This window comes from Oncorhynchus mykiss, chromosome 20, assembly GCF_013265735.2.
Source record: "Oncorhynchus mykiss isolate Arlee chromosome 20, USDA_OmykA_1.1, whole genome shotgun sequence".
In the NCBI taxonomy this organism is placed as follows: domain Eukaryota; kingdom Metazoa; phylum Chordata; class Actinopteri; order Salmoniformes; family Salmonidae; genus Oncorhynchus; species Oncorhynchus mykiss.
The window spans coordinates 21,111,670-21,172,617 of record NC_048584.1 but is presented as its reverse complement, the minus strand read 5'-3'; the positions used below and the strand labels follow the sequence as shown (position 1 = coordinate 21,172,617).

Below are 60,948 nucleotides of genomic sequence, written 5' to 3'. Positions count from 1 at the left end.
GGAGTTATTTATATGTTACAGTGTTCTTTTAATAAGATTTATATTGGGAAAAGCATCTCACACCTTGAAAGTTATATTTGAAGTCAGAAGTTTACATACACCTTAGCCAAATACAGTTAAACTCAGTTTTTCACAATTCCTGACATTTAATCCTAGTAAAAATACCCTGTTTTTAGGTCTGTTAGGATCACCACTTAATTTTGAGAATGTGAAATGTCAAAATAATAGTAAGGAGAAGGATTGATTTCAGATTGAATTCTTTCATCACATTCCAGTGGGTCACAAATTTACATACACTCAATTAGTATTTGGTAGCATTGCCTTTAAATTGTTTAATTTGGGTCAAATGTTTTGGGTAGCCTTCCACAGTCTTTGGCCCATTCCCCCTGACAGAGCTGAGTCAGGTTTGTAGGCCTTCTTGCTCGCACATGCTTTTTCAGTTCCGCCCACACATTTTCTACAGGAATGAGGTCAGGGCTTTGTGATAGCCACTCCAATACATTGACTTTGTTGTCCTTAAGCCATTTGCCACAACTTTGGAAGTATGCTTGAGGTCATTGTCCATTTGGAAGACCCATTTGTGACCAAGCTTTAACTTCCTGACTGATGTCTTGAGATGCTGCTTCAATATATCCACATCATTTTCCTACCTCATGAAGCCATCTATTTTGTGAAGTGCACCAGTCCCTCCTGCAGCAAAGCACCCCCACAACATGATGCTGCCACCCCCGTGCTTCATGGTTGGGATGGTGTTCTTCGACTTGCAAGCCTCCCCCTTTCTCCTACAAACAAAATGATGGTCATTATGGCCAAACAGTTCTATTTTTGTTTCATCAGACCAGAGGGCATTTCTCCAAAATGTATGATCTTTGTCTCAATGTGTAGTTGCAAACTGTAGTCTGGCTTTTTTATGGCGGTTTTGGAGCAGTGGCTTCTTCCTTGCTGAGCGGCCTTTCATGTCGATATAGGACTCGTTTTACTGTTGATATAGATACCTTTGTACCTGTTTCCTCCAGCATCTTCACAAGGTCCTTTGCTGTTGTTCTGGAATTGATTTGCACTTTTCACACCAGAGTACGTTCATCTCTAGGAGACAGAACGCATCTCCTTCCTGAGCGGTATGATGGCTGCTTGGTCCCATGGTGTTTATACTTGCGTACTATTGTTTGTACAAATGACAGTGGTATCTTCAGAAGTTTGGACATTGCTCCCAGGGATGAACCAGACTTGTGGAGGTCAACAATTTTTTTCTGAGGTCTTGGCTTTGCTTTTCCCATGTCAAGCAGAGGCACTGAATTTGAAGGTAGGCCTTGAAATACATCCACAGGTACACCTCCAATTGACTCAAATTATGTAAATTAGTCTATCAGAAGCTTCTAAAGCCATTTTCTGTAATTTTACAAGCTGTTTAAAGGCACAGTCAACTTAGTGTCTGTAAACTTCTGACCCCACTGGAATTGTGATACAGTGAATTAGAAGTGAAATAATCTGTCTGTTAACAATTGTTGGAAAAATTATCTGTGTCATGCACAAAGTAAATGTCCTAATCGACTTGCCAAAACTATAGTTTGTTAACAAGATATGTGTGGAGTGGTTGAAAAATGAGTTTTAATGACTCCAACCTAAGTGTATGTAAAGTTTCGACTTAAATTGTACATTTGATTCAGAAACTACTCAGACCCCATGCCTTTTTCCACATTTTGTTACATTACAGCCTTATTCTAATATTTTTTTCCCTCAATCTACACAATACCCTGTAATTACAAAGTAAAAACAGGATTTTAGAAATGTTTGCTGATTTATAAACCAAAAAAAACTGAAATATGACATTTACATAAGTATTCAGACCCTTTACTCAGCACTTTGTTGAAGCATCTTTGGCAGTGATTACAGCCTCGAGTCTTTTTGGGCATGACAGTACAAGCTTCGCACACCTGTATTTGGGGAGTTTCTCCCATTCTTCTTTGCAGATCCTCTCTAGCTCTGTCAGGTTGGATGGGGAGCATCGCTGCACAGCTATTTTCAGGTCTCTTCCAGATGTTCAATCGGGTTCAGGTCCGGTTTCTGGCTGGGCCACAAAAGGACATTCAGAGACTTGTCCTGAAGCCACTCATGCGTTGTCTTGGCTGTGTGCTTAGGGTCGTTGTCCTGTTGGAAGGTGAACCTTCGCCCCATTTTGAGGTCCTGAGCACTCTGGAGCAGGTTTTCATCAAGGATCTCTCTGTACTTTTCTCCATTCATCTTTGCCTCAATCTTGACTAGTTTCCCAGTCCCTGCCGCTGAAAAAAAATCCCACAGCATGATGCTGCCACCACAATGATTCACCGTAGGGATGGTGCCAGGTTTCCTCCAGGCGTGACACTTGGCATTCAGGACAAAGACTTGTTTTCATCAGTCCAGAGAATCGTCCTTTATGGCAAACTCCAAGTGGGCTGTCATGTACCTTTTACTGAGGAGTAGCTTCCCTCTGGCCACTCTACCATAAAGGCCTGATCGGTGGAGTGCTGCAGAGATGGGAGAACCTTCCAGAAAGACAACCATCTCCACAGAGGAACTCTGGAGCTCTGTCAGAGTTTGGAACTCGGTAGTGAGTGTTGCAACTGAGGACTGGCAATTTTTACATGCTATGTGCTTCTGCACTCGGCGTTCCCTTTCTGTGAGCTTGTGTGGCCTACCATTTTGCGGCTGAGCCGTAGTTGCTCCTAGACATTTCCAACTCACAATAACAGCACTTACAGTTGACCAGGGAAGCTCTAGCAGGGCAGAAATTCTACGAACTTACTTGTTGGAAAGGTGGCATCCTATGACTGTGCCACGTTGAAAGTCACTGTGCGGGTCATTCTACTGCCAATATTTGTCAATGGCTGTGTGCTTGATGTTATACACCTGTCAGCAACAGGTGTGGCTGAAATAGCCAAATCAAATAACTTGAATGGGTAGCCACATACTTTTGGTGATGTGTTGTATGATTCTTTTTCATGTCACTTATTACATCCATTTCAAATCAGTGTAGACAAAGGAGAAGAGACAGGTTAAAGATGGATTTAAGCCTTGAGACATGGATTGTGTATGTGTGCCATTCAGAGGGTGAATGGGCATGACCAAAGTTAAGGGAATTGAGTATGGTAGGTTTTATGCTGGGGTTTTTCCACGAGCAACAGTTTCCCGTGTGTATCAAGAATGATCCACCACCCCATTGACATCCAGCAGACTTAACTATGGGAAGCATTGGAGTCACGGAAGGTGTTCCTAATGTTTGGTATACTCAGTGTATGTACAAGTGCCTTCAAAGTATTCACACCACTTGACTTTTCCCATATTTAGTTTTACAGCTAGAATTTTAAATGGATTCAATTGAGATGTCATCACTGGCCTACACACAATACCACAATGTTAAAATGGAATGTTTTTCAACTTTTCATTAATAAATCGATAAGAAAATTTAACGCTGAAATGAATCAATAAGCACCCCTTTATGTCAAGCTTTAAAAAATTCAGGAGTAAACATTTGTTTGGTCTCTATGTGCAATAAGTGTTTAACATGACTTCTGAAGGACTACCTCATCTTTGTACCACACACACACACACAGATCATTGTAAGGTCCCTGATTCGAGCAGTGAATTTCAAACACAGATTCAACCAAAGACCAGGGAGGTTTTCCAATGCCTCTCAAGGGGCACTTAATGGTAGATGGGTAAAAAAAAGCTGACATTCAATGCCATTGAGTATGGTGAAGTTATTACACTTTGGATGGTGTATCAAGACACCCAGTCACTACAAAAATACAGGCCTGCTCCCTAACGCAGTTGCCGGAGAGGAATGACATTGATTTAACCATGAGGCCTATGGTGACATAAACCGGTTGAGTGGTGTTTTCCTAAGTCCGCTCACCAATTAACAGGAGGTTACTATTAAGTTGTTTAAGAATAGCAAGAAACAAAAAAGACACATTCTTCAAAACGTTTCTTTACATAGATATTTTTTATTTTCGTTTTTATGGTCAAATTAATCTAGATACAATGAGACATTTAAAAGCAGTTTAACAAGTATTTTTTACAGCAAAGCCACAAACAGTTCTATTACTTCACAAAGAGCTAATCTAGAGCAACAACCAGGCTGTGTTTTGAACAGGGGTTGGAACCAAAATTATTTTCCAATCGTTCCAAAACAGAACCCCAATTTATTTTCATTCCGACCATAAAATAAAGTTTTGAACCAGTTTGAACCCCCCAAAAAGTCACGGTTCATTATGCTCCTTTTTACCAAATAGCTCATTAAATGTAATTATCCAATTAGCACCGATAGAGAAGCTAGCTACGGAACCCTTAAGCTTGTTGTTTACATGTTTAATTGGTCATTTAAGTGCAGGCGCAAGATCTGACTGAAATTTCACAGGTGGGGAGAGAGCAAGGGGTAGACATTGGAGGTTTGATTTGAAGCGCTAAAATACCTTGACATGTGAACTGGAATGTGTTCAGGCCACTACTAGCATTAACTTTACATAATTATATACAAGACATGAGGAAACATTTTCGAAAAAAAAAAAAACGTTATCCGGTTCTTAAGATTTTAAAATGAACTTGATTGAAATCACCAAAGACCACTTTGTCTTATTCTATTTCAAGGAGCTGATCTAAGTCAATGCACTTCCATCAGATGGAAAAGAGAACCATATAGAAAAAGGACAGCCTGGTTTTTGCTCAGAATTTCAACACTAACATTTCTACAAACCTATAATAACTTCCATTGATGTCTTCACATTAAACATTGTGTTTACTGTTGATTGATTGTTTTCATTGTTGCTTCTGCATACAGGTTCCCCCAGAGAACATTTAAAACATTTACATGCAAGGCTTCCACAGACATTGTTATAGTTCCTCTACAAAATACTAAATCAGATCATGCCTAATTTGACCTTATACAAGTAGAAAGGCACAAAAGTGGTTTGCAAGCCAGCTAGCACACAAGCCATTATAAAACAGTGTAAAATTGATACTGATTGATCATCTCAATTACGAAAATACTATTCTTATCAAATTATTATTTGTAAACTTTTTGGGGGGGTGGGAAATTACCATAAAATAGCTTTGTGCTTATAAAGGACTCCATAGCTAGAGGAGAGAGGCTCCATATGCATATTGTCTTTCACATTCCTTTTCCTCATCTAATAGAATGTAAACACGAATTCTGACCAACACTCATCACTGGTTAATCACAAGCATTCACATTTTAACTAAATAAAACAGAACTTTTAGTACTGGTAACTCATGATTCCTTTTGAGATTGGTAGTCTTGTTACTTTATACACTTTCAGATCTGTTTAAGAGAGAACATTTTACATTTGAAGGAAAACGCAGGCACAGGACTGTATTACCATGATTACATAGCAATAAATCTAGTGCAACATCAACTGAATTATGATGTAGGGGATGTAAAAAGATGGGAATTCATACAGATGAACAAAAATGGTGCTGGTCTCTTATCTAGCGGGATATCCCTATTCAAAATCAGACAGAAGAATACAATGTTTTAAACAAACAGGCAGGAGTTCCCTTCACACACCAGAGCTAAGAAATGCTCCCTCATATGCACATGCACTTAAAGTTCTGAAGGTCCCTCTTCAGGTTCATTCAGCTCCATGGAGTAATAGTCCAATGGTCGCCTAAGGATAAAAGCACACAAAACAATCATTACAGTATCATTCTCTAAATTAGTTCATTATAGAACACCACTGAATAATTCAAATAAAGTATTTTGAATGAATATCAAAAGGACAAATTTCTCATTGCTGGAGCAGTCTGGATCACCTTGAAGAGCTCACATTTAAGCTTTTCTGAGAACTGCAACAATGGCACCACATGATTATGTGTTAGAAGGGTGAGGTTGAGGCAGGAAAATTTTAGCTAATCATGTTTCTATCCACTTGGGAGTAAAAGGCCTAACTGTGTGACTCCATTATGTACAGTTGCATAAAGTGAAATGATGCCTCTTCACTTGACCACTGAGCCAAACTGAAAACGTGAGCATTTGTGCATACATATTCTATGCATGTCCGAGTATGCATGCACATTTGGGACTGTATGTCTGCGTGCAAATGCATGCATGCGTGTGTGTGGTCTCACCTCTTTTTGTAGAGGTAGGTAAAGAGGGCTGCTCCCAGTCCCAGTAGCAGTAGAGCTCCCAGCACCAGGCCAATCTGCAGGCCCAGGGCAGACTCTGAGAAGAAACACCATCAGTCAGCTAAGCTTAGCCCTGGACTAAAAAGCACTTCAAAAATGGAGCTTCTCTAGGCTTACAGAGAAGGCTTAATCTGTGTCTCGGAAACCGGCTCATAGGAAATAAACCTGTGCATTGAACTACACTCCCAAAATGAGCATGTCTGACTCAAACGTTATTAGCCAACGTTCACTTTATAAAAACATCAGGAGAGCACTGCGCCTGCTAGGGTTAATGACACATACATACATACATACATACATATATATAAAAAAAACACACAAAAGTATGTGGACACCCATTCAAAATTAGTGGATTTGTCTATTTCAGCCACACCAGTTGCTGACAGGTGTATAAAATTGAGCACACAGCCATGCAATCTCCATAGACAAACATTGGCAATAGAATGGCCCGTACTGAAGAGCTCAGTGACTTTCAACGTGGCACCGTCATAGGATGCCACATTTCCAACAAGTTAGTTGGTCAAATTTCTGCCCTGCTAGAGCAGCCCCAGTCAACTATGTGCTATTATTGTGAAGTGGAAACTTCTAGGAGCAACAAAGGCTCAGCCGCAAAGTGGCAGGCCACACAAGCTCACAGAAAGGGGCCACCGAGTGCTGATAAAAATAGTCTGTCCTCGGTTGCAACACTCACTACCGAGTTCCATGACAATGCGCCCATGCACAAAGCGATGTCCATACAGAAATGGTTTGTTGAGATCGGTGTGGAAGAACTTGACTGGCCTGCTCCGAGCTCTGCCCTCAACCCCATCGAACACCTTTGGGATGAATTGGAACACCGACTGCAAGGCAGGCCTAATTGCCCAACATCAGTGCCTGAACTCACTAATGCTCTTGTGACTGGATGGAAGCAAGTCCCCGCAGAAATGTTCCAACATCTAGCGGAAAGCCGTCCTAGAAAAGCGACTCCATATTATTGCCCATGATTTTGAAATGAGATGTTTGATGAGCAGGTGTCCACATACACTACATGACCAAAAGTATCTGAGGAGTTTCCATGACTATTGACTGTCTAAATCTGAACAAAGATTGCCACCTTCTGGAGAATACAGAGAAAATGTGTTACAAATACTGTATCAGTCCTACATTGGAAAACTTTGCACAGATTTCCAATGATGAATAACAGAAATCCTAAATCTTGAGGCAGCTGCAGCAGCTAAAGCGAGTCTATCCCACTGGAATAACAGAAGGGTACAGTTGGGTGCAACAATTTTTTTTGTATTACGCAGAATTCAACTCAATGCCTCCAGGGCTGTTCTGTGGGTTGGTTTGTTTTCATTCCAACCAATATCCTTGGCTTTGATTGGCTGGTAGCCCAGTTTAGCATTTACTATTCAACACTAGTGGTGTTTAGTGGTGTGTGTCCTGAGTTAAAGCAATGAGATATCCTTCAATCGTGTTGGGTAATATTCAGCCGTGTTTGCTCACACATATCAAGAGCGCTATGTCCAGGTATTCAATCAAGGTTTAGTGGTTGTGTTGTGTTCAGGCTGCAAGTGTTGGACTCAGACCAGGGTTGTGTTCGTTAGGGCACACTGTAGAAAAACATTTCAAAAAGCTGTGCTGCAGACAAATGAAAACATACCCATTCCGGACAGTTTTCTTCCGTTTCGTGCCCAGTGAGCACAACCCAGGTTAGTGAATGTTGTGGTGTGAGTGGGGGGGACTCACCAGTACTCATGCGTCGATCAGTAGCCGGGTCGGTACAGGTGTCCCCCTGGGTGAGGGAGGTCTGGAGGATGAGGGCCCTTTGATGGTCCGACAGGGCCTGGATGTTCCCCAGTACACGGAGCCACCCGGCCACACAGGAGAAGTTGGCCACTGAAACACACACACAAAAGGTGGGTTCTCCAGTTTAAAACAGAGATTAAAACACTTTGGTAATGTTACAAAGTGAAATGACTATGGCAGGAAACATAAAACCAAAACCCATATTCTCAACACTGGATGACAAAAAAAAGTATTGTATTGCACATTGCAGTATTGTTATGCGCATGAATATCAATGACCAAATGTGTTATACCTGTGCTCGTGTTTGCAACTGTGTGTGTGTGTCGTCTCTGTAATGCTAGTGTTGTGTCTCACCCTGCAGGTAGAGGGCAGATATTCCACAGTGACATCTTTCCTCTAGATAGCCAGCCACATCCATCTCACTGTGACCCTGCACCAGTCCACTGCAGTCTGACAGAGAAAGTAAAACATTGATAGAGAGAAAGAAGGAAAGATATAAAGAGAGTAAGAGTTTGTATGATTAAGGAAGGTACATAAGCCATTAGAGATACTAATGAGTTGAGACCACTTGATCGAACAGCATTATGTATCCTGCACTTAACATCACGAAAAGCCCTATATCCCAAGAAATACAGATGACATGGCTTACTTCCTGGGTGCTCCTGCCAATCACCGGAGAGGGGAGCCAGGCATAGGTTAAGGTCGCTGGAGAAAGCAGGGCTGGGGCAGATGTTGGTCAGGCGCGGGGTGGGGGAGGAGCTGGTCCAGGAGGAGGGGCTTCTCGCCTCGCAACAGGAGCAACGGCTGAGAGACACGGGACCGTCCTCCACTGACCTGTGGTGTACAAACAGAGGCACACACACACACAAAACAATCTTTAGTGACACTAACAAAAGACTGACTAGCTTGACTTAACCTATAACAGGAGTGGCCAAACTTTCTTGCCCGAGGGACAAATCAGGATTATGAAATTCAACAGAGGGCAGCACAGATTTTTTAGAGAACGATTTCCTCGTAAAAATCTATTTGCAAGCCAGAAAAAGGGCAGTTATTTCAAAATATAAGTCCATTATCATGTTTACATACTTTATAATAATTGTGCAGATAACAGCACCAGAATTGCAATTTTGCTGTATTGTGTGTATCACAATACAATAGCTAATATAATAGCTAATAGCTCTTACTGTTCAAAAGCTAGAAACCGCTCCGTTTGTCCCAACAGCTAATAGTCGATATCGCAGGTTACTCACGAAACCACGGTTCTATGAAATAAGCGGCACATTCTGTTGACTACATAATATTTTTCGGTAACCTTCTGGCGGCCCAAACCAAACTTTTGGCCGGCCTTGCCTAAACCTTGACCAAATATTTTTATTACCAGTAGTACACAAAGCAAATACAAGTAAATGTAATTCCTACCTGAGTACAGGCAACACCTGCTGCCCTCTGGTGGCAGAGAGTTTAATGAGCAATCTCAGTTCATCACTGAACACTAGTGTGTCACGAAGAGTGCTGTTGGTTAGGGTGGTACCAGCTCTACACACAGTGACTGTGTCAGAACACAGGACTACAGCCCCTTTGGCTGGAATTGTGGCCCCCTTGGGAAACATCTGGTCTGTGTGGAAGAAGAGGGAGAGGGGGAAGACCAAAAGTGGTGGTGAGGTAGGGAAAGATACATTTTATTTGTGCCGTTAATCTTTTCAGGGTAGTGTTCATTAGGGCAACGAAAAGTTTACAAACAGAAACATTTAAATTAGTACTTCTCATTGATTAATTTCAGATAGTACCCTCCTGTTACACTCTGTTTTGGACCATTGTCTTCTGATTTGTACCTAGGAAACATGACCCTGATCTCACCAGCTCCCGTGATGTTCCCGATGAGGTAGAAGCCGTTATGGTCTGTGATTCCGGTCAGAGGGAGGGCCATAGTTGTACCAGCGCGATACTCTTCAAACACAGTCAGGACCAGGCCCTGTAGAGAAGTCAGGGGCGATCCTAACAGCTCCACAAACCCGCTCTGCTGGCTGTGGTTGGTCCAGTGGGCACCGCCCACCTCACTGATGACCACACCCTCGGGGGGAGGGGGTGGGCGGGGACAAGAGTTCTCCCTCAGAGGTGTGGGTGGGGCCACCTGAACAACAATATAATGGATTGGATTTCAATTGGCAAGGTCATCGAAATTGTTAAAAGGTTTTTAAAAACAATTCTAATAAATACAACAGTTGGACAATGGATGAAGATACTCTAAATTGTATAATGCAGATATTGACTGAATTATAGCACATAAAACATTTTACTGGCATGGACAAATAACGAATGTTCATGGATTTTGGTGGGAATTCAGGTATTCAATTTGTCATCAATTTCAATTTTATTTTCTTAGAACACACTCATATCCATATTTTGTTTCTTTATGTTAACACAATAAAGACCTAAGTGCCTCATTTGCATAAATACACTGGGTGTATTTGCAATTACATACAGTTGGGGGTCAGAAGATTACATACACCGACCGAGGTTGGAGTCTTTAAAACTTGTTTTTCAACCACTCCCCGAAACTCTGTTTTTGCTTTGTCATTATGGGGTATTGTGTAGATTGAGGGAAAAAACGATTTAAATCAATATTAGAATAAGGCTGTAACGAAACAAAATGTGGAAAAAGGCATGGGTTCTGAATAGTTTCCAAATCCAATGTACAGTTGAAGTCAGGAAGTTTACATTCACTTAGGTTGGAGTCAATTAAACTAATTTTTCAACCACTCCACAAATTTATTTTTAACAAACTATAGTTTTGGCAAGTCGGTTAGAACATCTACTTTGTGCATGACACAGATCATTTTTCCAACAATTGTTTACAGACAGATTATTTCACTTACAATTCATTGCAATCACAATTCCAGTGGGTCAGAAGTTTACAGACTTCTGTTGAACCTTTGAACCGCTTGGAAAATTCCAGAAAATCACATCATGGCTTTAGAAGCTTTGTAGACCTCCACAAGTCTGGTTCATACTTGGGAGCAATTTCAAAATGCCTGAAAATACCACGTTCATCTATACAAACAATTGTACGCAAGTATAAACATCATGGGACCACGCAGCCGTCATCCTGCTCAGGAAGGAGAAGCGTTCTGTCTCCTAGAGATGAACGTACTCGTGTGAAAAGTGCAAACCAATCCCAGAACAACAGCAAAGGACCTTGTGAAGATGCTGAGGTAACAGGTACAAAAACATCTATATCTACAGTAAAACGAGTCCTATAATCGACATAACCTGAAAGGCCGCTCAGCAAGGAATAAGCCACTGCTCCAAAACCGCCATAAAAAAAGCCAGACGACAGTTTGCAACTGCACATGGGGACTTAGATCGTACCTTTAGGAGAAATGTCCTCTGGTCTGATGAAACAAAAATAGAACTGTTTGGCCAAAATGACCATCATTATGCTTGGGGGAGAAAGGGGGATGATTGCAAGTCGAAGAACACCATCCCAACCATGAAGCACGGGGGTGGCAGCATCATGTTCTGGGGGTGCTTTGCTGCAGGAGGGACTGGTGAGCTTCACAAAATAGATGGCATCATAAGGTAGGAAAATTATGTGGATATATTGAAGCAACATCTCAAGACATCAGTCAGGAAGTTAAAGCTTGGTCACAAATGGGTCTTCCAAATGGACAATGACCCCAAGCATACTTCCAAAGTTGTGGCAAAATGGATTCAGTTACACCAGCTCTTTCAAGAGGAATGGGCCAAAATGCACCCAATTTATTGTGGGAAGCTTGTGGAAGGCTACCCGAAACATCTGACCCAAGTTAAACAATTTAAAGGCAACGGTACCAAATACTAATTGAGTGTATGTAAACTTCTGACCCACTGGGAATGTGATGAAAGAAATACAAGCTGAAATAAATTACTCTACTATTATTCTGACATTTCACATTCTTAAAATAAAGTGGTGATCCTAACTGACCTAAAACAGGGAATTTTTACTAGGATTAAATGTCAGGGATTTTGACAAATTGAGTTGAAATGTATTTAGCTAAGGTGTATGTAAAACTTCAGACTTCAGCTATATATGAAAACATTAACATAAAGGGGTTGAACAGAGCTACAATGGCCAACCACTTGCTCTGTCCACCCTACCTGTGCTGTTTAGACTGCCTTATTAATCACTGTCGTTGTCACTTTCTCTTGCATAATTCAACAAAACGTATGATAGTGTTGATCATGCTATTTTATTGAATAAGCTGTCCTCAATAGGCCTGAGCTTTGACACCTGTTCATGGTTTTATGATCATCTTAGTGACAGAACTCAAGCCATCGTCATTGAAGTGGTTAAGTCTGAATTTCTTGAGGTACATAAAGGTGTACCACAGGGGTCAATTTTGGGACTTGTTCTCGCCACTATTTATATAAAACACCATTGGTCAATCTGTAAACAATGGTTAACTACATCTATATGCGGATAATACTATTATGTATGCTATTGCCCTGACTGTTGATCTGGCTACTCAATATGTACTCCCTGTTTAAAAAAAAGTAAAAACATAGAAAAGGGTGTCAATAGAAGGATACCCTTGGATGAAAAAAAATCAACACGCTTGGCTCTAGATTACACCTATCTAAACATACTTCACTTTGTTGTGAGATCAGACATAATATGACTATAATCTGAGTTTTCATTTTTGGAAGTTGCTTTCATTTCAGCGCAGCTAATTTGTAAACATTTCAACTGAATTAAATTAGTACTTCTTTGGTGATGTAAGTGTCGAGACGGTGCATTAAATCCCAGACTAAGCTTTCTTATTATATTCAACGGAAAGACAATATGTTCCATTGATCCCATTACCACGGTGTGTTTGACAGGTCATTACAAATCAAATCATATGTTATTTGTCACATAGACATGATTAGCAGATGTTAATGCAAATGTAGCGAAATGCTTGTGCTTCTAGTTCTGACCATGCAGTAATATACAAACATTTCCTAAAAAAAAACCGACAGTGACCAAAATGGCAAATTTCACCAAAAAGTGACAAGTTTGCAACGTAGTCTACTAAAATAATTCAAATTCTGATTAAAAGGCAAATGCAGTTTAGCAGCATTAGTGGCTTGACATTAGAACCTTGACATTAGAACCATGCTGACACATGGGGGCATAAGGGAAAGCTGTTTATATTGCTGGCTGGCTTATGGAGAATGCGTCAACGCAGCTGCAGGGAACAGAGGGCATTTTTCTCAAAACGGTGCAGAGGTAAATATGGTTTTGCTTTGGCTAGGTAACTGCTGTTTGACTGGTCATGAAACTAAACTGGTGTTTTAATCTCGGTGCTGAGCTAGTGCGTAACAGCCATTTTTTGTATGTCATGTGTTTGTAGAATGTTAAATCCCCTATTGACCGAGGTGAACGAAGCTACAGCAACAAGGTAATAATGGCTGTAGTCAATTTTGCTTGCTGTTGATGTTCTCCAAATGGCATTTTAATTGGGCTTAATTTGGCCCAAACATAGACCTGAAAGATTGGTTCAGATTTAGTCCAGTCCAAATCTGATGTTTCAAAAGTTTGGACAGCAGATTAGAGTCCTATACAGAAGAGTAGAATAGAGTTCAGTACAGCACAGAAGAGCACATGAGTTGAGAACAGTATAATGTACTGAACCGTACTCTACTTTATAGAACTCAACTGTTTTGTACTCTACTGAGCTCTGTGCTGTACTTTGATGTCCCAACTTGTGAAACAGACGTCTATGATTGGTTCAGATTTGGTCTGGACCAACCAAATGTGGTCTTGTTTGGGGCTGAAGATCATTAAAATAATAGCCAGTGTGTAGAATATACACAGGAGAATATTGAATTTTTTTTACCTTTGTGTACCTAGGTTATAGTTGCCATGAAGTTAATTGCATTTATATCCATAATTATGCATTTCTGTATAGTACAGATCAGGGACCCATGAAGCAATTCCGTTACCAGGTGTAAATCCACTTCACTTACTGTAGTTCATGAACCAAAATATATATTTTTAATTCAAGTTGTCATATCACAGCTGAAACCCCATTCTTTCTGCAGACTTTGAATCTTAAATTGGAGCAGAGTGTTTGGAAAATGTGGTTACGTAAAAAACTGAAGGAGATTCTTGCCAGAATTCTGTTACCAAACTTTGTATCTGCACAGTTCCTCTGGTAAATATGTTTTTGAAATCAATGGTTGGCATACATTTTAAAGTGAAAAATCTTTTTCACTGTTACCATGGAATTGTCCAAACACGTATTGAGCAATAATCTCTTTCTCACATGCATATATTGTGACACATCGTGGTAAAAGTGCAATTTTTTACCAGTGTGGAAATAAATCTGGGTTATATTACACTATTTAAAGTGAGAGTGAAGTACCTTAAGTAGGTGTATTACACTATTTAGGGTGAGCGTGACATACTTTAAGATGTATTACTATTTAAGGTATGAGCGAAGTATATTAAATAGGGCCTCTACTCCATAGGCTGAGCGAAGTATTATGGGTAGAGAAGAGTATTGAGGGATCCTCACCACAAAAGCAGAGAGGTCGGCAGGCAGCAGGCCATTACAGCGGCTCAAGGCCTCGTCTCCGGACTGCACCTCCGGGTCCTCCAGCAGGGGGAGCTGTCCTGGGGTCAACGCATCACTCAGCTCCTGGGCGTCCTTGTCTGAGCCCCTCAGCCGGTACACCACCGCGTCCAGCAACCCCTGGGTCGGGATCCCGTTCTGGGAGGCTGAGGGCGGGCCAAAGGCGCTGCGGTACAAGGCCACTGCGTCCGGCCCGTTCTGGATGGTGTTGGGAGGCAGGCGAACCGAGGGGGCCGGGACCAGCCTATCACTGCCCACCAGGAAGTAGCCTTGGGCAGTGGTGAAGTGGCCTGTGAGGCTGATCTCACGGTAGGGCTTGCTGTTATGTCCACTGAACAGGAGGAGCCACACTCCCTGTAGGGAGATGCGGCGGCCCGACGGGTGCCACAGCTCAATGAACTCGCCGTCCTCGGCCGAGCCCGGGTTGTCTGCATTTAGCTCGCTGATCAGGAAGTCACCCCGGGCCCAGAGCGGGAGGTGAGGGGGCACCTCCGTACTCCCAGGGACTACTGAAGGGGATATAGCAAATATCAAAAGTTCAAAACTCACCACCATTGGGATCGTTTGGTCCCTAGTTATATTAAGTTGCTCTTATACCTGTGTTTGTAAAGACATGTTGTTTGATTTGATTACAAGTTGATTACAATTATTCTGTTAGACTAATGTTAGACTCCATTAGCTGCGATTGATTAGAAGCTAATTGACTCTCACTAGCCTAAGCACCAATGTGTATCACCAATGTAATGGCGTGTGATAGAGAAATATGTAACAATCACCAGTGACATGAGGACAAATCTTTGGCCAGGGGCACTGGTTGGGCTGTCCGGGGGTTTGTGGCACTTCCCAGAATACACCGGGGTCTCTTGTCCAACTGGCCACACCACAGCGACTGAGGTAGAGGCATCCCTCCCCAAATCTGAGAATGACCAGCAAGGTTAGTACTTCAGCCTAAGATAGAAAGATAAATAGATGGAAAGATGGCTGGATGAGTAGATGGATAAAGAGATTCAAAGAAGGTTTGATTACCTGGCGCTGAGCTGGTAGGGCTGTCTGCCTGGTATGAGGGTCTCTGTGAGGTTTGCACTGGGTTGGTCCCCTGGTCCAATGTACACGAAGGCATCTAAGGGCTGTGTCTGGCTCAAAGGGCTTCCCACAGGGAAGTCGGAGGCCTTGCCACTATACAGCGCCACCGCCCCAGACTCATCTCCTGATGAACAACGCAACACAGCAGAACTTAATCACTCAACAATTCTCCCCAACCAACACTTCAGTACAACAAGTTTCTCGTACAGGAAGTGAAACAAGTTGCGTAGATATAATTTCACACATACAAAAATACTACAGGTTCAGCTCCTTGACTAGACAGATAATCTCTGCAAGGCCTCCCAATGAACAGATATGAAAAAACTATTCTACCAATGAAAAGCAGCTTGAATAGGAACTCCTCCAGGTACAGTTCACTGACCTTTCATGTTGTTCTTGTCAATGGTGATGGAGAGCAGGCCTTCCCTGGAGTTGGACACGTCCACACTCGCACTGATCGTTTCCGTCCGCCCGTCCAGTACCAGCAGCACCAGAGGTCCTGCAGCCTGGGACTCACTTAGCTCCACAAACCCGTCCACCTGCCCCCCTCCCAGCTTCAGCTCGCTGATACGCATAGTGGCAGCACTGGAACCAGAGGGTGTGCAGCGGTTGCGTTGGCCAGGTGAAGGTAGGGCCACCTGGAAGCCCCAGTTTTCCCCAGAGACCAGGCACCTTTCGATTGACTCGTCTCCCTCGTGGGCCCCCTCGTCCTCTACGAAGGCCGGCTCCCCAGGGGTCAAAATCTCAGCCAGGACCTCCGCACCCCCAGACCGCCGCGTCATGTACACGATGGCATCCACCAGCCCCACGGCTGTGGCGTTCATCTTCTCCCCGTAGCGTGTGGCGGACGTGTGGTAAAGAGCAATGGCGTCCGGGCCATTCTGGACGGTGTTGGGCGGGAGGGGAATGGCTGGTTTGGGCTGCATGTCCACCGAGCCAACCAGGAAGAAGCCCCGGTCGTCCGTGGTGTGGCCCTTCAAGTCCAGTACTTTGTAGGCTATATTGCCATTTCCATTGTAGAACACCAGGGTGTAGCCGTCCAGTGAAGCCCTCTGACCGCCGGTATGATAGAGCTCAACGAACTCTGTGGTGTCCAGTTTGGGGTTGTCTGCGTTAACCTCACTGATGAGGAGGCAGTGATCTCCCTTGACTGACGCAACCAGACACACGGACAGACAAACAGCGTATGCTGTGACTACTTGAAGGGCCAGTCTTCCCATCATGGCTCTCTACTTAACCAAAAATGTCAGTGCTAAAATGCATGGATGGCAGACGGTCTCTGAAAGATTAAGAAAATGAGGAAGACACTTCAGGCATGAAAACAACTATTGCCTAGAAGTCACAGACAATAACATGGAGCTGGAGTGAGGATATCAATTCAACTGTCTTCATCACACAGACAAGGGGCAACCTCTGAACTGTTTTCTTCGGGTTTGACAAGTACAGACAGATTTGAGGACTAGGCTACTGTGGTGCATGTTGCAATCTAGGCTAGTAGAACCTGACATTTGCCCAAAGGGAGTATTGAATGAATGAGTCATCAAAACAAGAATATGATCGGGAATGCATGTCTCTGTCATGAGTCACAGTGAGGATAAATCATGCATTTCTTGAAAAATCACATTCTAGGAAGTGGGTTTCATCCCAAATAATGTATTTATGTAAACATTTGCAAACTGTGCATTTTATTGATTTATTCTCAAAAAAGTGCGAGGGAAGACTTTTTTCCAATAGTTTCCTGAACCATGAATTAACCAAACGTAGCTGTAATCTTCGGTATGCACTGTTAAAATAAAAATGTGTGTTATTCAATTTTTGATCGTTTCTTACCAAAAGCGTTTCCAGGGAAGCACACCGACGGTGACTCGACTACGGTACTCGGTAGTGCAAGGAAAACGAAGAAAGTTGCCTGCTAAAAAAATATAAAAATACCTAACTAGGCTACTCTACGTGATTTGTAGCCATATAGTGTAAATATTGGAACTGTATTGAATATATTCAGTTAAAATCCCATTCAAGACCACAACTTGTTGCATTGAAGACGCTATTCAAGTAAACGGTAAGCTATTGCTTCATCTCAGCGACGAAACGGTTGTCATTCGAGATCATCAGTGCCACACAGGGTTACAAAGTAGCGACGTGATTTACTGTATTTCAGTGTCCCGTCCGCGACGACGGGATTATCGAAACAATGTTACAATCCAACAGAGGACGAATCCGTTTCTGTATTCCGAGAGAGAGATTCGGAAACTTTGTTTCAATCCCTGCCGCTCCCAGCGTTGTGTCCTCATTGACAAAGCACTTTCTCCCCCTGCTCGTGCGTGGGCGGTCGGAGGGGGATGATGCTTGGGTGTCGTTCTTGTTGTGCGTAACATTCCAGGCCATCCAAGTTCAGCCTTGATTTATATGGCCACTTGACCCCTGACTATTCGCAAGGAATGTGCAACACCTTGGCCACACTAGCAAGTTGGCTATTCCTAGCTGAAATTAAATAGGGCCGGTTGACCTTTTAATGAGCATGAAGAAAAATAGTTAATACATTGTTAACGTTCACAATTGGCATTTGTCTCTGAATGTAGAGCCAAGTCTACCACTGACTTTCCACATGTGTTTTTTTTTCATTGTTGTTTGGACAGTAGAAGTGAGAAAATTGTTTTAAATTCCACACAGAATAATTGTCTCTTGCATACTATTTTTAATCATACAGTCAATGATATTTGGGAAACAGTCCTGCAAAAGAAGTCGGCTGAGATAAATTGTTGATCTGAACTTTTCCTGTTGATGAGGTGGTGTTGAAAACAGCTGACTTAAAAAGGATCCAGTGACCAGAGAAATGAGGAACCTGTGGTCAAAGTGCGCTTCTTTTGGCTTTTCATTTACTTGCCTTTTAGTACACGTTAAACCTCAATATTTCAGTCACATTTCCTTCTAATTCTTAAAAGTTACCATTCCCCCAATAAGAACTAGGAAATTTGGTTGCAAAGATATCAATTTACAAAGGGTATTTCAATGTTTAAGTGCTTGTGGTTCCCTACAAGGCTGGGTCTCTGCATCCGGGGTCTTGCTCTCAGTCTGAGTCATGGTTAATGATCTTGGACTGGACTGTGGTGTAGCCCAATTCTCAAATTAACACATGTGATGTGAATGTGGGTTTGATGTCCCAGGTCAGCCATGCAGAGACAGAACCTCTAACACAACCAGAAGAATTTGCCGTCCTCTCATTGTACCAGGATGAGTAAAGATATGTAGACCTTCATGTTAAATTCACTTGATGTAAATGTATGTTATAATTATGCTGTATAGAGTCTACAATGTAGACCTTTAGAATTCAGGAAATTAACCTGCTGTGGTTAAAGGTTTTTAGAAAAGGCCTAGAAAATGACATTTAGTGAAATATATGTGGTGTGCTTGCTAGTCTTGAAGCATTTATGGTTATGAAATAGAAATAGTAGTGGAAGTGGTACTAAATGTATTTTCATAGGCTGTGTGTTAGTTATAGTGACCTATTTTGGTGTGGTTTGCAGGTGTGGAGTTATTATAGTGGGCTGGTATAGTAGGCTAGGGTGAGTACTATGTCATCCTTTGCCATACGTGTTTTTAAGCTCTCATAATGTTTTAGTTTGAACATTCTGAAAGTTCTGTTGCAGTGATTTCAGTTTAGAATGCTGAATCCTGAATTCAACCATTTAAATGAATGTGGATACAACAAGCTTTATAGTTTATGAAGTAGGAATGATGGCAAAAAGCTGTGTTGAAGCCATCTAAGTTGAGTCAGTCTGCACATGTCAACGTTGGGGTGGTGTTTGTAGCTGTGGTCAGTAGTTGTTTGGTTGTGTTGCAGGTTATTTGGGCACTACAGTATGGATGTGGTCAGTAGTTGTGGTCAGTAGTTGTGTGGCTCAGTAGTTCTGTGGTCAGTAGTGCTTCCAGCTTAGACGGTTGAAGACTAGTACCGGACAGAATTTTCCCATTCAAGTCAATGGCACCTGAATGCATTATGATTTAGTTGTGTGGTTGTGGTTATTATTTGTGGTCAGTTGTTGTAGTTTTGTGGTCAGTAGTACAGTGGCTTGCGAAAGTTTTCACCCCCTTGGCATTTTTCCTATTTTGTTGCCTTAGAACCTGGAATAATTTTTTGGGGGGGGGTTGTATCATTTGATTTACACAACATGCCTACCACCTTTAAGATGCAAAATATTTTTTATTGTGAAACAAAAAAGAAATAAGACAAAAAACTAATTTGAGTGTGCATAACTATTCACCACCAAAGTCAATACTTTGTAGAGCCACCTTTTGCAGCAATTACAGTTGCAAGTCTCTTGGGGTATGTCTCTATAATCTTGGCACATCTAGCCACTGGGATTTTTGCCCATTCTTCAAGGTAAAACTGCTCCAGCTCCTTCAAGTTGAATGTGTTCCGCTGGTGTACATCAATCTTTAAGTCATACCACAGATTCTCAATTGGATCTGGGTCTGGGTTTTGACTAGGCCATTCCAAGACATTTAAATGTTTCCCCTTAAACCACTCGAGTGTTGCTTTAGCAGTATGCTTATGGTCATTGTCCTGCTGGAAGGTGAACCTCTGTCCCAGTCTCAAATGTCTGGATGACTGAAACAGGTTCCCCTCAAGAATTCCCCTGTATTTAGCGCCATCCATCATTCCTTCAATTCTGACCAGTTTCCCAGTTCCTGAAGATGAAAAAGGGTGATGAGAGCTGTTGGGTTTGCGCCAGACATAGCATTTTCTTTGATGGTCAAAAAGCTAAATTTGAGTCTCATCTGACCAGAGTACCTTCTTCTATATGTTTGGGGAGTCTCTCACAAGCCTTTTGGCAAACACCAAACATGTTTACTTATTTTCTTCTGGCCACTCTTCCGTAAAGCCCAGCTCTGTGGAGTGTATGGCTTAAAGTGGTCCTATGGACAGATGCTCCACAGCGGAGATTGGAGTTTTGCAGCTCCTTTAGGGTTATCTTTGGTCTCTTTGTTGCCTCTGATTAATGCCCTCTTTGCCTGGTCTGTGAGTTTTGGTGGGCGGCCCTCTCTTGGCAGGTTTATGGAGTGGAGTGTAATGGTGCTCCGTGGGATGTTCAAAGTTTCAGATATTTTCTATAATCCAACCCTGATCTGTACTTCTCCACAACTTTGCTCCTAACATGTTTGGAGAGCTCCTTGGTCTTCATAGTGCTGCTTGGTGGTGCCCCTTGCTTAGTGGTGTTGCAGACTCTGGGGCCTTTCAGAACAGGTGTAAATATACTGAGATCATGTGACACTTAGATTGCACACAGATGGACTTTATTTAACAAATTATGTAACTTCTGAAGGTAATTGGTTGCACCACATCTTATTTAGGGGCTTCATAGCAAAGGGAAACAGGTCATTTTAAAAATTTCCTTCACCAATTTGGACTATTTTGTCTATGTCCATTACATGAAATCCAAATAAAAAATCAATTTAAATTACAGGTAGTAATGCAACAAAATAGGAAAAATGGCAAGAGAGCTGAATACATTTGCAAGGCACTTTAGTCTCATCTGGTGGTCGGCAGTTGTGTGGTTCATTATTTGTTGTCAGTAGTTGTGTGGTTCAGTAATGTTGTGGTCAGTATACAAGCACACTATTCCAGACCGGGAGCGACCAGATTTTTCCCATTCAAATTTATGGCACCTGAAATACATTTGGTTTAAGGAAATGTGGTTGTAGTGCCCAAAGTCTAAGAAGTAGACTTCACCAGTGCCAATCAACAGTTTTAAAGTTGTTTTGGTGTTGGTAGCTTTTTTTGGTATCAAAAAGCTGTGTACAAGCAACCTATTCCAGACCGGTCTGCACATTTTGAAGTTTGAATGGCATTTCAAAACGGTTGAAGACTAGTTACATGGCAAATACTTCCCATTCAAGTCTATGGCCATTGCAATCAAATCACATTGTATTTGTCACATGCGCCGAATACAACAGGTGTAGTAGACCTTACAGTGAAATGCTTACTTACAAGCCCTTAACCAACAATAGAGTTGAGAAAAATACAAAAAGAATAGAGATAAGAATAACAAATAGTTAAAGAGCAGCAGTAAATAACAATAGCTGCGCTATATACAGTGGGTACTGGTACAGAGTCAGTGTGTCAATGTGTGGGGACACTGGTGTCGAGGTAATTATGTACAATTATGTAGGTTGAGTTATTACAGTGACTATGCCCTCTTTCCACTGGGATTCTCTGCCTCTAACCCTATTACAGGGGCTGAGTCACTGGCTTACTAGGGCTCTTTCATACTGTCCCTAGGAGGGGTGCGTCACTTGAGTGGGTTGAGTCACTGATGTGATCTTCCTGTCTGGGTTGGCGCCCCCCCTTGGGTTGTGCCGTGGCGGAGATCTTTGTGGAATATACTCGGCCTTGTCTCAGGATGGTAAGTTGGTGGTTGAACATATCCCTCTAGTGGTGTGGAGGCTGTGCTTTGGAAAAGTGGGTGGGATATCCTTCCTGTTTGGCCCTGTCTAGGGGTGTCATCGGATGGGGCCACAGTGTCTCCTGACCCCTCCTGTCTCAGCCTCCAGTATTTATGCTGCAGTAGTTTATGTGTCGGGGGGCTAGGGTCAGTTTGTTATATCTGGAGTACTTCTCCTGTCCTATCCGGTGTCCTGTGTGAATTTAAGTATGCTCTCTCTAATTCTCTCTTTCTCTCTTTCTTTCTCTCTCTCGGAGGACCTGAGCCCTAGGACCATTTTTCAGGACTACCTGACATGATGACTCCTTGCTGTCCCCAGTCCACCTGGCCGTGCTGCTGCTCCAGTTTCAACTGTTTTGCCTGTGATTATTATTATTTAACCATGCTGGTAATTTACAGTGCCTTGCGAAAGTATTCGGCCCCCTTGAACTTTGCGACCTTTTGCCACATTTCAGGCTTCAAACATAAAGATATAAAACTGTATTTTTTTGTGAAGAATCAACAACAAGTGGGACACAATCATGAAGTGGAACGACATTTATTGGATATTGGGCGTGCAAAATTAAGGAAAAAAATTGGGCGTGCAAAATTATTCAGCCCCTTTACTTTCAGTGCAGCAAACTCTCTCCAGAAGTTCAGTGAGGATCTCTGAATGATCCAATGTTGACCTAAATGACTAATGATGATAAATAAAATCCACCTGTGTGTAATCAAGTCTCCGTATAAATGCACCTGCACTGTGATAGTCTCAGAGGTCCGTTAAAAGCGCAGAGAGCATCATGAAGAACAAGGAACACACCAGGCAGGTCCGAGATACTGTTGTGAAGAAGTTTAAAGCCGGATTTGGATACAAAAAGATTTCCCAAGCTTTAAACATCCCAAGGAGCACTGTGCAAGCGATAATATTGAAATGGAAGGAGTATCAGACCACTGCAAATCTACCAAGACCTGGCCGTCCCTCTAAACTTTCAGCTCATACAAGGAGAAGACTGATCAGAGATGCAGCCAAGAGGCCCATGATCACTCTGGATGAACTGCAGAGATCTACAGCTGAGGTGGGAGACTCTGTCCATAGGACAACAATCAGTCGTGTATTGCACAAATCTGGCCTTTATGGAAGAGTGGCAAGAAGAAAGCCATTTCTTAAAGATATCCATAAAAAGTGTCGTTTAAAGTTTGCCACAAGCCACCTGGGAGACACACCAAACATGTGGAAAAAGGTGCTCTGGTCAGATGAAACCAAAATTGAACTTTTTGGCAACAATGCAAAACGTTATGTTTGGCGTAAAAGCAACACAGCTCATCACCCTGAACACACCATCTCCACTGTCAAACATGGTGGTGGCAGCATCATGGTTTGGGCCTGCTTTTCTTCAGCAGGGACAGGGAAGATGGTTAAAACTGATGGGAAGATGGATGGAGCCAAATACAGGACCATTCTGGAAGAAAACCTGATGGAGTCTGCAAAAGACCTGAGACTGGGACGGAGATTTGTCTTCCAACAAGACAATGATCCAAAACATAAAGCAAAATCTACAATGGAATGGTTCAAAAATAAACATATCCAGGTGTTAGAATGGCCAAGTCAAAGTCCAGACCTGAATCCAATCGAGAATCTGTGGAAAGAACTGAAAACTGCTGTTCACAAATGCTCTCCATCCAACCTCACTGAGCTCGAGCTGTTTTGCAAGGAGGAATGGGAAAAAATGTCAGTCTCTCGATGTGCAAAACTGATAGAGACATACCCCAAGCGACTTACAGCTTTAATCGCAGCAAAAGGTGGTGCTACAAAGTATTAACTTAAGGGGGCTGAATAATTTTGCACGCCCAATTTTTCCGTTTTTGATTTGTTAAAAAAGTTTGAAATATCCAATAAATGTCGTTCCACTTCATGATTGTGTCCCACTTGTTGTTGATTCTTCACAAAAAAAATACAGTTTTATATCTTTATGTTTGAAGCCTGAAATGTGGAAAAAGGTTGCAAAGTTCAAGGGGGCCGAATACTTTCGCAAGGCACTGTAAGTATGCTCTCTCTAATTCTCTCTTTCTTTCTCTCTCTCGGAGGACCTGAGCCCTAGGACCATGCCTCAGGACTACCTGGCATGATGACTCCTTGCTGTCCCCAGTCCAGTTTCAACTGTTCTGCCTGTGATTATTATTATTTGACCATACTGGTCATTTATGAACATTGGAACATCTTGGCCATGTTCTGTTATAATCTCCACCCGGCACAGCCAGAAAAGGACTTGCCACCCCACATAGCCTGGTTCCTCTCTAGGTTTCTTCCTAGGTTTTGGCCTTTCTAGGGAGTTTTTCCTAGCCACCGTGCTTCTACACCTGCACTGCTTGCTGTTTGGGGTTTTAGGCTGGGTTTCTGTACAGCACTTTGAGATATCAGCTGATGTACGAAGGGCTATATAAATACATTTGATTTGATTTGATATGCATAGATAATAACAGAGGGTAGAAACAGCGTAGGGGGGGGGGGGGGGGGGGGGTCAATGCAAATTGTCTGGGTAGCCGTTTGATTAGCTGTTAAGCAGTCTTATGGCTTGAGGTAGAAGCTGTTTAAAAGCCTCCTGGACCTAGACTTGGCGCTCTGGTACCGCTTGCCGTGCAGTAGCAAAGAGAACAGTCTATGACTAGGGTGGCTGGAGTCTGACAATTTTTAGGGCCTTCCTCTGACACCGCCTGGTATAGAGGTCCTGGATGACAGGAAGCTTGGACCCGGTGATGTACTGGGCCGTACGCACTACCCTCTGTAGTGCCTTGCGGTAGGAGGCAGAGCAGTTGCCATAGCAGGCAGTGATGCAACCCGTCAGGATGCTCTCATTGGTGCAGTTGTAAAACCTTTTGAGGATCTGAGGACCCACGCCAAATCTTTTCAGTCTCCTGAGGGGGAATAGGTTTTGTCCTGCCCTCTTCACGGCTGTCTTGGTGTGCTTGGACCATGTTAGTTTGTTGGTAATATTGACGCCAAGGAACTTGAAGCTCTAAACCTGCTCCACTACAGCCCCGTCGATGAGAATGGAGGTGTGCTCGGTTCTCCATTTCCTGTAGTCCACAATCATCTCCTTTGTCTTGATCACGTCGATGGAGAGGTTGTTGTCCTGGCACCACACTATCAGGTCTCTGACCTCCTCCCTATGGGCTGTCTCATTGTTGTCGGTGGTCAGGCCTACCACTGTTTTGTCATCAGAAAACTTAATGGTGTTGGAGTCGTGCCTGGGAGTGCAGTTATGAGTGAACAGGGAGTACAGGAGGGGACGGAGCACGCACCCCGAGGGGCCCCCATGTTGAGGATCAGCATGGTTGATGTGTTGTTACCTACCCTTACCACCTGGGGGCGGCCCGTCAGGAAGTTCAGGATCCAGTTGCAGAGGGAGGTGTTTAGTCCCAGGGTCCTTAGCTTAGTGATGAGCTTTGAGGGCACTATGGTGTTGAACGTTGAGCAGTAGTCAATGAATAGCATTCTCACATAGGTGTTCCTTTTGTCCAGGTGGGAAAGGGCAGTGTGGAGTGCAATATCTGTGGATCTGTTGGAGTGGGTCTAGGGCTTCTGGGATAATGGCGTTGATGTGAGCCATGACTGGCCTTTCAAAGCATTTCATGGCTACAGATGTGAGTGCTATGGGTCGGTAGTCATTTAGGCAGGTTACCTTAATGTTCTTGGGCACAGTGACTATGGTGGTCTGCTTGAAACATGTTAGTTTTACAGACTCAGACAGGGAGAGGTTGAAAATGTCAGTGAAGACACTTGCCAGTTGGTCAGTGCATACTCAGTACACGTCCTGGTAATCTGTCTGGCACAGCGGCCTTGTGAATGTTGACCTATTTAAAGGTCTTACTCACATCGGCTGCGGAGATCGTGATCACACAGTCGTTTCGAACAGCTGATGCTCTCATGCATGTTTCAGTGTTACTTGCCTCGAAGCGAGCATAGAAGATATTTAGATCGTCTGGTCGGCTCGTGTCACTGGGCAGCTCCTGGCTGTGCTTCCCTTTGTAGTCTGTAATAGTTTGCAAGCCCTGCCACACCCAATGAGCCTCGGAGCCAGTGTAGTACGATTCGATCTTAGTCCTGTATTGACGCTTTGCCTGTATGATGGTTCGTCGGAGGGCATAGCAGGATTTCTTACAAGCTTTCGGGTTAGACTCATGAAAACTCTCTAGGTAGATAGTGTGGTCTACAGCTTATCATGAGATACTGGACCTCAGGCGAACCAAACCTTGAGACTTCCTTGGATATCGTGCACCAGCTATTTGCTTTTAGCAAGCACACCTAATAAAACAAAATACTTTATAACTGTTTTTCAATTTACACAGTCTGAGCCCCAACTCCCTGCACCTAGGTTTTGGGCTAAGCCTTTGATTAAGTTTGATTACCATCACCTGTATCCCCTGAGCTACTATACTTGGAACAACCAATCAGATTACTGGAAAAATTAACGCATTTTAGAATATACTAATGGAAAACCAGTGCATGACAAAGTTTGTGTCACTTCATTACATGGTATTACATTTTAAAACCACAAGATGGCCCTATATGCAAAGTCCTGGTGCAGTAGCACAGCAGACCCTACAGTCTCCAGGCATAATTATTTTTAAAGCCTTAGGTTTCAAACATTACAACTGAAAAATGTATTACTTTATAAGGATTATAATATTTTATAACCAGTCAATTGCTTCTGTTCTCTTTGTGGGTTATTACATGTGTCTTGTGCGTACATTTAAATTCGCTTTCGTAGGCATAAATGATCACCCTAACGTGGTTGGTTTTAAAAAGATTATCTCCTGTATCCTGATATCAAAGCCCAATTTCAGCACAAGCCTTCCCCTTTTTTCTAAGTCAGTTTCCAGACTGTAGCCTCCCTTGACTCCGCTCATATCGACAAACAGTACACTCACAGTCAATTAAGGTGTTTGTCAGACAGGTCCTACAACAGTATCCTTTCCCTTCCCCCCGGTGGTGCTGTTGTCAGGAAAAGTCAAATGCAGTTTGTCTGCCATTCATTCAAAACACACTCATTACAGTTTCCTGCAAAGGGAAGAATTCAGTAACAAAGATCTGCCCATCCCCCATCACATGACAAGTTTAGTTTAGGGCCCAATATACCAAGTATGGGTAAGTGCATACGTGGAGAGTCAGGTTAGCGCCATCTAATTAGTGCATTGTAACCACCACCAGCTAGCTGGCCGGAGAGAGAGGAGGCATATCAACATAACCACGTTGAGAATAGAGAGGGAGAGAGGAAGTATCGGAAACAAAACTGGAAGTGAGCAATTCCACGGTAACGGAATTATGCTAAAACTAAGATTTTTCACTTTAAAATGTATGCCAGACAAAAAACCTTAATTGGAAAGTTTAATAAAACATACAACTCTATGAACAAGGACTACTTGCTAGGGTGGCAGGATAGACCATTGGGCCAGTAACCGAAAGGTTACTGGTTTGAATACACTAGCCGACAAGGTAAAAAATCTGTTGATGTGCCCTTGAGCAAGGCATGTAACCCTAATTTGCTCCAGGAGTGCCGTACTACTTTGGGTGACTTTGTAAAACAACACATTTCACTGCACCTATCCGGTGTATGTGACTATAAAAAGATCGTATTTTTTTATTTTTTTATTTAAAAAACGTATTACTTTTAACAATTTCCACAGAAAATTTTACAAAAACACATTTATTTGAAGAACTGTGCAAATGCAGTTCTTAAGGTTACCTAATATATCCCCGGTTCCATGATATTATGAGTGAGGTCTCACTATGGGTAGTGTCCCCTTTTAGGGTCGGAGTCTAGGAAGATCCAATCACACAACATCTGTCATTGACAGACAGGAGTAACGGCCAATTGTGGGCCACTCCACTTCCCATATAAGGAGCTGTAGTCCGCTCCCATCTTCCTAATGACATGTATGTGTTCCTTACACAAAGCGTGAAGGGTAACACGGTGAAAGACCTCACTCATACTATCATAGAACCAGGGTTACATTAGGTAAACCATAAGTTCTATTTCAATTACTTGTTCGGTCTCACTTTGGGGAAATAGCCAAATCCTGTAGCGCTCATATACTCTCGAAAAGCAAAGTCTAGACAGAATAAACCCTCAGAAGCCCTGACGCCTTAATCATACCAACAGTGTCATTGCGCAAAATGGTACGCAGCATCATCTGGATATGTGTGCAACAAAAGTTCAACATTCACCTTCTGCTACCATTTCTGTTAAGCCGTCTACACATACAGTTTGATGCATAAGTTCGATAAATCCAACTTATGCACCACACAGAACGCACAGCAACTGCCTCTGCATCGCAATGCTGCAAGGCAAATGCAGCTTTCCAATGGAAATGAATATAGTTCTGGTGTATCAAAGTGCATAACACTGGCGGTGTGATCGAGGCGTAACACTAAGCACTGTATGTGCTATGAGGGCACAGTGAAGTAGTCGGTAGAGCCTCATGAAGGTATTGGGGATACCCCAACTCGTCGCATTACAGATCTCTTAAACAGAGATGCCTTTGAACAATGCCCATGATGTAGCCATATTTCTGGTGGATGGAGCCATCAAGCCATTTGAACGTGTCAAACCCATGCTATAATATGCCATTATCCAATGGGATAAACGCTGGTGAGAATATGGCCTCCCTCCCCACAAAAAACTGGGTTAGGTTGTAAAGCAAACTTGGATAACCCTGGGGCAAAGTGTAGGCACAACTTGTGCCTAAAATGTATTTATTTAAATAAAGGTTAAATTAAAAAAATATTTTTAAAAAATGAACACCACTTGCAACTCTCCCACTTGGTATGCGGATGCAATGGCTAATAGTGAAGCAGTTTTAAATGAGAGAAATCTCATTACCTTGTTTTGCAGTGGCTGGAATGGCGGCTGTGAAATGGCCTCGAGCATAATATAAAAATCTCAGGATGGGACTTGCTGTTTCGATACTGGGCATAAGCGATACGCTCCCTGCAAAAAACAACAGATCAGGATCCGTTTCCCCACTGTATCGTTGTTGAAACCTATATGGCAGGCATTCCAAACACACAACACTAATTGCCATATAGTGAGCGTGTGACAGGGTTCTGAATAGTCTACACAACAAGATCTGTCACATTAACCTTTATCCTCTCACAGGTCAGGCTCAAAGAACCACCATGCCCAGACAGGGATGGAAGAGCTCTCCGTTTGCTTGGGTCGGTCGACCCCTGTGTAACTGTAGCTGCCAGGTAGGTGCCAGGGTGTAGGCGGAGTATGTCTGCCTATAGCTGGAAACTGCTATACTTGGTAACAGAGAGACCGACAAGACCCCTTAAGCCTGGGAATCTAGGCATGAATCTAGGCATTTTTCCCTAAGAGCAATTTCACTAAATTTCACTACCCTGGTTGTAGGCTATTGCTCCTGCACCCAAATGAGACAGCTGATGACAACTAGGTTCTCCCATGGTTGGAGAGGCTAGACGTTTGTATCAGTTATAGTAAGAGTGCACATAGAGGGGAGCAGAGTGGAAGATCTGAAACAGAGGCATAACTCTTGGAAGCACATATCAGATGTGTTCACGAGGGTCCTATAGCCACCATGCCATACAAGTAGGACACTAACTATAGTGCCTAGTGGTGGCTATTACTTAACTTTTAGCAGAACAGGTGATTGGTGCCTGCTGCATCTAACAGTCTGGGAGTCCGTCTGCTAGATGTAAGGAGCGAACTCACTCTAGCAGTTGCGGGTCGTCAGCGCAGTCCAAAAACTCTATAATAGAATAGAGTGGAATTGAAGCTTCAGGAAAGTTAACCAAGTGGATGGAGAACTAGTAACCAGCCCGAGAAGGTTAAATGAGCCTAGCGGGTCCAAATAGGATAAGAGTAGGCTCAAACCTCCTAGAATATGCTCTGTATAGAATGACAATGGCTGGGACTGGAAAAATCCACTCTGGAGGGTGAGCCCCGAGGTATTGTGCTTAAGCCATGTAGTGGTGACGCACCTAAAGGCTAAACCTAAACATCCTCATTTCAGGAAACTAGGCGTATGTTGAGCGTCACTACTTCACAGGAGAGCCATTTGAACATAAACTTTTTTTAAATCAAAATGTGTTTTTTTTGTTGTTAGAAATGCCTTCTGGAACATGTGAACTTTCATGTGCCTTAATAACGAAATTGTATGCCATCTGTAAATACACATACAATTGTTAAATTATGAGCCTAGTTGGTCAAGTCACAGAAAAAGGGAGCAACCTTCCCGCTAGCCATGATTGGCTGAGATAATGAGTGGGCTGGACATGCCGAAAGATTAATTCGGATTGGTCTGCCATGTAGCACGCTTCTGTCTATAACATCAGCTGGTCAGTATGTGTAGGTAATCCTTTCTAAGACTACTTTTTTTAAAGATATAATGTAGTAGAAATGAATAAGTGTTGCCCTTCACTTTCTGGAGGACCGAGTTTTGAAATCAGTGGAATTATGAAGTATGATAGCTAAGTAGAATTCTGGCATTTTGATTAAAAATATGCAGACGGAGTCGAAAAGAGAACAGGCAGTTGTATAGAACACCTGCCTCCAGATTACATCTTCAAACTAAGGGCAACTATGGCATCCGTGACAGAGAGGGAGAAGAATCCATTAATGTAGACAGGTAAGATAGTCTAGCTAGCTACATTTTCAAATATCACAAATTTTCACAATATTTCAAATTTAGTCAGAAAGTCATTTTCATTTCAAGCTAAAGTGTACTGTTAGCTAGCTAGCTAATGTTAGCTGGCTGGCTCGCTAGCTAACGTTATGTGTAGCATCTGTCTAGTAATATTATTCATATCTCAGAGCCATTTGCATTGCTAGTTATAGCCTAATGTTAACTAGCTAACATTGAACCTGGTTGGTTAGCAACCTGCAGATTCATGCAGGGTAGTAATGTTATGAGTTGGGATTATGGTTCATTGTTTAGCTAGCTACATTTCTAAACAAAGGACTCCACCATGCAAGTAACCATTTCAAAAGAATGTTCATGAAGTCACTGTGACAACTGTCGATAGATGTAGTGTCACAAGTGTAGAGAGTAGGCAGGAGGCAGTCGCAGGTTTGAACAGGTTTGAACTGCTGAATTTATTAAAGCACTAATATATATATATATATATATATATATATATATATATATATATATATATATACACAGTACCTTGCGAAAGTATTCGGCCCCCTTGAACTTTGCGACCTTTTGCCACATTTCAGGCTTCAAACATAAAGGTATAAAACTGTATTTTTTTGTGAAGAATCAACAACAAGTGGGACACAATCATGAAGTGGAACGACATTTATTGGATATTTCAAACTTTTTTAACAAATCAAAAACTGAAAAATTGGGCGTGCAAAATTATTCAGCCCCCTTAAGTTAATACATTGTAGCGCCACCTTTTGCTGCGATTACCACTGTAAGTCACTTGGGGTATGTCTCTATCAGTTTTGCACATCGAGAGATTGACATTTTTTCCCATTCCTCCTTGCAAAACAGCTCGAGCTCAGTGAGGTTGGATGGAGAGCATTTGTGAACAGCAGTTTTCAGTTCTTTCCACAGATTCTCGATTGGATTCAGGTCTGGACTTTGACTTGGCCATTCTAACACCTGGATATGTTTATTTTTGAACCATTCCATTGTAGATTTTGCTTTATGTTTTGGATCATTGTCTTGTTGGAAGACAATTCTCTGTCCCAGTCTCAGGTCTTTTGCAGACTCCATCAGGTTTTCTTCCAGAATGGTCCTGTATTTGGCTCCATCCATCTTCCCATCAATTTTAACCATCTTCCCTGTCCCTGCTGAAGAAAAGCAGGCCCAAACCATGATACTGCCACCACCATGTTTGACAGTGGGGATGGTGTGTTCAGGGTGTTGCTTTTATGCCAAACATAACGTTTTGCATTGTTGCCAAAAAGTTCAATTTTGGTTTCATCTGACCAGAGCACCTTCTTCCACATGTTTGGTGTATCTCCCAGATGGCTTGTGGCAAACTTTAAACAACCCTTTTTATGGATATCTTTAAGAGATGGCTTTCTTCTTGCCACTCTTCCATAAAGGCCAGATTTGTGCAATATACGACTGATTGTTGTCCTATGGACAGAGTCTCCCACCTCAGCTGTAGATCTCTGCAGTTCATCCAGAGTGATCATGGGCCTCTTGGCTGCATCTCTGATCAGTCTTCTCCTTGTATGAGCTGAAAGTTTAGAGGGACGGCCAGGTCTTGGTAGATTTGCAGTGGTCTGATACTCCTTCCATTTCAATATTATCGCTTGCACAGTGCTCCTTGGGATGCTTAAAGCTTGGAAATATTTTTGTATCCAAATCCGGCTTTAAACTTCTTCACAACAGTATCTCGGACCTGCCTGGTGTGTTCCTTGTTCTTCATGATGCTCTCTGCGCTTTTAACGGACCTCTGAGACTATCACAGTGCAGGTGCATTTATACGGAGACTTGATTACACACAGGTGGATTGTATTTATCATCATTAGTCATTTAGGTCAACATTGGATCATTCAGAGATCCTCACTGAACTTCTGGAGAGAGTTTGCTGCACTGAAAGTAAAGGGGCTGAATAATTTTGCACGCCCAATTTTTCAGTTTTTGATTTGTTAAAAAAGTTTGAAGTATCCAATAAATATCGTTCCAGTTCATGATTGTGTCCCACTTGTTGTTGATTCTTCACAAAAAAATACAGTTTTATATCTTTATGTTTGAAGCCTGAAATGTGGCAAAAGGTCGCAAAGTTCAAGGGGGCCGAATACTTTCGCAAGGCACTGTATATAAATAAAAGCGGGACAAAACCCAAAGTGCAAAATAATAAAGTACTCGGGATATAGCAGGAGAGATTCCTCTCAGGAAAACAAGCAACATTTACAATGACCCGACAAAGACAAATGACATAGGGAGTATATATAGAGTGGGGATTGGAACCAGGTGTGTGTAATGATGATGAGACAAGTCCGGGGTTGATGAGTGAAGTGCTTTTGCCAGCAACAGGTTCAGCAGCAGCTAGAAGGCCGACAACTCCGAACGCCTTGAGCTGGACAGGAGGGGGAGCCAAAGCGAAGGCTGGTGTGACAGTACTTCCCCCCCCAAAATCCACTTAGAGATGGGACCAGGTCGTTGTGGAACCGGCAATGGGTGGAGTTTGCCATAGGGGAGGTGTCTCGGTGTCTTGCTCTGTGCACAGGTGGAGCAGAAAGAGACATAAACCCATACATCTTGCGCCAAGGTGGACCACCTGTACTTGGCAAAGAGACAGTCGATAGTATGGGCTATACCGGGTGCTCCGACACAGGTGCTGTGTGTGCCCAGGCGAGGAGATGGTCCTGCACATTAGAGGGCATGTAGGTACGCCCCTCGGGACAGTGGGAAGATGTCGCTCCTGTCGCAAGCTTGACGGATGTCCGCGTCCACATTCCACACAACAGGAGCCACAATGCGGGACAGGGGAACAATGGGTGTCACTATCTCCCTCCAATCCTCTGTGTCATGCACCCGGGACAACGCATCGGCCTTGACATTCTTAGAGCTCGGTCGGTAGGAGAGGGTGAAGTCATACCTGGCGAAGAATAGGGCCCACCTGGCCTGACATGGATTCAGCCTCTTCGCCGCTCGAATATACTCTAGGTTCCGGTGGTTCGTCCAAACAAGGAATGGGTGTTGAGCACCCTCAAGCCAGTACCGCCATGTTTTCAGCGCCTTCTTGAAGGCCAACAACTCACGATCCCCCATGTCATAATTCCACTCCGTGGGAGACAGCTTCCGTGAGTAGAAGACGTATGGATGGAGTTAAGGCGGCGATCCAGTGCGTTGGGAGAGAACAGCCTCTACGTTCATAAAACGTTCCTTGAGGGCACAGAGGGCTTCATTTGCCTCCTCTGTCCAGCGCACCTGTCGGGGACCTCCCTTCAGGATGGAGGTTAGAGGGGCCACCACTGTTCTGAAACCCCTAATGAAGCACCTGAAATAGTTGGAAAAACCTAGGTAACGCTGCACCGCCTTTATGTTAGATGGAACAGGCCACGCCCGTACTGCTCTTCCATCTCCACTCCCGCGGTGGATATCCGATAGCCCAGGAAGGAGACCGCCTGCTGGAAGAAAAAGCACTTCTCTGCCTTGGCGTACAGGTGATGCCCTATCAGCCTTTCCAAAATAGACCTGACATGAGAGACATGTTGCTCGCATGTAGTGGAGTACACCAAGATGTTGTCTATGTACACCACTACACAGCGACACACCATATCTCTAAACACCTCGTTAATGAAGGATTGAAACACCAAGGGTGCATTTGTCAGGCTGTAGGGTATTACCCTCTATTCATAGTGCTGGTGCTGAAGGTGGTCTTCCATTTATCCCCCTCTCTGATGCGCACCAGGTTATAGGCACTGAGTAAATCCAATTTGGTAAAGTACTGAGCACCGTGCATCTGTTCGACCACAGTGGGTATGAGAGGCAGGGGATAACTGAATTTTACAGTTGCCTTATTCAGTGTCCGGTAATCAATACGGGGTGAAGACCTCCTTCCTTCTTCTTCACGAAACATAAGCTGGAGGAGGCCGGAGAGGTGGACGGACGGAGGAATCATTGGGCCAGGGCCTCCTGGACGTAGACCTCCATGGCTTCGGTCTCTACATGCGAGAGAAGGTAGATGTGCCCCCGCAGGAGGGAAGAACCAGGAAGTAGGTCGATAGTGAAGTCCCATTGGCGATGAGGGGGCAGACACGTGGCACGCATCTTCAAAAAAGCCACCTGTAGGTCCCAGTATTCCTCAGGGATAGGGACGTGGGTGGCCTGGTCCAGGGGTTATGCAACTGTAACCAGGGGAAACATAAAACTATGGGGTGTGCAGGAGAGTCTAAGATGACGAAAATTATGTGTTCATGGTGGTTGTGAGCAACTGTAAGGGAAATGGGAATCGTGGTCTGGCACACCAGTCCTGTTCCTAGGGGATGGTTGTCTAGGGCATGGACTGGGATAGGGGGTTGTAAAGGAACTAGAGGAATGCGTAATGATAAGGCCACTGACCAGTCTAGGAAATGGCCTGCAGAACCTGAGTCCACCAGGGCAGGACTCAGTGGGGGGCCAGGATAGTCCGGGAAGGTGACAGGAAAGAGGATGGGCTGCGTGGACAGAGAGGAGCAAGGCACGTCGACGCCTACCTGGGAAGGTGCAGGAGTGCTCCTAAGCCTGTCGTTTCCTCGCCTGGTTCTCCTTCTGGGACAGGTGTTCCAGGGGTGGTCTGATTCCCTGCAGTAGGAGCAGAGAGGACACTCAGGAGATTATCCAGGGAGATGGCCATGGTGGTGAGTTGGTCCAGCGTGAGGTCCTCATCGCGACAGGCTAGCTCGGTCTGGACGTCCGCCTGTAGCCCGCTGCGGAAAACCGTCAACAGGGCCTGGTCGTTCCAGCCAGTGGACGAAGCCACCCTCCGGACGTCCAGAACGTACTCAGACACTGTCCTGGACCCCTGGCGTAGACGGAGGAGACACTCACCTGTAGGGTGTTCGAAAATGTCATGGAAGAGTTGGTTGAAGTGCTGATAGGACTGCACTTCTGGACCATCCCTCTCCCACCATATGACGTGCTTCCACTCCAGAGCCGGGCCTGTCAGCACAGAGATCACAAAGCCCACCTTGTCCCTCTCGGACGCCATCCCGGCATGACGGGCAAGGTGGAGGTCACACTGCAGGAGAGACCCCCTACAATGAGAAGGGGTGCCATCAAACCGATCCGGGAGGGGCAGGTGGACGTTGCTGATTGGACCGGGTGATGTTGATGGTGGTGGGGTGGCTGGAATGACCGCGGGGAGCTGGGAAGGTGGTGGTGTAGCCTGCAGCTGGCGTACTGTCCGGAGCACCTCGTCCATGGCAGTCCCAAGGTGCTCCAGGCACAAGTCGTGGTATAGGAGCTTTGCTCCTGCAGTGTAGAGGTCGGGATGTCCTGCTGCTTCCTGTTCTGTGTAGTCGGTCATTCTGTCACAAGTGTAGAGAGTGGGCAGGAGGCAGTCGCAGGTTTAGAACTACTGAATTTATTAAAGTACTATATATACTGTATATAAAAGTGGGACGAACCCCAAAGTGCAAAATAATAAAGTACTCAGGAAATATTAGGAATTATTCCTCTCAGGAAAACAAGCAACATTTACAATGACCAACAAATACAAATGAAAGAGGGAGTATATACAGTGGGGAGAACAAGTATTTGATACACTGCCAATTTTGCAGGTTTTCCTACTTACAAAGCATGTAGAGGTCTGTAATTTGTGTCATAGTTACACTTCAACTGTGAGAGACGGAATCTAAAACAAAAATCCATAAGATCACATTGTATGATTTTTAAGTAATTTGTTTGCATTTTATTGCATGACATAAGTATTTGATACATCAGAAAAGGAGAACGTAATATTTGGTACAGAAACCTTTGTTTGCAATTACAGAGCTCATACATTTCCTTTAGTTCTTGACCAGGTTTGCACACACTGCAAACAGACATTCTCCAGATCCTTCAGGTTTCGGGGCTGTCGCTGGGCAATACGGACTTTCAGCTCCCTCCAAAGATTTTTTATTGTGTTCAGGTCTGGAGACTGGCTAGGCCACTCCAGGACATTTTATTTATTTTTATTTAACCTTTATTTAACCAGGAAGGGCTCATTGAGATTAAAATGGCTTTTTCAAGAGCGCCCTGGCCAAGATAGGCAGCACCAAGTCATTACAAAAGAATTACAGACAGACAACATGAAAAACTACAAGTAATCTAGTAAAAACCATTGAATTCACAGGAGTATAAAACAGCGAATTAAAAACATTGACAGGTCAGGGAATCAGCCTCCAAATCCTTCATCAGTGATTTAAAAACACCAATCGGGACAAGTTCTTCCAGTTTAAAAGTATTTTGTAAGGTGTTCCAAGACGATGGCGCAGAGTACATAAAAGCCCTTTTACCAAATTCAGTTCGGACATTTGAAACAGTTAGCAGCATAAAGTCCAGCGAACGAAGAGAGTACCCACCACATATCTGAACAATAAAAATGCAAAGGTAATAAACCCAAAATGGCTTTGTAAATAAAAGTATACCAGTGACTGAGCCTACGAGTGACTAGAGAAGGCCAGCCAACCTTGAGATGCTTCTCACGGAGCCACTCCTTAGGTGCCCTGGCTGTGTGTTTCGGGTCGTTGTCATGCTGGAAGACCCAGCCATGACCCATCTTCAATGCTCTTACTGAGGGAAGGAGGTTGTTGGCCAAGGTTTCGCGATACATGTCCCCATCCATCCTCCCCTCAATACGGTGCAGTTGTCCTGTCCCCTTTGCAGAAAAGCATCCCCAAAGAATGATGTTTCCACCTGCATGGTTCACGGTTGGGATGGTGTTCTTGGGGTTGTACTCATCCTTCCTCCAAACACGGCGAGTGGAGTTTAGCTCTATTTTTCTCTCATCAGACCACATGACCTTCTCCCATTCCTCCTCTGGATCATCCAGATGGCCATTGGCAAACTTCAGACAGGCCTGGACATGCGCTGGCTTGAGCAGGGGGTCCTTGCGTGCGCTGCAGGATTTTAATCCATGACGGCGTAGTGTGTTACTATTGGTTTTCTTTGAGACTGTGGTCCCAGCTCTCTTCAGGTCATTGACCAGGTCCTGCCATGTAGTTCTGAGCTGATCCCTCACCTTCCTCATGATCATTGATGCCCCACGAGGTGAGATCTTGCATGGAGCCCCAGACCGAGGGTGATTGACCGTCTTCTTGAACTTCTTCCATTTTCTAATAATTGCGCCAACAGTTGTTGCCTTCTCACCAAGCTGCTTGTCTATTGTCCTGTAGCCCATTCCAGCCTTGTGCAGGTCTACAATTTTAACCCTGATGTCCTTACACAGCTCTCTGGTCTTGGCCATTGTGGAGCGGTTGGAGTCTGTTTGATTGAGTGTGGGGACAGGTGTCTTTTATACAGGTAACGAGTTCAAACAGGTGCAGTTAATACAGTTAATGAGTGGAGAACAGGGGGGCTTCTAAAAAGAAAAACTAACAGGTCTGTGAGAGCCGGAATTCTTACTGGTTGGTAGTTGATCAAATACTTATGTCATGCAATAGAATGCAAATTAATTACTTAAAAATCAAACAATGTGATTTTCTGGATTTTAGATTCCGTCTCCCACAGTTGAAGTGTACCTATGATACAAATTACAGAGCTCTAGTAGGAAAACCTGCAAAATTAGAAAAACCTGCAAAATCGTAGGACTAATTAGCTCATAAAGGAGAAAAGGTCAATTTTGAGAACAGAGGAGAGCAGCTTGAAAACCCACCAGAGGAAAAATTGGATCAGGAATGCTGGAGTAGTGTGTAGTGAGTGTGCTGTGAAGTGAAGTGGATGGGATGCTCTAAGGGTTTGCACCAGAACAGGTAGAGTACCAGTCAAAATTTTGGACACACCCACTCATTCAAAGGTTTTTCTTTATTTTTACTATTTCCTACATTGTAGAATAATAGTGAATACATCAAAATGATGAAATAACACATATGGAATCATGTAGTAACCAACAAAATGTTAAACACATCAAAATGTATTTTATATTCTTCAAAGTAGCCACTCTTTGCCTTGATGACAGCTTTGCACACTCTTGGCATTCTCTCATCCAGCTTCACCTGGAATGCTTTTCCAACAGTATTGAAGGAGTTCCCACATACTGTACAGTCGTGGCCAAACGTTTTGAGAATGACACAAATATTATTTTCACAAAGTTTGCTGCTTCAGTGTCTTTAGATATTTTTCTCAGATGTTACTATGAAAAACTGAAATAATGACAAGCATTTCATAACTGTCAAAGGCTTTTATTGACAATTACATGAAGTTTATGCAGAGTCAATATTTGCAGTGCTGACCCTTCTTTTTCAAGACCTCTGCAATCCGCCCTGGCATGCTGTCAATTAACTTCTGGGCCACATCCAGACTGATGGCAGCCCATTCTTGCATAATCAATGTTTGGAGTTTGTCAGAATTTGTGGGTTTTTGTTTGTCCACCCGCCTTCTCAGGATTGACCACAAATTCTCAATGGGATTAAGGTCTGGGGAGTTTCCTGGCCATGGACCCAAAATATCAATGTTTTCTTCTCCGAGCCACTTAGTTATCACTTTTACCTTATGGCAAGGTGCTCCATCATGCTGGAAAAGGCATTGTTCGTCACCAAACTGATCCTGGAAGGTTGGGAGAAGTTGCTCTCGGAGGATGTGTTGGTACCATTCTTTATTCATGGCTGTGTTCTTAGGCAAAATTGTGAGTGAGCCCACTCCCTTGGCTGAGAAGCAACCCCACAAATGAATCGTCTCAGGATGCTTTACTGTTGGCATGACACAGGACTGAAGGTAGCGCTCATCTTGTCTTCTCCGGACAAGCTTTTTTTCCAGATGCCCCAAACAATTGGAAAGGGGATTCATCAGAGAAAATGACTTTACCCAATCATCAGCAGTCCAATCCCTGTACCTTTTGTAGAATATCAGTCTGTCCCTAATGTGTTTCCTGGAGAGAAGTGGCTTCTTTGCTGCCCTTCTTGACACCAGGCAATCCTCCAAAAGTCTTCGCCTCACTGTGCGTGCAGATGCACTCACACCTGCTGCTGCTAATTCCCGAGTAAGGTCTGTACTGGTGGTGCCCCAATCCCGCAGCTGAATCAACTTTAGGAGACGGTCCTGGCGCTTGGTGGACTTTCTTGGGCGCCCTGAAGTCTTTTTCACAACAATTGAACTTGAAGTTCTTGATGATCTGATAAATGGTTTGTTTAGGTGCAATCTTACTGGCAGCAATGTCCTTACCCGTGAAGCCTTTTTTTGTGCAAAGCAATGATGACGGCACGTGTTTCCTTGCAGGTAACCATGGTTGACAGAGGAATAGCAATGATTCCGAGCACCACCCTCCTTTTGAAGCTTCCAGTCTGTTATTCAAACTCAATCAGCATGACAGAGTGAACTCCAGCCTTGTCCTCATCCACACTCACACCTGTGTTAACGAGAGAATCACTGACATGATGTCAGCTGGTTCTTTTATGGCAGGGCTGAAACGCAGTGTAAATGTTTTTTGGGGATTCAGTTCATTCTCATGGCAAAGAGGGACTTTGCAATTAATTGCAATTCATCTGATCACTCTTCATAACATTCTGGAGTATATCAAATCAAATGTATTTATATAGCCCTTCTTACATCAGCTGATATCTCAAAGTGCTGTACATAAACCCAGCCTAAAACCCCAATCAGCAAACAATGCAGGTGTAGAAGCATGGTGGCTAGGAAAAACTCCCTAGAGAGGCCAAAACCCAGGTAGAAACCTAGAGAGGAACCAGGCTATGAGAGGTAACCAGTCCTCTTCTGGCTGTGCCGGGTGGAGAGTATAACAGAACATGGTCAAGATATGCAAATTGCCATCATTCAAACTGAGGCAGCAGACTTTGTGAAAAATTATGTTTGTGTCAATCTCAACTTTTGGCAACGACTTTATGCTGAGGACTTGTTGGCTGCTTTTCCTTCACTCTGCGGTCCAACTCATCCCAAACCATCTCAATTGTGTTGAGGTCGGGTGATTGTGGAGGCCAGGTCATCTGATGCAGCACTCCATCACTCTCCTTCTTGGTCAAATAGCCCTTACACAGCCTGGAGGTGTGTTGGGTCATTGTCCTGTTGAAAAACAAATGATAGTCCCACTAAGCGCAAACCTGATGGGATGGCGTTTCGCTGCAGAATGCTGTGGTAACCATGCTGGTTAATTGTGCCTTGAATTCAAAATAAATATCAGACAGTGTCACTAGCAAAGCACTCCCACACCATCACACCTCCTCCTCCATGCTTCACGGTAGGAACGACACATGCAGAGATCATCTGTTCATCTACTCTGCATCTCACAAAGATACGGCAGTTGGATCCAAAAATGTAAAAATTGGACTCGTCAGACCAAAGGACAGATTTCCACTGGCCTAATGTCCATTGCTCGTGTTTTATGGCCCAAGCAAGTCTCTTCTTATTATTTGTGTCCTTTAGTAGTGGTTTCTTTGCAGCAATTTGACCGTGAAGGCCTATTTCATGCAGTCTCCTCTGAACAGTTGATGTTGAGATGTGTCTGTTACTTGAACTCTGTGAAGCATTTATTTGGACTGCAATCTCTGAGGCTGGTAACTCTAATGAACTTATCATCTGTAGCAGAGGTAACTCTGGGTCTTCCTTTCCTGTTAACGGTCCTCATGAGAGCCAATTTCATCATAGAGCTTGATGGTTTTTGTCACTGCACTTGAAGAAACTTTTAACGTTCCAGATTGACTGACCTTCATGTCTTAAAGTAATGATGGACTGTTGTTTCTCTTTGCTTATTTGAGTTGGTAACTCCATGATCCCATATGTGTTTTTTCATAGTTTTGATGTCGTCACTATTATAATACAATGTAGACAATAGTAAAAATAAAGAAAAACACTGGAATGAGTAGGTGTGTCCAAACTTTTGACAGTACTGTATGTGATAGGAGAATACTGTACACAGACAAACTAAGATTGTCTGTGTGTGTGTGTGTGTGTGTGTGTGTGTGTGTGGCAGTTCATAAGTGCATTTGCATGTGTTTTGTAAGTGTGTGTTGTGTGTGTGTGGGGGGGGGGGGGACATAGGGATGTCGCTGGTGTTTGACATTGATAAATTATTAGCATGATATTGTACTCTCTCTGGGACACACACAAACCCAGTGTTGTACTTCAACAAGCACACCGCAACATCATCAACATGCATCATTAGCTCATCCATCCAATCACGTGACATTGTCCCTGTGTGTTTGTGTGTGTGTATGTGTGTCCAGGTGTGTGTCTGTGCATACATATGCGTGTGTGAGGAATAGACTGAGGGAGAATCCCTTTGTGTGTCCCCTCTGTCTTCCCACAGTCATCGATTGCGTTCAAGTCAAGGGATAGATGGCATTTAAGGTCAGTAAGTACATAGAATTGACAGACATACAGTATACAGTATACTGATGGAAGCTGTAATTATTTATTACAAACCAAATAACCTACAGGGAGATGCAACCAGAGACATGATTTTGAAGGGATATTGCATTCAGACATGTTTGATACCCAGTTCCCATGGTAACCAGCTTTCGTGGGTCACCTGACCTACACGTGCCATATGTACACAAACACCTGCTAACCATCTGTTAGCGCTGCTCAATACGGGCTTGTGGGGAGTCTGTCTATCGATTGAAAAGCCATCATAGTTTAAAGAGCAAACACACCGCGCGGTTCTTTTGACTTTAGATCTGTGCAGGTTGGTGGAAACCTGCCGATAATAAGAAGCATTGTCAAGAGGACCGCGATCAATTTGAAGACAAACAACAGTCCACATGTATAATGTCAACTTTTTACTGGAGACCAACCATCCCATCAACCGATTTGTATTTGTAAGGATTTTATGATAATGTGTGTTTAAGACTTCGAGCATGTTTTTCTGCTGTTATCAATAATTGATGAATGAGCGTGGAAGCTTTGGATTGATGCTAAATTCAAAAGTTAGTGTTTATTATGATTTTCTGTTATTGTACTTCTGTCATTGTGATTTAGTGGCTATTCAATTTCATAGCTTTCAACTACAGTACAACAAAACATAAAATACATTAAGCATTCTGATTTGTATTTGAATGAAAGCATCTGTGCTTATTGTGGGTCTCAGAACCACCTGTTTTGAGCCTATTGTGGAAAATGACATAATTAGTCATGCTATCCCGTGTTTTACTGTTTAAAGAATTAAAGCTTGCTATATGCTAGTGTTTTTGTAACCTGATACAAACTTGTCTTTGTGGGACTTAGTGAAAAGACTGGGCTTATTGTTTTAAGGTCCGCTTGGGTGCAGCCGCAGCATGTGACATCCTGTGGGTTTATTATCTACAGAAAGTCACATGTATGGAAACTTGCAGAAAGGAGCACATTATAGTGTTTTGCTGTTGTGAATGCAGTTAAACGGTTGAGCCCTCGGGCTATCAACCTTGTGCTATCTTACAGACAGCACAATGACCTTTTACACACTATCTGCTGACTGCCACGTATACAGAAAGGGGTTATATGTATTTTCTCTAGAAAAGCATTGAACTGGCACTGTTGAGCTTTTCAACTATGCACTGTTGAGTGGATAGTTGATTCTCCATTTTTGCAAATCTTAAAATAAAGTGTTGTTTGAAAGAATCTGCAGTCTCTCTTCCCTTTGATTAGATATTCCATGACAAGCCCCACCTGTTTAGCTAAAAAAATATGCTTAGGTTGGAGTCATCAAAACTAGTTTTTCAACCACTCAGCAAATTTCTTGTTAACAAACTATAGTTTTGGCAAGTCGGTTAGGACATCTACTTTGTGCATTTTCCCCCCCAAAAATCCCAAAATTGTTTACAGAGATTAATTTCACGTATATCTCACTGTATCACATGTGAGTATGATGTCAATTAGCCTAACAGAAGCTTCTAAAGCCATGACATAATTTTCTGGAATTTTCAAAGCTGTTTAAAGGCACAGTCAACTTTGTGCATGTAAACTTCTGACCCACTGGAATTGTGATACAGTGAATTATAAGTGAAATAATCTGTCTGTAAACAATTGTTGGAAAAATGACTTGTGTCATGCACAAGGTAGATGTCTTAACCGACTTGCCAAAACTATAGTTTATCAACAAGACATTTGTGGAGTTGTTGAAAAACAAGTTTTTGACTCCAACCTAAGTGAACGTAATCTTCCGACTTCAACTGTAGCCCCGACTGGGAAAATATGTTTTGAACGGTCATCCAACTCAGAATTGCAAGTCAGAAACTCAGGTCTCTTTCTTGAGCTCAGACTTGAAAATAACTGACGTCATCGTGATTCGACCTTGTTTTTTCCCGAGTTTCCATTTGTCTTGAAAGCACCATAAATCCAGAGAATGCCAGACTTTGATGACAAAGTTTGATGATAAAATTTGCCCACGAAGAACCGCCGCGCCACCTTCCTGTTCAAGTGAGCACAGCACAACAAGGTGAATCGACAAATGTATTGTATGCTGCTGCATAAATGATGTAATGTGCCAGGGAGATATGTATACTTTAGCTAAGAAAGTTTATGTTTATGTTGTGTAGTAAGTTGTTCGTAGCCCATGTGCCTCACCCTAATAATTTGGTCGCTTTTCCCCTCATAATTTCGCCTACCATTCTGACTTGGTTGTGCACATGTAGCCTATAGCCTGTTTTAAAGAAATGTAATCATTGAATATTGTAAGAGCTTTCATTGTCTGCTTATATGCCCCCCTTATTTATCCTACGGTTCTGACTTGGAGTACAGGGAGAATTCTGTAAGAACGGCCCATGTTCTGAATTCTGTTGCTGTACATTTCAAAAGTGCTGAACAACGTCCGTCCTAGCTCGCTCATTAATGTCTTTGTCACACCCTGACCATAGTTTGTTTTGTATGTTTCGATGTTTTGTTGGGTCAGGGTGTGATCTGAGTGGACATTCTATGTTGTGTGTCTAGTTTGTCTGTTTCTGTGTTTGGCCTGATATGGTTCTCAATCAGAGGCAGGTGTTAGTCATTGTCTCTGATTGGGAACCATATATAGCCTGTTTGGTGTTGGGTTTTGTGGGTGATTGTCTCCTGTGTCAGTGTTTGTTCCACACGGGACTGTTTCGGGTTTACACGGTTGTTGTTTTTGTAGTTTATTCATGTATAGTTTTCTTATTAAAAACAAACATGAATTTCAACCACGCTGCATTTTGGTCCTCCTCTCATTCAACAGAAGAATACCGTTACAGTCTTAATCTAAATTACGGATTGCCTCTAATCCGCTCATCGTCCCCTTATGCCATAGTCAGTAGAAACCACATTTGTTTAAGCAAGCCAGCCATATCAGCTATGTTTTTGTTAAAGGCAGTAAATTAGGCTGAATTAACTGTTTCTCTGCCAGACAAGGCTCCGCTTATAGCCAGGTGTAGCAGTGGTAAGGACTGATGTTGGAACTCCGCTGTTGGGACAGCTTTATGTAAGCACTAACAGTTTGTGGGCACCGTTATAGTGCAATTCATGTATTGTTTAGTGTTGTGTTGTGTTGCGTAGTGGCTTTGCTGGCATGCATCTAAAACATTTTGGGGGGAGTTTGCCCCACCAAGATTTACATGCTAAAATTGCAACTGCTGTGTAGCCAAAATTAACTCCATGGTTAAGAGAGGCTGTAACCATTTTTACATTTTCTCTCTCCTCCATCCTACTTGTCTTTGGTCTTTACCTTTCAGCTCTCTTTCTCTCCTGGGGATCCTGCAAAAAAATACCGCTATCTTCTCTTCCCTCTCCTCCTCACTTCCTTGTCTCATCGATTCTGCCGAGACAGGGCAGGGGGCAGTGGACTACCAGGGTGCGTGCTGGGTAAAAATTCTAATTCCTGTCTGCATGTGAAGACTCAGGGGAAGAGCCTGGCCCACTATCACTTAGACAAATATAGCCACCAGTTGGTGAAAAGTGGGCCATATACACACAAGTGGGCCATATACACACAAGTGACCCAGGTACATGACACTATAGTCATGTACCTGGGTCACTTGCGAAGTCTGCTTGCCAAAAAGTGCCAGATTGTCATATCCCAAATAGGACTCTATGAAGAAGTGTAACTTTTCGGGGGCCAGAGTTAGAGTAAGTATAAATATTGTTCTTGTCATTTGGCTGACAGAACCAGAGGATTATGCATCCTTGAAGGGTTTGTGAGAAGTTTGCTTCTTGTAAGTTATCAGCTATTAGAGATAGCAGAGTCACTTTCACGGGAAAAGCAGCAGACGTAAAGACGTTAAAAAGTAATTATTGTCTCCTGTTTGGGGGCCTAATGAAATCAGTTTTTCCACTTCTTCAAAGCAGATATTGGAATGACCACATAACTGTGGCCTGTCATAATGCTTGACCTAATGGATGTCTGTGAGTCATGACATTATGTTAAGTTTATAGAATCCAAACGAGTTTCATAACATTAATGCAAAAAAACATGTCAAACGGCACCATACGGGTTGATTTGGGTGAGAGCTTCTGCCAGTTAAAGAAAATATAATTGTTTTGAGCGTTCCTCTTCCTGACCAGTGAGATAATTAATTAGGTGAATATTCTGTCTGCTCCATCACTGTGAATGGCCCAGCCTCTGACTAACTTCCTGTTTGAAGTCCAAATGGAACTATCTAATGATGATTCTGCTAGTGCCTAATGTTAACACTGCTGAATTTGACTCCAAGAACATAAACAGTTTGCTGAAATGTCAAATGCCAAGGATAAACCTCAACTTAATGCATTACATTAACTCAGCGACATCCAAATTGAAATTAGAGTCTGTCATTCAGAACCAAAATGTCAGTATGCCTTTCTTGGTGAATCAGGCTGACTCGTCATCCTCTTTTCTGCAATTATTTCAAATGTATTATGAAACACCAGTAGCTTATTCTGGCAAGTCACATAAACCTCTTCCAGAACATCTGTTGGAGAATTCCGCTCGCTCCCGTTTCATTTGCACAAATCATCAGTAAGTGTGAATGAGGAAACCATCAAGTCTCTGGTGACAGAAGATGTGAAAATGTAATTTACAGGTCCCAAGCCCAGGCTCTATTTATTGCTGCTGGTGTGCTGAAGAAATGGGTCAGGGGAGTATTGGACATGTACAGTCATGTTGCAGATCCTATTTCACGTTCCTGCAGCCTACTGTCAATGAGACCTTTGGGAGACCGGCGTCAATTGTTAATGACTATCAAATTAAAATAAAATAGTATTTGTTACCTGCTTCGTAAATAACAGGTGTGGACTAACAGCTTACTTACGGGTCCTTTTTCAACGATGCAGAGTTAAAGATGAAAAACATAAATTGTGACAGGAGGAATACATTTCACAGTGAATAACGAATAACAATAACGAGTAAAAATGGCATGGCTATATACAGGGAGTACCAGTACCTAGTCGATGTGCAGGGGTACGAGGTAATTGAGGTAGCTTGTCACAGATTGAGTATGGTTACATGCACACAAGAAATTATTTTTATGGATAGTCAGATTAATATAGTAATTTGTTTAAAACATTTACATGCTTTGCAAGAAGAACAATTTCCCTAATAATCATGTTTACATGGACACATCTGAAATCAGGCGACCATGTTCATTTTGTGAAGCCTACTTGGTTCTGACTTCGGACATACTATATATTGCTTGTATGTGAAAGTTACTTTTAAGATGCATACTTCAGATTTTCTGAACTCACTTCCCTGCTTTTTGGTAGGTTATACATAATAAATCTCTCACACACGTATTCAGCCTTAATCAAACAAAAGGTTCTCAATTTGGGTTTCTGATTAATCTCCTTCACCCATTTTTTTTGTCATATTTGTGTTCATAGTTGTTTTTTAATAAAATCTATGTCTCTTAATTTGGTTTTCGTACAGATGTTCACAGTCAGACTGTTGAAAAAAGTCAGACATTTCAGTTGCCCAGGCTACCCCTATTGATAGATCCCATTCAAAGACATTACTAGCTATTCTGGCAGTTGGCATATCCAACTGTCTCACCATACATGCCTTCCATCTCACCTCACAGGGCTCCCAGCCCCTGTCCCCAGTTATTGCAAGTATAAGTGCAAACCTGTGGACATCTAAAAAGTAATGTACTGTTATGGACATGTTCGTTTTTGAGATACCGCTTAGCACCCCACACTCCTGCTGAAAAGTCCAGAACAAGACACAGTTTGCAATGAAGCATAACCAATATCTTTGAGTGTTTTTGTTTTCCTATAACTCGCCCAGGGCAGATGTTCCATATAGAAAGGTAATATGTTCATCAATAAAAATACCCAAATATTTTTAATTGCTAGTAAACTCAAGAATGTCTTCACCAAAACAAAACTGAAAAACACATATCTTAGTACTTGGTTTTCTAAAATGCATTATCTGTGTTTTGTCTGGTTGATCTTGATTGGATTTTACACCAATTGACTGCTCATAACTACATCAAATCAAATCAAATCTATTCATATAGCCCTTTGTACATCAGCTGATATCTCAAAGTGCTGTACAGAAACCCAGCCTAAAACCCCAAACAGCAAGCAATGCAGGTGTAGAAGCACGGTGGCTAGGAAAAACTCCCTAGAAAGGCCACAACCTAGGAAGAAACCTAGAGAAGAACCAGGCTATGCCGGGTGGAGATTATAACAGAACATGGCCAAGATGTTCAAATGTTCATAAATGACCAGCATGGTCAAATAATAACAATCACAGGCAGAAAAGTTGAAACTGGAGCAGCAGCACGGCCAGGTGGACTGGGGACAGCAAGGAGTCATCATGCCAGGTAGTCCTGAGGAATGGTCCTAGGGCTCAGGTCCTCCGAGAGAGAGAAAGAAAGAGAGAATTAGAGAGAGCATACTTAAATTCACACAGGACACCGGATAGGACAGGAGAAGTACTCCAGATATAACAAACTGACCCTAGCCCCCCGACACAAACTACTGCAGCATAAATACTGGAGGCTGAGACAGGAGGGGTCAGGAGACACTGTGGCCCCATCCGATGACACCCCCAGACAGGGCCAAACAGGAAGGATATAACCCCACCACTTTGCCAAAGCACAGCCCCCACACCACTAGAGGGATATCTTCAACCACCAACTTACCATCCTGAGACAAGGCCGAGTATAGCCCACAAAGATCTCCGCCACGGCACAACCCAAGGGGTTGCAGGTCTTGTTCAGAGTTTGCCATCAAAATAATATCATCAGCTTATATAAGGATACTTAGCATTTCATCATCATATCGTACTCCAATATTTAACTGTTTAATTTATAAACATAGCAAACAAAGTCAGTGATAAGGCGTCTCCTTGTTTTACACACGAGGGTGTGGGAAACCAATCTTTACGATATTCATTAACACACGTACAAGCAATTGGGACTTTGTAAAGAGACTGGATTGCGTGATAAAATGTCCCGTCAACCCGTCTTTAACAAACTATAGGCTAAAAGATCCCTATTTACAAAATCAAAAGCTTTCTGGAAATAAATGAAACATGCAAAAGTAGGCTTCTCTTTGTGTAATATATTTCTAATTATTGTACAGGTCGAGAAGATATGATCTATACAGGCTCTGGATTTACGAAAACCTTTTTGTTCTTCCACCAGAATATTTTGATCATCCAAAAAGGTAATTAGCCTATTGTTGAGGATGGATGAATGTAATTTACAGACCATACTTAATAAACTTATAGGCACTCTTGGGTAATGTTTTGAATTTTTCGGAATGGGATTCCCTATAGACTTATACTTGTAATCGGCACTAAGGCAACTGGGTCCAGATTCCTCTGGGGATTTTATATGTGCAGCCCCTACCATGCAATTCCGTTAGGCACCCCCCTAGATTGGACTCCAAATCCAATATATCATCCAAAATCCAATATGGCTGCCACAATACCATTAAATGATGGCTTAATCTCCTGTATATGTACACATTTAAAATTAGATACATTTTTCAGATTTGTGTACTGAAATGCACTGAAATGGGGACATGTTAGTAGAGGAGTGGCGTAGTGAGTTCTGGGTCATCTCAGCCCAGTATCTCGCCCACTCCCCTGGCCGGTCCTGGCAATACGACCGCAGAAACCTACCCACCTCCTGGTTTACTCTCTCCACCTGCCCATTACTCTCGGGGTGACAACCGGAGGTCAGGCTGACCGAGACCCCCAGACGCTCCATGCACGCCCTCCATACCCGGGACGTGAACTGGAGACCCCAATCAGAGACGATGTCCTTCTGGCACTACGGGGTGCAGAAGACGTGGGTGAATAATGCCTCCGCATACTGTAGGGCTGTAGGGAGACCTGGCAACGAGAGGAGACGGCAGGACTTAGAGAACCGATCCACAATCACCAAAACCTTAGTGTTCCCCTGAGACGGGGGGAGATCGGTAAGGAAATCTACGGATAGGTGAGACCATGGCCGTTGTGGAACGGGGAGCCTTACTCTGAGCGCATACCGAACAGGAAGAGACATAAACCCTAATGTCCCTAGCCAAGGTGGGCCACCAATACTTCTCCCGGGGGCCCCCACTGTCCTTGCCACCCCAGGGTGACCCGAGGAGGGTAGGATGTGAGTCCACCGAATCAGTTGGTCCCGGACACCAAGCGGCACGTACTTCCGCCCAGGCGGACACTGAGGAGGCGCGGGCTCCGCCCGTAACGCCCACTCGATGTCCGAGTCCACCTCCCATACCACTGGTGCCATCAGCCTCGAGGCAGGAAGGATGGGAGTAGGCTCAGTGGACCGATCCTCTGTGTCGTAAAGGCAGGACAGTGCGTCGGCCTTTACGTTCTGGGAGCACGGTCTATATGACAACGTAAAACGGAATCGGGTGAAGAACATGGCCCACCTTGCCTGACGTGGTTTCAGTCTCCTAGCTGCCCGAATATACTCCAGATTCTGGTGGTCGGTCCAGATGAGAAAGGGGTGCTTAGCCCCCTCCAGCCAGTGTCTCCACACCTTCAGAGCCCTGACCACCTTTAACAACTCCCGGTCCCCCATATCATAGTTACGCTCCGCTGGACTGATCTTCCTCGAAAAAGAAAGCGCAGGGGCGAAGTTTTGGTGGCGTACCCGAGCGCTGTGATAGCACGGCACCCACCCCAGCCGCGGACGCGTCCACCTCCACTATGAATGTTAGAGAGGGGCCCGGGTGCGCCAACATGGGTGCATCCGTGAACAGCGCCTGCAACCTGTTGAAAGCTCTGTCCGTCTCTGCTGACCACCGCAAACGCACCAGGCCCCCCTTCACTAGTGCGGTAATGGGAGCGGCTACCTGGCCAAAACCCCGGATAAACCTCCGGTAGAAGTTGGCAAAACCCCAAAACCGCTGCATCTCCTTTACTGTGGTCGGAGTCGGTCAATTACGCACAGCCTTAATGCGCTCACATTCCATTGCCACCCCCGAGGTGGAAATGCAATAACCCAGGTAGGAGACGGCTCGTTTGGAGGCGGCTCGTCAGCCTTGACGTATAGGTCATGCTCCAGCAGTCTACCAAGCACCTTACGTACCAGAGACACATGCGCGGGTGGCTGAGTTGATCAGATTGTCATCAATATAAACAACCATGCCCTGCCCGTGCAGGTCCCTGAGAATCTCGTCTACAAAGGATTGAAAGACGGCTGGAGCATTCTTTAACCCATACGGCATGACGAGGTACTCATAGTGACCCAATGTGGCACTAAATGCGGTTTTCCACTCGTCTCCATCCCGAATACGCACCAGACTATACACGCTCCAGAGATCCAGTTTTGTGAAGAACTGTGCTCCGTGAAATTATTCCACCGCTGTAGCAATGAGAGGTAGTGGGTAACTAAACCCCACTGTGATGGTATTTAGACCTCTATAATCAATACACGGACGCAAACCTCCCTCCTTTTTCTTCACAAAAAAGAAACTCGAGGAGACGGGTGAGATGGAGGGCAGAATGTACCTCTGTCCCAGAGACTCTGTGACAACGTCTCCTCCTGGGACAATGGGTACACGTGACTCTTGGGAAGCGCAGCGTTTACCTGGAGATCTATCGCACAATCCCCTCCCGGTTGATGAGGTGGTAATTTAGTCGCTTTCTTTTTACTGAAAGCGATTGCCAAATCGGCATATTCGGGGGGGATGCGCACCGTGGAACCCTGGTCTGGACTCTCCACCGACGTGGCACCGATGGAAACTCCTAGACACCTTCCAGAACACTCCTCTGACCACCCCTGGAGAACCCCGTCTCCACGAAATCTTAGGATTGTGCCGAGCCAGCCAGGGAATCCCCAGCACCACTGGAAACGCAGGCGAATCAATAATAAAGAGACTTATACGCTCCATATGATTCCCCTGTGTCACCATGTCCAGTGGAATCGTGGCCTTCCTGACCAACCCTGACCCTAATGGCCGGCTATCTAGGGAGTGCACGGGAAAGGGAGAATCTATCGGCACAAGCGGAACACCCAACTTGATGGCGAGTCCGCGATCCATAAAGTTCCCAGCTGCACCTGAATAGACTAGCGCCCTATGCTGGGAAGAGGGAAAAAAATCAAGGAAAAAAATCAAGACAAACATGTGACCAACAGGGGGTTCTGGGTGAGTTTGGTGCTGACTCACCTGGGATGACTGATAAGCATTCCGCCTGCCATCTCGACTCCCAGACGGAGCCTCCTCCTCCATTACCCCTCGGCACGGCCCCTCCCAACTCCATTGGAATGGGGGTGCTGGGTGGTGGAACGCACAGGACCCTTTCCGAACGCCCGCGGGAAGCCAGCAGATTGTCCAGTCGGATGGACATGTCAATTATCTAGGGAGAGAGCGGTGTCCCGACACGCTAGCTCCCTGCGGACGTCCTCCCGGGGACTACACCGGTAGTGGTCGATAAGGGCCCTGTCATTCCACCCAGATCCACCGGCCAAGGTCCGGAACTCCAACGCGTAATCCTTGGCGCTCCTCCTCTCCTGCCTAAGATGAAACAGTCGCTCTCCCGCCGCTCGGCCCTCTGGAGGGTGGTCAAACACGGCACGAAAACGGCGGGTGACCTTGGGTAGCCGAAGGAAATTAGATTTTTAACGTCCTTGTTAAGGGTGTTAATTCCTGAGGACCAGGTGTCCGGCAATTCCCCATCTAGTCCTTGTGACTTATCATTTTCCCTTTTCTCAAATTTTTCTCGCTTTAGTTCTTCACATAGTGGAACTTCTAGAGAACATTGGTCTGCATATTGATCATCCTTTAACATTGATCAATCAGTAAAATGTGTTTTTGCAAAGCTCATTGAATACAAACCCCCAGTACTACCCAGTACTGACGTAAGTACATCCTTCACTGGAATCCCATGTGGTGAAGGCCTTAGGGTTATGTGAACCTGGTGGTAAATGTACCCTAACATTTCAACTAATGGTTACACTTATGATAATACAGCCAATCTTAATCAATTGACTGGATATCATTGTCTCATTCAATGTATTAAGTTAAATTGTCAACATACCTTTTCAGTTTCTTCCAATTAAATAAGACATTTTAAACTTTCCCATATTAACCTGGATGAACCAACTCAGGTTAATTCAAGCTTAATTCCCAGATAGCCTATCCAGGTATGATTAATCATTATCATTGATTAATCAATTCAAATTGCAAATTCATTCATGTCCAACTCCCACATTACTGATACAGTATTGATGGTTCATTAACGTCAATAAATAGATTCAAATAGTTTTTGCAGCTTCCAACGAATCCAAACCCAAACTTTGGAAAAATAGGAACATTTTTCCTCTCAAATATTCTAATAATGTGCAAGCTACCAGAGGGGTTGGTCCCCACTCCCCTCTAATTAGTAAACTCTCACCCATAAAAGGATTGCTCACTGACCTCAGCAGTGATACAAACCCTAATTATGCCATTAGCAGAACAACTGCAGAAATTGCGAACAAAATCAACCATCGAACGCAGGCTTTGTAATGTTCTCTCCACTTTAGCCCTTATGTATCGCCATCAAATACTGGGATCGGTCCAGTACCGCAGTGCTCAGCAGAAGCACGTGCAAGACATGGCTGACATGAAGGGACAGGTGGAGAGAACCGAGCAACTATTGACAAAAGTAGGAAATGAAAACATTCTGCTAGCCGAGGAACTGCGTTTGAAATCTGAACAATTAAAAGTAATTGCAAATACTTATGACGATGAAAGAGCACAAACTCTTCAACAAAATTGTCTTCTACAGGAACAACTCGATTTAACTTAAACTAAATACGATGTAGTCCACTCCAAACTAGATAAATCTGTCGAGTTATCTACAAACAGGAGCGCGCAATTTGATAACATGCAGGCAGTTTTGTTGAAAGTTACTTTAAGTAACTATCGTTCTACTCCAAATGCTGCAAACCAAAGACGATCAGTTAATGAACACAATGACTAAGTTGGATGACAAATCAGCAGAACTCATTGAAGTCGCTGACCAAATTAATGATGAGAGAACTCAGGTGATGATGATTTCTAAGCAAGCGGAGGAAATCTCATTACTGAATCTCTTGCTCGGTACTCAAGACCTCTATCTGCAAGCCATGACAAATCTCACGTGTCTAAAATCAATACTCTAAGTCCTCAAGTGGACTCCGCTATGCAGCAGAATACCACCCTTGGGTACCATCCGGAGGAATTCCAGAACGATAGAAGGTTTCAGACTTCGCCTTCTTCATGTCTCCCTCAGTCTTCTCCTCTTGGCCATTCGGCACTGAGTAATATGGCGCCTCTTCGCCAACAAAGCCAAAGCTTGGCTTCTCCGCTTGGTCTTTCGGCCCAATTTCCTAACAAGATGAAGCCAACCCTCTCTGCCCGCTTGGCACGGAACAGCTTGACAAAATCGTCAAAAATGTCCCCACCATTGACCACGTTCCAGGTCAGCCAAATTATACTGAGACATTCCTAGCTGACATAGAGGACGCATTGGATGGCTACCCGAACGCTATGGGTTCTGACAGGCTTTACCTTAAACGTCGAATAGACACGTGACAAGGTTAATTTGACTACAACAGCAGCACATGTTAAACGACTATGCTAAACTTGCCACAGCTTTGAAATTAGAATTCAGTGGTTCTGCGACTCGCAAACACGATAGCTCACTGGCTAACACTGTCAAACAAGCTCGGAATGAACACCCACAAGATTACTATCATAGGCTTCGTTCAGCTCACTTTGACCTACTCACTGAAACAGGAATGGAAGAGCTGTTAACATTCAAACATTAACATTATTACGTACTTGGGCCCTACAGCCCATGTTGGCTTGCCTATCTTACAACTCAGAGAGCTTGCAAGCACAGCTTTTAAGGCATCAAAAGCTCGCAACACTAAGAGCCCTGAAGTTTGAAGTTTGAACAGGAGCACTCACTCCAGTTAGAGGGTGCATTTTCAGGTATTGGAGCGTTGAGAGTTGACCCACAACACGGTTTCTACCACGAAACCACGAATCCAATAACCACCACGGTCTAAATAACTGTAAAGTACGTCGCCATCAAAACGACTACCGCTACAATCGACCTGTTAGCTACGTTCCTGCACCAAAATCACAAAAAGTGTCAGAGCACAAGGGTAACAAAGGGTTAACCTGTCTAGGACACAGGTTCCACTAACGGAACCCCCCCAACTTCCGCTGAAAAGGCAGCGAAATTCAAAAATATTTTTTTTAAATATTTAACTTTCACACATTAACAAGTCCAATACAGCAAATGAAATATAAAAATCTTGTTAATCTACCCATCGTGTCCACCACCAAATAGAAAAAAAACACAGCCATTTTTCCCAGCCAAAGATAGTCACAAAAGCAGAATTAGAGATAAAATGAATCACTAACCTTTGATAATCTTCATCAGATGACACTCATAAGACATCATGTTACACAATACATTTATGTTTTGTTCGATAATATGCATATTTATATCCACAAATCTCGGTTTACAATGGCGCCATGTTCAGAAATGCATCAAAAATATCCAGAGTAATCACAGAGAGCTACGTCAGATAACAGAAATACTCATCATAAACTTTGACGAAAGATACATGTTTTTCATATAATTAAAGATACACTGGTTCTTAATGCAACCGCTGTGTCATATTTAAAAAAAACGGTCAAACTAAGTAGAGAATCAATCTTCAGGATGTTATTATCATATATATCCAATAATGTTCCAACCGGAGCATTCATTTTGTCTACAGAGTAATGGAACGCAAGGCGATATAATGACTACTGTGCATAACCAGGAACTGGCATTCTGCCAGACCAGTGACTCAAATAGCTGCCATCCGGTCCCACATCACACTAGGGGCTTCATTCCACGTTCTACTGACTGTTGACATCTAGTGGAAAGTGTAGGAGGTGCGAAAATATCCATATCTTATTTGGATGTGAATAGGCGATGAGTTGAAAATCAACCAGCCCCAGAATTTCCACTTCCTGTTAGGAAGTTTGCCTGCCCTAGGAGTTCTGTTATACTCACAGACATAATTCAAACAGTTTTAGAAACTTCAGAGTTGTTTTTTCCAATAGTAGTAATACTATGCATATATTAACATCTGGGAGAGAGTAGGAGGCAGTTCACTATGGGCATGCAATTCATCCAAAGTGAAAATGCTGCCCCCTATCCCTCAAAGGTTAAATTGAATGAGACAACGATACCCAATCAGTTGAGATTGGCTGGATTTCAAAAGCAACCACTTGTTATAAAACGTGATACATGTTGGGTGTCACATAAATACATATATTTTTAATGACTGACGATTCTTCACCCCCAGGCATCAATGATCACAGAAAGCTCAAATCAAACGGAAGTACAGAGGGGCGGGACTTCCATCGCCCAAGACACATGGTGTTGCCGTGTGCATAAAGGGGAAAAATAAAATGTCTGCTCTCCCTTTGCAAGCTAATCCTACTTTCTACACTTTCAAACATAACATAGGATCGTTTTTTGTAGTAATTGTCTTATATTGAAACATTTCCGGTGTTATTTTTCATAATGTTTTAACCGGAACGCACAGAAAACAATGAAATACACTGTGGTCTACTCACGCTACTGAAAACGTGAGGGACAGAGATAAATATCGCTTGGTCAAGCAAATATCTCCCCAAATTTCAAGCGGCTGGTCCTATGTCCTCACTCGAGAAATTAATAATGACAGAGTCTACCTGCTTCTGAAACACGGGAGACAGAAATAGCAATGCAACGATTTGTCAAATTTCTATAATTAGCTGGATTGTGTCCTAACACTAGAAATGTGATCTAACCCTACACTGACTATGTCAGTGAAACAACATGGAGGAAACCATGTATTCTTCAAATGGCAACACAAACATCAACAACTCCTGTCTAACATTCTGGGTGCATAATGTAATCTGTTTTAAATTTTATATAGGCTGAATTCTTCTGCCAACATACTGACTCAACTCCAGCCACTTTAATAATGGAAATTGATTGAAATTGATGTAAAAATGTATCACTAGCCACTTTAAATAATGCCACTTAATATAATGTTTACATACCCTACATTATTCATCTCATATGTATATACTGTACTCTATATCATCTACTGCATCTTGCCATCTTTATGTAATACATGTATCACTAGCCACTTTAAACTATGCAACTTTATGTTTATGTACCCTACATTACTCATCTCATATGTATATACTGTACTCTATACCATCTTCTGCATATTGCCTATGCCGTTCTGTACCATCACTCATTCATATATCTTTATGTACATATTCGTTATCCCTTTACACTTGTGTGTATAAGGTAGTAGTTGTGGAATTGTTAGGTTAGATTACTCGGTTATTACTGCATTGTCGGAACTGGAAGCACAAGCATTTCGCTATACTCGCATTAACATCTGCTAAGCATGTGTATGTGACAAATAAAATTGGATTTTATTTTAATTAAAAAAGAAATACCTATGTCGTAACGTGACTATCATTAAAAGTGAAGACTGCTATGTTATCAAATCAATTCTCTATATGTAATTATTCCTTACATGATTAAACTAATCATGTAAACTTTAATTAACTAGGAAGTCAGGGCACCATGGGAAAATATTTAAAGAGTCTCTTTTTCCCAAATTGCCTCTTCAGATATTTTCATATCTTATCGATTAGTCACTTATTAATGTATTGTTACATCATCAGTCATCTTCTGAATGTCATAAACCCTTGGATATCTGCACAAACCCTAGCGTCATAAATCATGAATCAGCGATATACAAAACGGCTTAATTTATTTACTAACTAATCAATCACAGAATTACATAAACACACACACACACACAATAGTTATAAGTTGGTTACTGACATGATACACTGAAAAGTCCCTAGTGGACTAAGCCGATGTGACGGCTTGGTAGACCAAGGAAAGCGTGAAACTCAGAGTGGACCATCAACTCCACTACACTCATGGAAATGCTAATACTTGAACATGAACAACCTCATAATTGAAAAGAAATTGCAATTTACATATTCATGAGTGTATGCCTTTGATGTCCCTCTCTGCGATTGCCGGTCCTTCTGCTTGATAGTCAGTCAACAGGTAAGTCTCTGGTTTATCCGCCAGATATCAAAGTAATTCGTAGTTGTCAGACTACCATTCATAAATGTTCTTGAGAATGGATCTTTCAGAGTACCATTGTTCTTAGATCAGATGTGTTTACCAAACTAAAGTATATAAACAGCTGCAGGCTGAAAAATTAGTCTATAGAGGGGTAGCCATGCCAACGGGGGACCTCGTCCCTGCGTCCTCTTGACTAAATGTACATTTTGTTATGAGTCCTTTTATTAACTCTGGAAAGGGGCGTTCCATGACGTTTGGGTATAAGGTATAATGGGGGCGTGGCAACTGACTGATCATAAATTACTAGGAAAAACAATTCTCATTTAGAAGACTAAGATCACATTGTTATCTTTCCAAAAGTATTCTTATGCTTAATCATTTATTTTATACAACATTCAGATGCAAACCTCATAAAAGAGAAGTGTATAAAACAAAGCTGCAGTAATGTGTGTCTCCTGTCTTTCATGAGGTCGCCAAATAAAACAAATTCGACATGATCATTCTTTGCTTCCCCACCGACCGGTTCCACATTCTCAAAAATAAAAATATTGTTTCATTCTCCAATTTTGGGGATGGAGGAGTTTGTGGGAACAGCTTCTTTGTTCCATTGTGAAATTCTCAAGACAATATCCTTTTCTGACTCAAATAGTATTTCCTCAATATGTGCAAAAAATGTACAAATCTACATTTGATATCAAACTTATCAACCAAATTGAGATGTTTTGGGATGAGTTGAACCGCAGACTGAAGGAAGAGCAGCCAACAAGTGCTCAGCAACTACTTCAAAACTGTTGGAAAAGCATTCCAGGTGAAGCTGGTTGAGAGAATGCCAAGCATGTGCAAAGCTGTCATCAAGGCAAAGAGAGGCTACTTTGACGAATCTTGTTTAACACTTTGTTTACTACATGATTCCATATGTGTACTTTCATTGTTTTGATGTCTTCACTATTATTCTACAATGTATAAAATAGTAAAAGTAAAGAAAAACCCTTGAATGACTAGGTGTATCCAAAGTTTTGACTGGTATTGATTTTTTCACAGAAACTTTTAAAATTGTCATTAATAACGTTGTTGTTTCTAGTTAAAGCATTTGCATCCTCATTATATTATTCAATTATATCTGGTTTGGTGTGTATTCATTTTGTAAGGACTGAGAGATGTTTACCAGGTTTATTTGCCAGGAAATAGTATGCTTCTGTAATAGCTGTCGTCTGAAGGAGAGGACCAAAGTGCAGCGTGTTCATACTTTATTTGAACTGAACACTGAAATAACAAAGAGAATGAACAAAAAACGAAACAGTCCTATCAGGTGCAGAAAGACACAAAACAGCCCAACCCAGCTGGCCCCACCCTTCCACCCGGCGAATGCGGGACGCTGGCACCGAGCACACCGGCCTGTGAATACTCGGCCGAGACACAGTGCGCATCACCCCATAGGACGGGGCCTGACCAATCCCATGCTCGCCACGGTAAGCACGGGGAGTGGGCTCAGGTCTCCAACCTGACTCTGCCACACTCCCCGTGTGCCCCCCCCAGCCTCTCGGGCTTCCTTGCCAGCAGTGTTCCCTCATACCGCTGGTTCCCCTCTCCTGCTGCCTCCTCTCTCCTGGCTGCCTCCTCTCTCCTGGCTGCCTCCACCTGTTCCCATGGGAGGTGATCCCTTCCAGCCAGGATCTCCTCCCATGTGTATGATCCCTTGCTTTATTTGAACTGAACACTGAAATTACAAAAACCAAAACAGTCCTGTCAGGTGCAGAAAGACACAAAACAGAAAACAACTACCCACAAAAACCCTGTGGGGATAAACTACCTAAGTATGGTTCTCAATCAGAGACAATGATTGACAGCTGTCCCTGATTGAGAACCACACCCTGACAAAACAAAGAAATACCAACACATAGAAAAAGAACAGAATGCCCACCCAAATCCCACACTGACCAACCCAAAAATAGAGACATAAAAAGCTCTCTACGGGTAGGGCGTGACAGCTTTATTTGAGTTTAATCTGTAATTGTTGGCTCTTTTCAAAAGTAAAAGATCATATTCGGGCTTAAATTCTAAGATTGTGATTTATTTTTCTCTTTCTTTAATTAACATTTCTAAATCAGATTTAACTTCTGCCCAGTATGATTTTATCATTCCCATAATGTACATCTTAAAAGCATCCCAAATTATGTCAGGGGTCAGCTTCTCTCTCTCCTCTATGTATACATTTGTAATGATAAAGATTTTTATTTTTTTCATTTACGGATATAATACATTTTGGATTTTGAAGATGCATTCTGTTCATTCTCCATATACTGTCTCCTAGTGTATTTTCTGTTGGTGTAATTAAGTGTGATACAGGAGAATGATCCGATATCACTCTCATTGATTTTTTTAACTCAGTAAATTGTATAGTGCATTTTGGAAAATAAAAATGTTGTAAGGGCTTTCATATAGTGAAGGAGAGTCGGACCAAACTGCAGCGTGTCGATTGCGATCCATGTTTGTTTAAACAAACGTAAACACGACTTAACACAAACACTACAAAACAATAAACGAAACGAAAACCGAAAACAGCCCATACTTGTGTCAACTAACATCAAACAAGGACATCAAGACACTCAGGACAATCACCCACCACAAACTCAAAGAATATGGCTGCCTAAATATGGTTCCCAATCAGAGACAATGATAAACACCTGCCTCTGATTGAGAACCACTCCAGACAGCCATAGACTTTGCTAGATAACCCCACTAGCTA

The 60,948-nt window shown here is 43.0% G+C and overlaps 1 protein-coding gene across 2 annotated transcripts; it reads right to left on the bottom strand.

Moving 5' to 3' along the window:
• Nucleotides 1-3,963: 3,963 nt before the first annotated feature.
• LOC110499107 lies at nucleotides 3,964-18,083 on the bottom strand. 2 transcript variants are annotated; one of them, XM_021576017.2, is made up of 12 exons: nucleotides 17,478-18,083; nucleotides 16,030-16,926; nucleotides 15,591-15,771; nucleotides 15,341-15,480; nucleotides 14,508-15,070; nucleotides 9,826-10,099; nucleotides 9,388-9,583; nucleotides 8,618-8,802; nucleotides 8,323-8,418; nucleotides 7,909-8,058; nucleotides 6,124-6,217; nucleotides 3,964-5,663 (listed from the first exon to the last, which is right to left on the bottom strand). In XM_021576017.2, the coding sequence occupies exons 2-12, from the start codon at nucleotides 16,868-16,870 to the stop codon at nucleotides 5,600-5,602; spliced, it is 2,784 nt and encodes a 927-aa protein (XP_021431692.2). In that variant the 5' UTR covers nucleotides 16,871-16,926; nucleotides 17,478-18,083; the 3' UTR covers nucleotides 3,964-5,599. The 2 variants fall into 2 exon arrangements, with proteins under 2 accessions (XP_021431692.2, XP_021431690.2); XM_021576015.2 differs by having other exon boundaries at nucleotides 14,508-15,073; nucleotides 17,478-18,081.
• Nucleotides 18,084-60,948: the final 42,865 nt, after the last annotated feature.

Bases quoted from the DNA above. Each gene is read 5' to 3' on its own strand.
- LOC110499107 (XM_021576015.2), bottom strand. From the start codon at position 16,870: ATGATGGGAAGACTGGCCCTTCAAGTAGTCACAGCATACGCTGTTTGT. The intron at 15,772-16,029 runs GTCAGTGAACTG...GTTGTTCATCAG, and splicing joins TGACAAGAACAACATGAAAG to GAGATGAGTCTGGGGCGGTG. The intron at 8,803-9,387 runs GTAGGAATTACA...TGTACACCACAG, and splicing joins CAGGTGTTGCCTGTACTCAG to GTCAGTGGAGGACGGTCCCG.